At 34.5% G+C, this 65,627-nt stretch overlaps 11 protein-coding genes and 2 long non-coding RNA genes across 20 annotated transcripts in view; 7 read left to right on the top strand and 6 right to left on the bottom strand.

Moving 5' to 3' along the window:
* The window catches only part of LOC135121511 (uncharacterized), a 3,004-nt gene extending 2,811 nt beyond the window's left edge, over positions 1-193 (bottom strand). The window contains exons 1-2 of the mRNA XM_064045814.1: positions 130-193; positions 1-68 (exon numbers count right to left, since the gene is read on the bottom strand). The exon at positions 1-68 is cut by the window's left edge and continues 94 nt beyond it. The gene's annotated coding sequence lies outside the window, so the exon portion shown is untranslated. The remainder of the gene's footprint in view (positions 69-129) is intronic.
* Positions 194-10,727: 10,534 nt separating this feature from the next.
* Positions 10,728-12,881, bottom strand: LOC135121523 (adenylosuccinate lyase-like). Its single transcript, XM_064045828.1, has 10 exons — positions 12,834-12,881; positions 12,408-12,631; positions 12,266-12,350; positions 12,118-12,202; positions 11,815-12,066; positions 11,646-11,752; positions 11,505-11,593; positions 11,310-11,436; positions 11,048-11,253; positions 10,728-10,991 (listed from the first exon to the last, which is right to left on the bottom strand). Exons 1-10 carry the CDS (start codon positions 12,847-12,849, stop codon positions 10,728-10,730), a joined length of 1,455 nt encoding a protein of 484 aa, XP_063901898.1. The 5' UTR covers positions 12,850-12,881.
* A 10,187-nt stretch (positions 12,882-23,068) lies between these two features.
* On the top strand, positions 23,069-25,949 carry LOC135121528 (small glutamine-rich tetratricopeptide repeat-containing protein alpha-like). The gene is made up of 9 exons (XM_064045834.1): positions 23,069-23,160; positions 23,211-23,288; positions 23,346-23,395; positions 23,449-23,512; positions 23,574-23,905; positions 24,014-24,071; positions 24,358-24,491; positions 25,203-25,249; positions 25,907-25,949. The coding sequence occupies exons 1-9, from the start codon at positions 23,070-23,072 to the stop codon at positions 25,947-25,949; spliced, it is 897 nt and encodes a 298-aa protein (XP_063901904.1). The 5' UTR covers position 23,069.
* Positions 25,950-27,854: 1,905 nt separating this feature from the next.
* Positions 27,855-28,672, bottom strand: LOC135121531 (uncharacterized). Its single transcript, XR_010279027.1, has 3 exons — positions 28,433-28,672; positions 28,249-28,383; positions 27,855-28,140 (listed from the first exon to the last, which is right to left on the bottom strand). It is a non-coding gene; the product is annotated as an uncharacterized LOC135121531 (long non-coding RNA).
* A 295-nt stretch (positions 28,673-28,967) lies between these two features.
* Positions 28,968-30,193, top strand: LOC135121507 (uncharacterized). Of its 6 annotated transcripts, XR_010279017.1 has the most exons (4): positions 28,970-29,537; positions 29,589-29,661; positions 29,735-29,924; positions 29,999-30,193. It is a non-coding gene; the product is annotated as an uncharacterized LOC135121507 (long non-coding RNA). The 6 variants fall into 6 exon arrangements; XR_010279018.1 differs by having other exon boundaries at positions 28,968-29,018; positions 29,082-29,924; XR_010279015.1 differs by having other exon boundaries at positions 28,970-29,185; positions 29,433-29,924.
* Positions 30,194-33,530: 3,337 nt separating this feature from the next.
* On the top strand, positions 33,531-35,610 carry LOC135121522 (EARP-interacting protein homolog). The gene is made up of 13 exons (XM_064045827.1): positions 33,531-33,585; positions 33,661-33,744; positions 33,795-33,927; positions 34,001-34,139; positions 34,191-34,287; positions 34,359-34,422; positions 34,568-34,778; positions 34,830-34,908; positions 34,967-35,055; positions 35,118-35,184; positions 35,238-35,320; positions 35,374-35,457; positions 35,512-35,610. Exons 1-13 carry the CDS (start codon positions 33,550-33,552, stop codon positions 35,606-35,608), a joined length of 1,263 nt encoding a protein of 420 aa, XP_063901897.1. The 5' UTR covers positions 33,531-33,549; the 3' UTR covers positions 35,609-35,610.
* A 5,203-nt stretch (positions 35,611-40,813) lies between these two features.
* On the bottom strand, positions 40,814-43,107 carry LOC135121517 (integrin-linked protein kinase-like). 2 transcript variants are annotated; one of them, XM_064045820.1, is made up of 12 exons: positions 42,975-43,107; positions 42,761-42,926; positions 42,617-42,712; positions 42,468-42,564; positions 42,344-42,418; positions 42,066-42,261; positions 41,672-41,745; positions 41,547-41,611; positions 41,381-41,488; positions 41,216-41,321; positions 41,031-41,155; positions 40,814-40,964 (listed from the first exon to the last, which is right to left on the bottom strand). In XM_064045820.1, the coding sequence occupies exons 1-12, from the start codon at positions 43,058-43,060 to the stop codon at positions 40,815-40,817; spliced, it is 1,344 nt and encodes a 447-aa protein (XP_063901890.1). In that variant the 5' UTR covers positions 43,061-43,107; the 3' UTR covers position 40,814. The 2 variants fall into 2 exon arrangements, with proteins under 2 accessions (XP_063901890.1, XP_063901891.1); XM_064045821.1 differs by lacking the exon at positions 40,814-40,964 and having other exon boundaries at positions 41,070-41,155; positions 41,208-41,321.
* A 946-nt stretch (positions 43,108-44,053) lies between these two features.
* LOC135121521 (transmembrane protein 14C-like) lies at positions 44,054-44,685 on the top strand. The gene is made up of 5 exons (XM_064045826.1): positions 44,054-44,101; positions 44,168-44,249; positions 44,328-44,371; positions 44,446-44,460; positions 44,567-44,685. Exons 1-5 carry the CDS (start codon positions 44,077-44,079, stop codon positions 44,683-44,685), a joined length of 285 nt encoding a protein of 94 aa, XP_063901896.1. The 5' UTR covers positions 44,054-44,076.
* Positions 44,686-44,722: 37 nt separating this feature from the next.
* Positions 44,723-46,517, bottom strand: LOC135121520 (translation initiation factor eIF2B subunit alpha-like). Its single transcript, XM_064045825.1, has 10 exons — positions 46,462-46,517; positions 46,307-46,408; positions 46,197-46,253; positions 46,054-46,145; positions 45,815-45,931; positions 45,663-45,753; positions 45,447-45,610; positions 45,195-45,277; positions 45,001-45,106; positions 44,723-44,842 (listed from the first exon to the last, which is right to left on the bottom strand). Exons 1-10 carry the CDS (start codon positions 46,475-46,477, stop codon positions 44,723-44,725), a joined length of 948 nt encoding a protein of 315 aa, XP_063901895.1. The 5' UTR covers positions 46,478-46,517.
* A 128-nt stretch (positions 46,518-46,645) lies between these two features.
* Positions 46,646-51,611, top strand: LOC135121519 (multiple myeloma tumor-associated protein 2 homolog). Its single transcript, XM_064045824.1, has 9 exons — positions 46,646-46,735; positions 46,815-46,867; positions 46,963-47,002; positions 47,075-47,152; positions 47,212-47,299; positions 47,550-47,595; positions 48,183-48,262; positions 48,324-48,499; positions 51,481-51,611. Exons 1-9 carry the CDS (start codon positions 46,711-46,713, stop codon positions 51,609-51,611), a joined length of 717 nt encoding a protein of 238 aa, XP_063901894.1. The 5' UTR covers positions 46,646-46,710.
* On the top strand, positions 51,591-53,509 carry LOC135121518 (uncharacterized). The gene is made up of 12 exons (XM_064045823.1): positions 51,591-51,677; positions 51,726-51,831; positions 51,887-51,976; positions 52,155-52,296; positions 52,348-52,455; positions 52,517-52,560; positions 52,617-52,701; positions 52,755-52,819; positions 52,874-52,994; positions 53,064-53,139; positions 53,215-53,315; positions 53,378-53,509. Exons 1-12 carry the CDS (start codon positions 51,647-51,649, stop codon positions 53,507-53,509), a joined length of 1,101 nt encoding a protein of 366 aa, XP_063901893.1. The 5' UTR covers positions 51,591-51,646.
* Positions 53,510-54,350: 841 nt separating this feature from the next.
* Positions 54,351-55,317, bottom strand: LOC135121505 (uncharacterized). Its single transcript, XM_064045810.1, has 6 exons — positions 55,193-55,317; positions 55,065-55,118; positions 54,925-55,014; positions 54,735-54,875; positions 54,532-54,683; positions 54,351-54,476 (listed from the first exon to the last, which is right to left on the bottom strand). Exons 2-6 carry the CDS (start codon positions 55,078-55,080, stop codon positions 54,351-54,353), a joined length of 525 nt encoding a protein of 174 aa, XP_063901880.1. The 5' UTR covers positions 55,081-55,118; positions 55,193-55,317.
* A 5,785-nt stretch (positions 55,318-61,102) lies between these two features.
* Positions 61,103-65,089, top strand: LOC135121514 (phosphatidate phosphatase LPIN3-like). Of its 2 annotated transcripts, none has more exons than XM_064045817.1 (21): positions 61,103-61,170; positions 61,238-61,328; positions 61,425-61,495; positions 61,565-61,651; positions 61,703-61,768; positions 61,829-61,886; positions 61,941-62,258; positions 62,396-62,511; positions 62,564-62,654; positions 62,740-62,776; positions 62,830-63,019; positions 63,069-63,172; positions 63,256-63,386; positions 63,444-63,561; positions 63,618-63,779; positions 63,841-63,908; positions 64,035-64,153; positions 64,227-64,333; positions 64,391-64,505; positions 64,573-64,695; positions 64,753-65,089. In XM_064045817.1, exons 1-21 carry the CDS (start codon positions 61,153-61,155, stop codon positions 64,909-64,911), a joined length of 2,349 nt encoding a protein of 782 aa, XP_063901887.1. In that variant the 5' UTR covers positions 61,103-61,152; the 3' UTR covers positions 64,912-65,089. The 2 variants fall into 2 exon arrangements, with proteins under 2 accessions (XP_063901887.1, XP_063901886.1); XM_064045816.1 differs by having other exon boundaries at positions 63,987-64,153.
* The last annotated feature ends 538 nt before the right edge of the window (positions 65,090-65,627 follow it).

Here is a 65,627-nt window from a genome sequence, read left to right as displayed (position 1 = left end):
GAATGATTTGAAAGTTGCACGATTTCCTAAGCAGAGCCCCTTAAAACGCCCGAGTGCATCTTTGGGACCTGAAAAACTGTAGTTACCCAAGCGTTATAAGCCCTCCAACCAAGGCGTTAATAAACGAACCGGGATAAAGACAGTATAGTTTTATGATGCTCAAAAGTAGGTCTTCCTTCACTGTATTTTTAACTTTAATTGCTTCCTCCACAAATAAATTTCCAAGGTTATAATCTTAAAAAGAGTACACAATAAAATGAACAAGGCATATAATACATTTTATAAAAAATCAAAACCTTTATATATATAACAAATTTCTATAAGTTTGCTGTAAGCTGTACTGGAAGGTATCTTTATATAAATTAAAAGTTAATGACGATCCAAGTATATAAAAATAGTAGAACCTACTTCTTTCCTAAATATTAATTCTCCATAACAGCGAAACGCTTCCGAAAATTTTCCTTCTTTAAAAAAGGAAACTAACAAATTAGAAAGATCAGGAACTACGGAATAAAAGAATTGGCCCTTCCAAGTAGTATTCACCTTTATAAAATTATCAGGTGACCGAATGTTATGTAAACTTATTAATTTTATAAACTAGGTAATTAAAATTCTCCTCGTAAACTTCGTTGTAAAAAAATTTTTGCTTGAGAAATTCATGATCCAGGTAGCTCGACTGTGGACTTACATAAAGTGGTTTACGATTTTGAGCTGAACTGTACTTGCGTGTTTTATAAGAAAAGGGGAATGAGGAGCCAAAAATACGTAGGCTACAAGTAAAGTTAGTTGAACAAAAAAAAACTATAGGAACTACTTCATGTAAAGAAACTAAATATTTGCTTGTGTGCCAACATTTCGCTTTTGTAGAAGATAAAACCATCTATTTAACCCAAGTAAAGTTATTTAGAAAACTGACATCCCACTTTACCGTCATGAATTAATTTTAGAAGTATTGTGATTCACGAGGGCTCTTTAAAAATTTATGAAATGTGGTATTGGAATGGCTAGTGTAATGAAGTGGGCACAAAGGCGGAATATTGTAGAGATGTGGTCATACGGCGATAATGATTGTCCGACGACTGTAAAATTCTAGGAGAAGGCGCATTTGTAAACATTTTTGTCGTGGTCTCCTGAGGCTTTGCTTATACGATAATTTGGTTCTAAAGTTTTATTTCCTCTCATAGCACCACATAGTTTTTTAATAAAATTTGTCACAACTGCGAATGAAGGCCTCGAGGAGGGGAGAAATTCGAAAGCAAATTAAAATTAAAGTACACAAAAGCTGGGCCCACAGTGGTGCTACTAAGGACCGAGTACTGTCTTACAAGGTTTCACCTAAATTATTTTAAGAAAAATTTAAAGCGTTGTATTAGAACGTGTTAAACAATCATAATTTACAAGGCAATCTATTTATTTGAGTTTATTTTATATGGTATAATCTATCTTAAAATATAAACAGAGAGGACTTTGGTTGCAACTGATAAAGTTGTCCTCTTAATTGTTATTTTTTAGGTTCTTTTAAAAAATTTTATTATATTAATTTCTGTCTTTACTCTACAAATCAGTATTTTTTTAACCTTATATTAAATACTTTATAAAACGAAGGTTTCATTTTTATCATTACACACCAATAATGCTGACTTCAAACTATTTGCTATTATATTACAATATACTGGTATTCTCAACTATTGCAGATTTACGCACCATACTATAAAGAATTGTCGATTGCAAAGTTGCCCTAATTGGCTGAGGTCTACACGGTTTTTTCTTTACAAAAAAAAAAATCGGAGGAGCTGGACGCAAACTTGAGACATATATATATTGCACTTAGAACTAGCATCTTAGTTATGGAAAAAGTTTTTGCACTCCAGCACTAACTACTTTCACGTTCTTCTAGCATGAAGTATGCACAACTTTTAAAGAGAAAACGTATTTATCCTACAATATGCCAACAGATAAAGAAGCAATGTACTATTTCCGAGCTAATAACTATATTTCTTTTTACAAACAGGAGTCTTATTTATAAATGTGGGGATAATTTTAAAAACTACCTTTAGTACGTATGAGGAAGCACGCCACTCCTCCTACTAGAAGAGCAAATTTAATTCTCCCTGTTATGATCTCGACCATTACTTAAGCATTTTTAAGCTTGTAAAAATCTTGGGCTATATTAACGCTAATAGACACAGAACCTAGTTAGGGCCAAATATATGTTATACGAGTCGAGGACAGGTATTTTTAAGAGATTTCTATGCACTAAAAATTAGTAACAGTTAACAAACGGTAATTTAATTATACTAACTTATGTTAACAAATTAAAGTGTCTAGTTTTACCGATCAAGGTATAGGAACCAGTAGCAAAAAGAAGAGTCATAATAGTTAACCGGCATAGTAGTAATAATTTTGATTATAATACTAATAGATAGCAGTGTAGCAAATAGATGTGTATACATATAAAGATGCATGCATAAGAAAAGTACTAGTAAAATTAAATAGGAGTATAAATATGCCAGGAAACTGTTTGATGACTGGTTTTCGATCTGTATATATACCCTTCACCAACGTTTAAAATTACATATCCACATAAAGTTTGTTTAAATTGGTCTGCTCTTACCAAATTTATAAAATTTTATCCTTTTAGTATGAGTGTAAAAACATTTTTTTAACTTTCGTTTATGGCATCAAGAATCCAGGGCTGAATGTGCTATATAAATGCAGCCTATTGCATGCGCTGCTACTATATTTATTTTATCGTGCTTTTTTTAAAGGTTGGTTTGGTGCTCCTAGAGAAAAAATCTACTATTATCAAATAAAATTTTAAAGTGCTATAATTCTTCGATTACACTTATTATATTACATTAAAGTCTAGTAATTCTTTTTATTAAATTATATAACATTGTTTACAATATTTATTCTAGAGGGCTCCCGGCCTGTTAACTCCACACTTTAAAATACTAACCTGGGTTAAGGGGGTACCTAAAGCACTCTTTTAAAGAACACGATTTAATCTCTAGTAGACTGCCATCTAAAGTTTGTGATGTTTTAATAAAGTTTATTAGAAAAAGAACTTAATTTTAAAAAGATATGTACATTATCACATGGAATTCTCGTAACCCCAACTAGTGTTAGTGGGGCAGGCAAGATTTTGTTTTGTTTCATATTGTGTTTTTCGTGTCTTTTTTAATTTGTAACAGTCATAACAGTTAATGATAACAACAAGATTCTAAAGTTCATATAAGTAATTTAATTGGGATTAATGGTAAACATAGATAAAGGATATGAGAGCTATAAAAATACACCTAACATTAGTTTGATAGGGAACAAGCAATGGTAAAAGTCATTCGTGCTTCTAACTTTTTAGTAGAAGAAATAAGACGAGGTAAAAATGTTTTGGAGGTTTTGGAGTTTGCTTTGAACTTTCAGCCTACTGCAATATAACTGGCACTTTAAAAAGTGTTCCTCAGAGGAAAGACAATATTTTAGACAATTTTAACACCCTGGTTGTCCCTCTAAAGGTTTTTAAGTAAATATAATATAATAAAGTTTAGGTCTGCTGGATAATGACTTGTAAAAACTATTTAAAAGTAATACGCCCGAGGGGCAGCTCATCTCGAAAAATGCTGAACTTTATAACACCAGTTTAAGCTACAATACAAAACTTAAACCATGTAGACTTTGCTTTTAAGGTAAATATTTCAGTAATAAGAATTGGAATTTTTATAAAAATAAGAAAACTCCAAAACTTAACAATACGATAAGAGATTATGAAACACTAGAAAAACAGAGGCCTTTGCTTTCTTAAAGGCAAAAAAGTAACATATGCGGTTAATTTTAATAAACAAAATGAAATATAAGAAATGAACTTAAATTTATACTGAGGTCTCTGTGTCTATTTATTTATGTATAAATGGCGTTTCCTGGTGCTTGATCGAGTTTAATATACACGAGCTCTCAAACAGGTTTTTTAGTCGTCCACAAGTGCAAGTAAAATTATTATCTTAACATGTGTCCTTAACGTTCATTTTTCAACCCCCAACTTAGCTTTTAACCGTCGTGCTACAGTACGTCGCACGGACGACGGTATTGTGCGCCGCCCCTCAATTTGTGAGCGAGTTCTTTCGCTAAAAGGCGATTAGCTTTTCCATTTATCCGTGCGTATAGGGCGACGGCATTATCTTTAAAGATTGTGAGCAGAGGCTCAATTTGTAGTTCATGGTGGTGTATCATTGCTTACAAACCAATGCGCGTTTGTTGCAGTTTTGTTTTTTCGCACTTAAAGCGAAGACGTTATTGCCGATAAATGTAGGTTTAGGCGAGAGATGTATATGTCATAATCGGCAGAATGCACAGCACATAAAGCCTTAGTCTTTTGCTCAACGAAACTTTACTTTTGCTGCATACTAGAAAATATAGTATCTGGGTCGCTGCTCTGGTCCTCGCCTCCACGTAAGTTAGGTGTGTAGACGCCACGACAGCGTAAATCTACAATAATCCCTAGATATTTTACCTGAGAAAACCAAATTTCCTTGTCGTTGAAAGTTAACGCATGGCGTTTCTTCGTAATAAGAGGCACCTTGCTCTTTGTCGACGACACCAGCTTACAAGGGCGTCGAGATTAATTTGTAGGGGCTGACATAGTAAAACGGGTGACTTGGACGATTAATAAATCATCGTATCAGTTTGTAATGGTGGACTGGCAGAGGAAGATCGCTCATGTAGGGTGCGAAGAGCAGCAGTGATGGAAGAAAGTCTTGCTGGCCTCCCACTGCGAGATAGGGAGGGCGGCGACAGTGCAGCACCCACACGAACGTTGAAGACTCTGCCGTTTAGGTACGACTTGAAAACTTTCCAAAAGCCGCGCGATATCGCTAGAGCATGTAGCTTGCTGCGCAGGGCGCCAAGCCATACTCCGTCAAACGCCTTCTCACCATCGAAAAAGACAGCACCGGTGGCTTCCTTAAATTTAAAGGCTCTCTGGTCATCCACTCGGTTGGGCGAAGAATTAGTAGGGTCGTTTAATGCCCGTTGCGAATTCTAGACTGAAATTCTATTGAAATTCCACCAGCGTTTTCACAACAGCCTTTAAGCGATTAACTATCACTGTTTCAGCTACCTCACCAACTATCGACAAAAGGCTGATAAGTCGATAATTGTAAGGCTCTGATGCCAGTTGCTATGTTTTTGGATTTCCTTGGTAACATCACTACTAACGCTATTAGTCATCGCCCAAGGAAATAACCGAAGGTTATCACCGAGTTGACGAGACAGCTTATTCATAGTCCCCTTTGACATTTGATCTAACAGCAGAATAGTAAGGTGTCAAGGTCTGTTTTATTTATTTATTTATGAAGATACACGCCGTAGTGGAGATTCAAGGCCACCCGCAATTAAGTATATAATAGGGGTCATTTCAGATGCTATAAAAGTTACTATTCACCTTATTAATTTGTAAAAAAAAAAAGTTGTCACTTTTAAATAATTGTAAATGTTATTAATATTGTTATAACTATTACTATAAGCATAAATTAATATTTAAGATATCACTGTCATTATTATATAAAGGTTGACGTGATACTCATGAGGTTATCTTGTTTGTTGAGAGGAATTCGATTAGGAAAAAAACTCATTCCTAAGAAGGGCATTTTAGAGTAAATCCACCCTCTGACGGAGAAAAAAGAGGAGGAGCGATCGGTTTGCTGCCCCGTAGAGGAAGGGTATCTATACCTTGAGGGGAAGAAATACAAGATGTACAAAATGCGGGACAGACGTAGAAACACCTACTACATCACGTGGAAGGACATGTGATATAGAAAACGCATGGTATGTGCCACGCGGTTTGAGCACGTGATTTATCAGAGTTAACTCCGACCTCTATATCTGGCTGGGGTGGTCTTCCCGACAATTAGGGTAGGTAGGTTTTCCTACAACTTTCTTAATGCAAACTTTAAATTCATGGCCTTGTCCGCATTTCACACATCGAGACAGAGAAAAGTAATATTTTTCGGTGTCCGAATGAATAACATCTGAAGCATTGACAATTCTGTCGTTCAAGGCCTGTTTATTGTGCATACATCCCTATTTATATGTAATGTGATGGAAGAAGAAAAAAACTGTTTGGGAACCTTACTAAAAAAAGTTAAGGTCACAAGGTTTCTTGTGTCCAAAGGCAATGCAATCATAACTTTCCATCTCACAGTTGTCATTATTATTGTTATGGCCTACAGGAGTGGAATGCGTGAAAAGCAGTGATCAGCGCTAAATGATTATCTCATCCTAACCTTACATAAACCGGCTCACTTTTCAGTAATATATACTATAAATTTTATTTGTTTATAACCTTAAGAAAATCTACGTAAAGATCGGAAAGGTATATTCCCCTTAGCCAACCAACTAGCTTGTAGGTGCTGGCGCACTAAAGAAGTCTTTTAAAGTTTAAGAAGCTCTGTAATTTCAAGTTGTAAAGTAGCTTTGTCCAGTCTTATTATAAGATTAGTCATCACCTGGAAATGAGGTAAATTTCAGTAAAATAATCCAAATTACCAAAAAAACACCAAATATAAATACAAAAAAGTAACAGTAGAAATAATATCAACATACTGATTGACCTTTTTTTTTTAAACATAACCTTAGAATTTTATATAATTTACATAACTTAAAAATTATATAAAGTTTTTCAACTTAAAATTACAAGGTAAACCATTAATCTTTTAAATTTTTTTAACGCAATTACCCCAATCAAAATTTTTACAAAAGCAGTATACAACTACTTTAAAAGAAACCTGCACCTCCTTTAAGAATACTCATAATAAAGAAAAACTTACTCAGAAAGTAATTCGACCAGTCAGCAAGAAGAGCTAAGAATCTGCCGCTGACATGAAGCCAAAGTTAAAAGATTATGAGCATTATTTAAATAACACACGAACCACCATTTCGGCAATGGCAAGAATATTAAACGATCTTTTAAGTCTTTATGATGACCTCTCATCGTCAGCTTATATATGTTCGCATGTTATTTTGGCACGCGAGAGTCTTTTATGCAACAGAAAAGAATTTCAAAACTTTCTTAATTGTCAGAAAATTGATATTGCTTAATAAGTGAGGCCCACTTAAAGCCAGAACATCTTTTCAATTTTTCCCAATCACTTGCTTTACCAGCATGACAGGCCCTACACGAGAAAAAGGAGGAGCAACCATTATTAAAACGCAGATGGCTCACTCATTAATACTGCTTGTCAACTCAAATTTTATTGGAGCAGTGGCTGTCAAGATCAATTTTTAAGGTCAAGAGGGCTTGGTAATCGTTTCTGCATATAAGTCTCGAGACTACCTTTGTTACCTAAAGATCTGGACCTTATTTTGGTTAGTATTCCCACAAAAAGTGAAGGCCCACCTTAAGGGGGCAAGAAAATCTTTTATTAAGGTTCGAAAGTGGGAAATCCTAACGGACTTGAACTCTAAACTACGCTAAAAAAAGAGAATTCTTTTGTTTCCGGTTCTTTAGAACCGAGACATACATCTACAAAAGGGATCTCAGATGGACTTGGCCTTACAAAAAACATACTAATTAACTTAACCACGCTAGTGTGTTTCTGCGGTTTACGAATTTGGCTATCAAGAGTTTAGCACTTGAATTACATAGGGAGGTATACGAACTGGAATAAATTTAAAAAAGTGATTGCGGAAGCAGTCGAGGAAAATCTAATAACTTTGGTTCTATCAGTTACCCTCAACGATCTACAATTATCTAAGCACATAAAACGGCTTCCGTTAAAGTAACGTCCTCTTCGCGTAAAGCATGCTTACCTGAGGGAAATGAATATTTCCTCAACTTAAGAAGGTGGCAAAACGTAAATACGTAACCTTCAGGATCCCGAAGAGAATTCTTAACAAACTTGACAAAAAAGTCAAATAACGCCTTATTAATATGCGCAATGAAACTTTTGAATGTTGCCCAACTTAAAAATTCGAGATACCCAACGTTCTACTGGCTATTTGTCAAATCTATAAGAAATCGAAAAAACCTCATCCTTCTGCCCTTAAGACAGAAACCGACCTATGACTACAAAGTTAAGATGGATATGTTCGTGTAAAGTTTATTTAGTCACTGCATAACTACTAAAGAAGTAGCTCCTGAGACTGAAAATAGCCCTACTCGCAGTAAAAGTTCATAAAATATAACTTGCAAATATACCGATACGAAAGAAGTGTGATCAATTATAAACCTTTGTGAACTTAAAAAACACCAGGTCTTGATGGCGTAAACAATGATATGCTTAAACACTTGCCGAGACAGCAATATCAGCCTTAGTTACACTTATTAACAATTTTTTTGAGTCACGTACATTTCTTGAAGAATGGAAAACGACAGCAGTCCTGTGCATTCCTAAATTAAATGTGGGTTCTTCATATTCTAAAGAAAGCGCCCTATAAACCTTTTGTCATGTACTGGCAAAATAGTTGAAGCTGTAACACTTGGATGTATGCGAAAGTTTGTGGAGAGTACTGGTTGTATACCAGGGCTTCAGTTTGGCTTTCGGGTGGCCGCTATACTACGCAGCAGCTTTTCCGTTCCTCCGAGCACGTTACAAAAGGGTTTAATAACAATAAGTCGACATGTGCATTATTTTTAGAAGTCGAAAAGCTTCCGACAGGGTATGGCACGCTGTGCTTTTAATGAAACTACCTATTCTGAAGCTAGCAGGTTATCTTCATTTGCTTCTTCAGGCTTATCTGCACCAAAGAATATTTTATGTCAAAGTGGGAAAAGCTAGCTCATCTTTAAAAGAATTGGCTATGAGCCCCACAAGGCTCGCTGCTGACCCCCATCTCATGTGGTTTTAAAAAACAAGTCGGACATACCCAGATCTGAGTCTATTTTTTTTGTCACAGTTTGCGGACGGCACCTGTCTATGCCTGCTCCAAATCTCCCTCTGGTTTTAAAACGTTTAAAGGTATGTTTCCCCACCTGAGGTATGGATTGATAAGTGGCGAATTACAATCAACCCCCTTAAGAACGAAGCTATCCAAGAGGAGATATAAAACGACAACATACACAGAAGCCACTTGGTTGTTTAGATTGACAAGCAATCTCGTGGTGCTATCACGTTTGACTACCTCATCAACAAAGCGAAGTTAATTAATAATTAAAGAACTTTATCCCCTCTTGTGTAAAAGGAGTTCTTTCTCAATAAGTAACAAACTTAAGCTTTATTTGCATATTATACGGCCGACTTTGACTTAGGCAGCCGTGGCGTGGTCGCATAGCAGTCAACTAAACATAAAGCGAATTCAAGCGGTTCATGATCGACTGTTGCGAATAATTACAGGTGCCCCATGGTTTGTCTGGGGTGTCCACTTGCATCGTGACTTTAAGTTGGAAACGCTTCTTGAACATTTTTCGTCACATTTCTGTGAAGAGTTATCATCCAACGATTTATTTATTTGAGACATAACCTATGACGCGAATACTTACACTCATTGTAGGATGCCACAACGCCCTCTCACTGCCCTAACGGCCTCCCGGGCATAGAGGATATATTTAAAATTGTGAATTAGATTAAACAGTATAAAAGTCCTCTTCTAATCTTGACCTGACTGTAGTATAGTATGTCAACTTCATAAATAAAAATATTTAAAACACAAAAAAGTTTATTTTACTCTACTAGAATACTTCATTTTTTGGCTACAATAGATCCTAAAAGCCTAAAAATTGATAAATTTTTCTCTATTTTAAAGGTTTAGTTCAATTTAAAAACAGGTTTGTTTGCGAATTTTTGTTGCTATCCGTGGAAAATTAGAACTAACCTGTCAAGTCTTAGCTTTGGGGAGATAGTAAAAGATGATAAAAGGCAAAAAACTACATATTTTTATTTTAAACATGCATATGTTAGCTAATATAATAACCTTCATACGACTGAGCTAAAGTTGGCTTATTACAAAACGCTTACTAAAATTTAAGCCTATAAATTTTGTTCTGAATCCCCCCTCCTATGATCTGCCTACTAGAGTGGTTCCTAAAAGCCTTGCGTCCTGTTTTTTTCTATTTCTTTTACGAAGACTCCCAACGCTTTACTGACATGTTAATTGTTTTATTATTGCTCTAGTAAAGATAACTGGCTAAATAATACAAGATGGTTAATCAATACATGATTACCTTATAGACGGGAGTTAAAATAATTGGTCGGAGCAGATTGTGGAACTGTTATTATGCGAAGCTCAACCGCCCTTTCTTCTTATAATTATTTCAATAAGCCGTATATTTGAGGCGTAATTATTTCCTCTTACTACTACATATTATTTTCATATAAAATAATTTTAAAAAAAAGAGGCTTTCCCTTACTAGCTGGTAGAATTTCCTTCGCTTAAGGCTTGAATGGGGATAAAATGTCCTCTTTAGATCAGAGTTGTAACATATTTTAACAACGTAGATAAAAAATGTAATTAGTAAACTAGTAGTTCTGTATTTGCTTATTTTTCTCGAATTTCAAAAAGAGTTTTACCAGCTAAAAATTTAAATTCCATCGAATCTGACAAGAGTAACTTAAAAAATGATAAGAGTCCATGCTATTTAATAGTCCTCTCAATGCCGAAAGGAGGCTAATGCAATTCAAGCGATTCAAGCGATTCTAACAATAACTTGGTAAAACATTTTCGCAAAACTTAGGCAAAATTAGTATCAATATCGTAATTAAAATATAGAATCGTAAACGATGCTTGTAAAATTTTATTTAAACGCTGAAAGAAGTAGAATTTTTAAAGTGTCCTTGAAAGCTGGATATTGCAGGATAGACTTCCTTTTCGAGAAACTGGGTCACTTGCTGAGGAGCACAACCAATAAACGACTTGGGATTAAGAAGCTCTTCCAGGTCATTATGAATGGGTTGGAAGTAGGAAGAGTGTCTAATTCTTTCGACTAAATCATTCTTGCGGCCGTGAATCTTTACTTGTTCAGCTGCTTCCCTAGACAGGAGCCTAAGTTGCTCGTGACAAGTCTATTATAGACAAAATAAGGAGACCATGAAAGCTCTGAGCGTGTAAGTCACGCTACCTGCCGGTTTTCGCCCTTCCGCACCATCGCCATGAGAATGTTCTCGGTGGCCATGAAGGGCAGCTCATCGAGAATGTGTCGCTCGATGACTTTAGGGTAGACTACGAGCCCCTCAAAGATGCTCTGCAGAGTGTTTAGGGCAATGTCTGTGCATAGAAAGGCCTCGGGAAGACAAAGCCTGCGATTAGCGCTGTCGTCCAACGAGCCTAAAGCAGTAGTGAGAAGAGCACGCGTTAGGACCCACGAAGGAACCCCAACTTACGCTCCAACCATTGGGCCGCAGCCGTGGCCATCGGGTTCTGTGCCAGGCTCATCACGTATCTGGCCAGAGAGCAGCACCTCTCGCTTCGCATGGGGTTGCGTTTGTACGCCATCGCGCTACTGCCAACCTGCTCCCACAGAAAAACGTGGGTTGGACGAGAAAGGAGGAAGAAGGAAGAGGCAAGGTAGTATTAGCTTGTTCGGGGCCAGCGGGCTCCTCCATTTCCTTTAGGTGGCTTAAAAGCCGGAGATCTGTCGCTGCTTTATGAACAGACACGCCAATCCCTGACCGGCCCGGAATAAGAAGGGAGCATGTCTTTTAATTATTAGTAGCTACCAGCAAGGGCAGAAAGGAGCTCATAGTCGATCTTTCGAGGGTAAGTCTGACCACATATAATAAAAGAAGCCTCAAAACCAGACAACTTAGTTACAATTTCGTCAAGTCTGAGGGAAAAAAAATTAGCCGGGAAATCAAATAAAATAATAATATAAATAGTCAGCTGCACTTTTCCACTTTGGAATGGTCGCCCTCAAAAAGTTGTAGAAAGGAAGCTTGCGTACCAGTGGTGCCTTTAACCCCACGGAAGTGCAGGCCGTTGCGTACGTGTTGTAGAAGCCTAAAGTCGCTCAGGAGATCCTGGATCCACAGACAGCAACGCTTGCCAACAGTTGTAAGCTGGGCCGGCTGAAAATGGGTGAAGCCAAGAGTCCCTAGTTCGCGATACTCCACCGCAAACTTGCACATCTGGTCAAGTAGGCTAAAAAAATAAAATTACTTTCTAGTCTATAAAGTAAAAAGTTAAATTAACCTAGCAAGTCGCACTAGCAATAAGTCTAAGGCGTCTCGAAAAATTATAAGATCGGCATTATCACCCACATAACAAGAAGTGGCTCCTGGGAGACATAAAGTAAAGCATAATATATATTTTTATATCATTAAGTTTAAAATATTAAGACCCAAATGGATTATAGGAGCGGCCTTTGGAGCCACTTGGCCAAATGCATAAACGTGGGCCATCACATCGTGCCTCCTTTTTAATTCCTTCATAAAATTTATCTCCTCTTAAAGATAATAAGTGGTTAGTAAGACAATAATAACCTCCTCTGCTATTAAATTGTAATCTATGTTGTTAATATTCGCTTCTAACTCTTTTAACTGCTCATCTGTTATTGGTAATCCAAGTTCTTTTTCTGCTTTGGCCAAAAAGAACCACAATTTTCTCCACGTTTTATACTTTTTGCTGTCAGAAAAATTTTTGGACATTTCCTCACAGTTCCATCTATCACCCAGAGGGGAGTAATAACGTTCATGCTTATCCGATTCTAAGAAAAAAAAAATGGATTTAAAAGAGAAAGAGGGTCATGCTTTGCAAGTAATAAAGAACGCATAATAACACTCAGATGACACGCAAATAATTTTCAAACATACATATTTGAATTTGGAAATATTAAAAGAAAGTCCAAATCAATAGTTTTTATCGTCACAGCGCAATTTACAAACAACTATACAGATACACAACAAAACCACTAATGCAGGCCATTTAGCTTTTGACCTAGTACTACTGTAAAAGGCACCATATCGTAGTTTCTCACATGTGAAACAGAACAAACCCTCTTTCTTTATTGCCTCTTCTGCATAAGCACTCAGACCGTTTGGCACAAAAACTTAACAGCATCCATACGTACAGGAAAAAAATAAATCCTGAAGGAATGCAGCTACATAATGTAATTTTTTTGTAAACAAATAGGATAATTTGTTTTTAATTTGGTCATACTTAATTGTACTACAAAACTTACAAACTTTACTTCTTTCAAATGTCTGGTTTATGTTTCTTCAGCGCAAAAATATGTTCATTTTTTACTCACGCAGGATTATATAAAAACACTAGCCTTTTTGACCACAATATACCTTACATAAAATAATTATATTTTTCCTTCACGATCTGATTAAAATGTTTTGTTTTATAAGGAAGTATTTTCAAGCTAGTTCTATATTTTTTAACCTTAACTCTTAAATTTAAATAAAAAACGATAATGGTGGATGTTGCATACTGAAACTCATAAATTAGTAGAATTTGGCAAAAAAGACCAGTTTAAATAAACCATGGGGTGTTTTTATAAAAATTAAAATCCGAGTCTGTTGACATGGGATTAAGACCTTCTTGGTTACTTTTAAAAAAAAGAATTGTTTGCCTTTCCGATACCATGAAGCCTTTTTAGGCTTTTCCTCCTTTTCTAATTTTTTTTTACTTTATTTATGGACTTATTGGTAATCTTCTAAGCGATAATTATTATATGCAAAGTTGGGAGCTTAAATTAGGTAAGGAAAACAACTGGGCGTTTCCAAATAAAAATTTAACTTGTACTTGAGGACACTAAACCCGTCCGAGTATTCGAAGTTGGCTGAAGAGCCATGGTTTATTTGCAAAGCTTTATTAGTAGTATTTAATATTCTAAATACTATTAACTTTGTTTGTTACCTTACGTAGTCATGTGTACCTTTGCTCAGCAGATTGCTTAAATTTTTTGCGCACTTTGTAAGTTAGATTGAATAAAAAACATCGTTCATGCTGAGTAATAAATTTTAAAAGCCTTACCGAACTCCTATTATGAACAAGTTAAAGTTTAATTACTTTAAAAGGGTTCTAACAACTTGCAATTAAATTTTTGTATTAAGACACTCACACCGCAACCATCTATAAAAACAATTTATAAATAAGAAAAACGGCATAACAAATAGAGCCTGAAAAAGCACAGCTAGAATTTTTATTAATAACGACGTTATCACCATGTTTGACAATGTATGTATCAGGTGTATATAATTACGAAAGCTCTCGTAAACACTATAAATTTATTCTAAACTTTACCGCTGTAATTGGCTTACAAATGTTCCAAGGCAAAGGGCACAAGCGTTTTCCTCACATTTTTAAACGTAACGTAAAGCGTGAATTTCTTCCAATTTATTATAATAATAACCCTCACGCTTGAGACTTAAAGCACAAAGTTACTAAAAAGTAGTAACATTGTCTGTTCTATAGAAGCTGTAAAGTTCACAAACACGCACCCAAAAGTATACGTCCAAAAAAAGTAACCAAATTTGAGTTATTTATAGTTCGCATGTGACTCACGTATTATGGAAATAATCTCGAATTTCAGTGCACTTTATACTTTCCGCTTTAAGCATATTGAACTAAAACTAGTTAAGCTAAAATAGCTAATAAATAGGGCAAACTTTATTTTATTAAAAAGGCAATATTCACTAAAGGCAATTATGGTTATAAGGAAGTACAAATAAAAATTGAAACAAATAAAAAAACTTAACTATATATAAAAAAATCCAATTAAACAAAAAAAGTTATATTATCTTTAAAGCATTTTAATGTATTCAGCAGAAACTTTTCTTTCCAGAAGCTCTCATCTTCATCTTCAATTTCGATCCAATACTGAGTGACCTGGGAGGGGGCCTCCTCCCCAACTTTCCGCAGTGCAGTTTTTGCCGCCTCGACTTTGGCCAAAGCGGTCCTCCACTAAGCAAATTGAACCCGTCGCCATTTTCTTTCGTTTTCGGTGAACTTACATGGCAGTATCGTGTTAATTATTGCCTTTTTATTACTTTATTGTTTACAAAATCAAGTAAAAATCTTATAAAATCTATTTTTCATGATATCTCTACCTTCTCTCAATCTCTCTGTCTTCCTTATCAAAGCGGCTACCTCTCCCGTGCCTTCTTTTCCCCGCTTTAGCTCTTCTGGGCTGAGATCGTTTTCTAGACGAGGCCGCCAAGCAAACTGGCATAGTTTCGAGACGGGACCCGATGCAACAGCCATCCTTGGTTCGTCCAGAGATAGTATCCGTGCTCTGTCTATAGTTTTACTTCAAGCTAGCTATAAAAGATAACAATATATAATAATAAAGTGGTTTTACAGGTTCCGATCAAGCGCTAACATTAGTGGCTACATAGCGGCCAGTGGGACCCCACTCAACTCTGCTAGCCAAATAGTGTTCGCCTGTAAAGAGTAAAATAATCAATTCTTTTAATCAAACGAGAGAGAAAAAAACAAGAGAAACCCTAATTGAGACGGGTGGCAGAGTCAGCGACCCGAAACTCCAAGGGTCGGTTGGCCCAGTACAGATTGGCAAGGACAAACCTACTGCCTTTAGAGACCCGCCACCGTACGAAAAGGTCTCAGCTCTATAAGAACTTCATATAGAGATATTAAAAAAAAGTATATTACTATAAATATACAAGAGTTATTAAAAGAGACGTGTCACTTGATTAATACCGCTCTGCCGCCTTTCATAGTGTGCACAGTGGCGATCAAGGAATTCTTCTGGCGGCCGTGAATAACAACAAACCAATGTCCATATGGCTCCCATGAAAAGTCGTACACCGGCTCTTAATAAAAAGGTTCAGCAACCACGTGAATGCGGCACTGACGAACCATTGATCTCGAGGGTGTCAACTGGTAACGACTTTTTATGAACTCGAAAAATTTCGAAAATAGTAAGTTCTTTTCCCTACTTCGATTTAGCGTCGACATTTATGCAAAGATAAATAGCCTTCAAGATAATAATTTTAAATAATATTTTATTATTAACTTAAGCTAAAAATGTAAAGAATAAACCATATTTATGCCAGTGCATAGTTGCATGCTCAATATTAAACGAATTCTTCGAAGGGGCTATTTGCTTCGAGGGGAATTCCAGTAAAGCAACTCTCGCTGGATGGAGATCTTTTTCAGGCACCCAAAAGGCTAAATGGTGAACGGCAGATGAGCAATTGAAACTATAAAGAGAATAATAATATTAATAATAATAATAATAACGAAGCCTCTCTGAGTCCCTCAACCAATATAGTTTTCTTTTCTCCTTTTACCAAAATTTTCATGGAAGGAGTTTCGTAAATAGTAATATAATTCTTAATATAAGTTAATCCATTCCGTCCTTAAATAAAAAATAGAGTGACAAAAGTACGTCTCCAGGCCGAAAAACATATTCATCATTGTGATCCACTTGAAGCTGGGCCAGTTGAACTCCTTACAGCTAAATACAAAAGTAAAAAAAAAAAAATTTAAAAAAAAGCACTGTGGAGTCTATAAAACTAAAAGCAGAAACCTTTTTGAAACCCCCGAAGTTTGGCGCCTGTTCGAATATCCCAAATGACAATCGCCTGCAGATGTAGATATTGAACAGAACAGGGTTGAACGCTATTAGAAAGTGTACACGGGGAATGTCTCTGTCGTCGACGATCTCATTATCGCAGGTGACATTAACTTTTCATAAGGCGAAAAGTCTAGAAGATGAACGCCTAGGAACGTTATAGTTAAGGTTGTAATGCTAAAAAATTTTATATAAAAAATTTAAGGTCCATGTACCAAACCGCTGAATTTTTTTCCAAAATTCGCCGCCCCAAAAAGCGATGCCCTGCTGGTGCACAGTGGCCAGGAAACTCTCTATGGGGGGACCTATTAATAGAGAAACTGCTGCATAAAACAAGTAAATTGTACTTTTTAAAATGAAAGCGACAAGCAACGTATGATCACGTTCTATGCAGAATTTTTTTTTAACATTTTCGTTAAAAAAAAGATTTTACAAGGATATTTAAATATATATAGAAAACTCAGTTAACTTGTTCGATTCCTTTTTTTTTGTATTGAGCTGTTAGGGTATTTAAACCTCTACTGACCGGTGTCTAAACCTTTAAGCCCTTTAACATTAATTGTAATCAAATGTATATATATATATATAGATGTACAGATGTGACTAAAACAAAAAAAGCACTAAAAAATTAACATGACTGTCAGTATACTTTTCGTGAACCTTCATTATATACTAACCACAAAGCAATGAAATAATAAATGACAATCATAAAATTGCCTAAAAATGGTAATTTGCCTTAAAACTTATGAACTGGGATCTTTTCCTCAACCTGAGCAAAGGTGCTCGGCACTAATGTAATACCCGAAAAACTGTAATGACGCTTAAAACACTGATTGTGAGAGTATTGTGGAAGATAATTCCGCATATGGTGCTCATTTTAGGTAAAAAATTACAACTCTGTGGAATTTTATATAGACTGAGCGGCCTAATTTTAGAAGTAGAGCCAGGGAACTCTCAGTCTGCTTACAATGTTTAACAAGTTTGGGTTATGGCCATAAAAGTTGCTTAATCCAGTTCTTGGTAGAATCACTTTATAATATAATACAAGTAGAGAAAAGAAGCTAACTTCATAACTCTTTTTTACTTTAGACCTTAAAAGTGTAGATTTTATTTACCTTTAACTAAGTAAACTACTATAATAACATGTTCGTATAAGTAGCTTCCTGTAAAGCTATGCAAGAAAATAATGATTCAGAGGAATACTTTAAACGTATACGGTAATAATAATACTCGTATTATAGTTGTATCTATATAAAACCTATCGATTGCAGTGCTAACTATATCTATATGCGGATGGCGTTTGTAGTCTAGGTAGCAGAAAAGTGCTGATAGCATTTGAAACTATATTTATGTGACGTGGACCCACATTTTCAAGGCCTATTTTGCTGCTATATTATTCCTAGAACGGCAATGTCACTAGTAGTGGCATAAAAAAGCGTATATAAGGTAGGAACAAATGTATAAAAAATTTACTAAACAAATTATATATATAACAGTAATTAGACCCCTCTGTACTACAACACGCTCTACGTAGGAAACCGAAGTGCAGAAACATCAAATTTCTTACCACGGGGGTGCGCTACCTCCATCTATGTCCATGAACATGCTAATTAATAGACGCACGGGGTTAATAACAGCACTTAATGTACCATCTTAAGTTCTAATTGGAGCTGAACCGTTACGCATAACTCTCCTAATACAGACCAGCTAAGTTGATGACAGCCCTTTTTCCTTGCTGTATAGGCTTGAATTATAAGCGATTATTGTGTCAAAGGATAATAATTTTTAGGTCGGGTCATGAGCAACAGGCTTCTGGTTTTAACTAGTTCCTATAAGCGAAGCTTTCGCTAAGGGTTGCCAGTTAGATCTTAAGTTTCAGTTTTCGACGTTTATTCTTTGTTATTTAGGTGACAAAAGCGTTCTTCTCCTTTTTAGTCCAGTAGGTCTAAAACTTAGTAAGAAACGGTTTAACATCAGTTTAGTAAAGCTAAAAGAACTGATGCTTTTCACTAACGATTGCTTTTTTAAAAGAAAATAGAACGTTTCAAGGTGAGTGGCTGAGTTAACTTTAGACTAGTTTTTTGTAATTTGCCTAAATTGGGGCTTAGAGCTCAGGAAAGAGGCCTCTCAACACAAGATTATGTGGCCTTTACTCTAAAAAGCTTTATAATAAATAATTTATGAACTCTTTTAAACAACAGCTTAATGCCTGTTTAATAGGCTTTAGAAGGGTTAAGCTAGTACGCATATTTCTTAAAGTTATTATTACTTAGAAGGTATACTGTAAAACAAGTAAATTTAGTAAGAGATATGACGGAGAAAAGAGGAGGGTCGACCAGTAGAGGGAGGGTATTTAGACCTTTAGGAAGAATTATAAAATGTACAAAATGTGGCGCAAACGTAAAAAAAAAACACGTGCGCACATGGTATAAATAACGGACTAGACACGTGGGTTCGATACATGTGATAGAGAACGCATGGTTATGTACCACGTGGTTAATCAAAGTTAACTCCAGCAGAATATGATAATCGAGATATGCAACACGGCAGATTCGTAGTAAAAGTGGAGGTATAGGCGAAGCTTTATGTTTTTTTTAGTATTATAGATATTTCCTGGCGCTCGAACGTGACGCAAAAGAAAACACTAGAGCTCCCAAAAGGGTGAAGGCCTTCACAGTACTTTAAAGTTTGTGCTAAAGCAACCTCGTACATAATTATTCTTTTTTTATAAAAATAATATATTAGACCAACCCATAATAAATTTAGAGCTCAATGCGCTGTCAGCAATATCGTGAACCGTCCCAAATTTCGCAATTGACTCTATTTGCCAGTAATTCATTGATGTGCACATTGAGCCGATAGTGGATGGCGAGTGAAAAAAGTTTAACCTGGAAGTCTTAATATCGGGCATCGTTGCGAACAAACCAGGCATGCCCGTCATAAGGCGAAGCAGCTAGTTTTGCCTCACTTAAGGCAGAGAGACTATTACTGATGAGTCAATGCCCTAGGCAATAGACGCTTATGTCATAATTGGTAAGATACACAATACATACAAGTGCCGTTTGTTGTGCACGGGATTTTGCCACGGGCACAAAGGTATAGAGTTGAACCAGACGTCTTGTACAAGAGCTTATTGTCGATAATTCCCCCAGATACTTCGTCTGAGAACACCAATGAATTACTTAGTTTTCAAAAGTCATTGGTGGTAGCGGTGTATTGCGCTTTTTCGTGATACAAGGGGCTTTACTTTTTCTGCATTATTAGTAATTTTTCAAAGACGTCACAATTGACAAACGTCACCGTAATACTGCAAACGCTGACGCAATAAAATAGGAGATTTTAGCGAGGGGTTAATGCGCATATAAAGCAATGCGCGTGTGAAAGTCATCAGACTGAGATACGCTACGCATAAAGTACGGAGAGTCGGGGTAAAAAACCGAGATCTTTGTAAGGTTCAGCTGAGAGTGGTCTTAGGGGTGGGCGCGCACCGCCCACAAGTATATTCAAGACGCAGTCTTTAAGGAAAATTTGATCACGTAAAAAAGAATAGTGGGAAGCTATGGCTAGCAAGTTGTGAAGCGAGCCCTTGTGTTAAACTTGGTCAAACGCTTTTTCGACATTAGAAAACATAGCGCACGTTGTTTTTTTAAACAGAAGTCACAAGTCGTCCAATTTGTCAAGCGAAGGTGTTATTGAATCGTGGAGTGTCCTTGTCGAATAAATTTGAACTTTGACAGGGCGTGACCTGCGTCAACAAGTTCTTTGAAGCGGTGCATTATGGCCGCCTCAGCTACTTGCCAACACCTGACGGCCGATAGACCTTATTTGCTTGACGTAGGCGCTGGTTCGTGGTTTTTTCGGGAGCAATGGGAAGGTTCCGAGAGCCATCGTAGAGTTGACGAGGCAGTATGTACTTTTTACCGACCATTAATAACCACTCAAAACATCATAGTGATGATACCTTTAGGGCAAGGTGCCTTTAGTCTCAAGATGTTCCTCGGCATCAACAGAAAGAAGTTTAATTTACAGGAACTTCATCTGTATCTAAACAAGTGGGTGGCACACACTGATTAGCGAGGTGACCAGCAAAAAGTGTCTTTTTTACAGCTTCATTTTCCCCCACGTATTGCCGTCTCCCATAGTAGGTAATGGTAAACGCGCTCGGTTTGTGTATTTTATAATAAGCTTCAGAAAAAAGACGCGATTGTTATCTTCTGATATATCACTTAACTTTGTCTCTCACAATCAATTGTGGTGCGCCAACAGCTCCTTTTTAATGTGTCGGCGTAGTCTATAAAGCGCTAATTCATTTTCGAGGCAGTGTCACACCGTGGCCACTCGAATAAGGCGCCAACCCTCGAAAATAAGGGCCTTCAATTCATTAAGCAATCGGTGGGAGAGGGGCCTAACTTTCACCTGTGGTCGTGGTAGTATGGTACACCATGGTCACAGCGCCCTCGAGTTCAGCAACAGCTATGTTAAGTAAGGCGGAAGGTGTCAAAAAGGTTGTATCAAAAACTTAGGAGAATTGAGTCTATTCCATAAAAGTTCTGATATATTTTCTCAGTAGATCCTTTTCGCCGCCCAAATTAAGTAGAATTGGCAGATGGTCCGAGGTGAGTTCGTAAAAAGCAGCTTAATTTGCCATTGTTTTATTAATAATTCTAAAACGGCAACATCTAAAACGTCTGATATCCCCGTCTTCGCCATGAGCGTTGGTCATTCTTGTCCTCAGACTCGAATTCCGCGCTCATCGGTGTAAGATTCGAAAATCGGACGCGTAATTACCGACATGGCTCTTCCATGCAGGATGCTACAGTTAAGACACCCACATACCATAACAGAGGAATAATAACTAAAAAGGGCATCAAAATCCATAATAATAAATGACCTAATGGGGGCTTGTAAGCTGCAATTACCGTCATGGACCACTGGGTGGTTAAATGGAGGGAAACACCAATCACCTCAATGCTTTGCGGAGCAGGTAAAGAAATGTTTCGTCTGACCAATATAGCTGCGCCTCCACCGCCACTATCGAGTCGGTCTTGGCGGTACATCGAAGAGTTACAGAGAGTGAAAGGAACGATCATACTTATAGCACACAGATCAATTCTTTCGCGTTTAATCAATTCCTGCAACTCTTGTTTCCTATATAGAATTGCCATCTGCGTTACGGACCAGAGGACGGCTATGACAAAGAGCTCGTGGTCTAAAAATCATTGTAAATGTATTACCGACCTTTAACTACCTCTAACATTATTGCCAGGTTTGTTGTCAAAGTGTTGCTTTACGGTTGTTGAAAAGTTGTCTTTGTGGTAAGCGAGCGACATAAGAAATTGTCGGTGTTACAATAGAAGGCATCTGTTGTTGAAGCGTTGATAAAGCCGTTGGATTCAAAGGTGCAGGCCTTTGCGGGTAATGTTTGCAGCCACGAGTGTTGGCACTGTAGGTTTCACCGCAATTAGCACACTGGCAGGACTTCCTGGTGCTTTGCGCACTGTACAGTCAGATAACCTTCACCACATATAACGCATCGGGGGTCTGCAGAGCAGAAACTTGCGCTGTGTCCAAATACCTGGAGGATGGGGCACTAACCGCCTTGATTACTCTTTCGGAGTTCTTCCGCCCTTATCTGAAGAGAGGAAACTATCTTTACTTCCCACAGCATTTTTTTTGTCGATCACACCTCGGTATATGCACTAACACCTTTAGTAAAGGTACTACTCCGTGAGAATTCCATTGACAGTGCCCTCAGTGTACATCTTTGCCACGCGTAGAGGCGAGATGCCTTGCGTACATAAGTCTTCCTCGACGGTTTGAACCTTATATTGCAATAGATTCCACGAAGAATAAACTTTAAAGGCTTGTCCTCTGGTAGTTAGTGGGTAATGGGGTAGCGCTTCATCATGCAAAACTTAGTGACGGTTTGATACTCGTCTGCGGTCGCAGGAAATTTTATAATTCCTTGACGTGTAGCAATAAGTACTGTTGCCGTTAGTGTTATCTACTAGTACTATATATATATATGGGGCGCATCCCTTCCTAGACTCCGAAATATTTTGGCGCCGTTGGCTAGTAGAAGTTTACCGAAATGTTTCCACTTTTGTTTTCGCAAAGAACCACAGGCGGGGTCTTTTTATTTTTTCCTAAGAGGAGAGGTAGCCGCGGAAGGTGTCTTGGAATCGCTGGAGGTAACTCGGGCATTGTGAGAAATATTGCATTTCTCTAATTAAATTTTTTTTTTAGGCGTTGGCATACTACAACCGGTCTTCTTAAGAGACCCTAAGCCGCGTAATCTAAGTCCCCAGAGGTTAAGGACGAAAGCCCACCAGTATACGCTCAATATATAGAGCTATAATGACTTTTTCGAAGAACTGGAAACTCGGGAGATATTCAGCCAGGACTCTACTATTTGGGCTAGTGTGGTGGAAACCGCTAAAGACCACTATCAGGAGAGGCAGGCACAAGTCCCAAGGCCAGCGTTAGCTCCGCACTGTTATTAACCCCCTCATTTAAAAATAAAACCTCGCGTGCATCTGCATCACGCATTAGAGTACCTGTATAACGCTATTGCGGTGTGGAAGCCAAACTCTACACTAACATGGCCTGTTTGGCTTTTTTGATCGCACAATTTTTACACTCTGAGATTGCCTCTTTTAAAAAAGATCCAGACAAGTCGGAAAGTTTAGAAGGTTTTAAAGAAAACTTTCTTTTAGATGCGCTATTATTTATATATGTAAAGTTGCTTTGCAATGCTTGGAGTCGACTTACGGGTTTTCCATATCTAATGAAGAAGATAAAGTAAAATATAATAAAGAAGGTCGTTATTAATAATTTACTTTTCTACACTGAACGAATTTTTTAATAATTTTCTTAGAATTTGACTTAAGAACTTTAGTTAACGAGGGAAAGAGGGCCATTAAGCAGGTAACTTCTCTATTATCACCTTTACAGTCGTTTTAATATATTTAATGGTTTAGCAAGTCTCGGAAGATGTTATTTCTGAAGAAAATAAGAAGGAGGCTGAATTATTAAAAACCAAAGGTATACAATATTTTTTTATACATCCCTGTTAAATTTTTTTTGTAACTTTTCTTTTGCTTAGGAAACGAAGCACTTACTTTAGAGAATTATAGACTTGCTGTTGAACTCTACTCGAAAGCTCTTAAGTTGAACCCGTGCTCACCAGTTTACTATGTGAATCGGGCTGCAGCCTACACAAAGCTTGAAGAATTTGAGCTGGCCATTGAAGATTGTGAGAAGGGCATTGAAGTAGATCCGCTCTACAGCAAAGCCTACGCAAGGATGGGCACTTGCTATTACCTGCAGGAAAAGTTTTCTGAAGCTTCTTCTGCATACAAAAAGGCTCTTGAGCTGCAGCCGGACAACGTTTCGTATGCTCAGAACGTTCGCATGTCCGAGAATAGGATCCCCAAGGTAGCCTCCACCTTTAAAATTCTTAACTCCGATTTATCAAAAGTTTATAATAATAGTTTTCTGTATGATCTGTATTCTTTGCTGTTAATCATTTTGATTCTTGAATAGCCCGCGACGAGTTCCTCGGGGGATCTCAGAAATTTACTTGGCGGTATCGAGCAGCTTGGTTACTTCTACGAATAGCGATTTTATTAAAATTTTTTTTAAATATTACTTAGTGGAATATTGAATAGTAGAGCATATTTAACTTTTTTCTTTTTGGAAAAAAAATAATCTAGTCTATAAGGAATTTTAAGTTTATTTAACAGTCTATATATTAAATTCTTTTTAATTTATTATCTTAATTTATAAAATTTTGTTTATATATTATTTTTAAAAGTATATATGATACTTAAATTGAATATAATATTTTTTTTCATTTTTTATAATGATTCATTATAAATTATTTATAGCGGGAGAAGTCGGCGGTTTAGGCGGAGCTAATTTTAATATTGAAAACATCATGAGCAATCCCGCCTTCCAGTCTGCTGCTCGGCGAATGCTTGAGTCTGGCCAGCTGGACCAGCTCATGAATAACCCCAATCTTGTAAATCTTTTTTAAATTTTTTTTTAATAAATAAATTTTTGGGTTAAAATTTTATTTCTTTAAATAAATTCCTTTACAACTTTTTTTGTAATTATTAATTTAATTTATTTCTGTATTTGTTAACCGAAAACCAAAATTTTTTAGTAGTGATAATTTTTTTTTGGTATGAAAAAAATAGTAAATAGTTTGGTTTGTTTTATTTTTTTAAAGCAATTTTTTTTTAAAAGTTGATAGACTTTTACTACCGATTTTTTTATAATTGTGTAACAAAATTTTATTTATAGTTATAAAAATTGAATTTTTATTAGCAATTTTGATGAGTACATTAAAATTTAAATTAAAATAATTTTTTGAATTTTATATAATTATTTTTTTTAGCATAAAAATATATATATGTAAATATTTTATGGGTATAAAGTATTATACACGTTTATTTAATTTGCTTTGTTTGTGTTTACTTCTTGACATTAATTTGAGGATCTGGAATCTTTAATTTGCGTTGTTTCAGTTATGTTTATTTTTATTTTAGTAATTTTATATTAAAATAATTTATTTTATTGTTTATTATAATATTTGTATGGCAGAAAATTAAAATTTATACAATGAAGTTTTATTTTTAGTGCTTTCGTGAAATATTTGTATATTTTGTTTAATTTATATTAATAATTAATTTTGCTTATGCAAAACATAATTATCATTTACATATATTAGGCTGCCATGCTTTCGAGATTAGGAGGCCCGCACCACTCCCAGCAAGAGTTACAAATCCCTTGACTTTTCTATTGATTCTTTATTTCATATTTGCAATAATATTTTTCCGCTGGCTCGTCCAATTTTTATTAGTTTTTTTTTTCCAGTTGCTAATTTTTTTATAAATATATTTATTATTTTATTATAACACACAAAAATTTACCAAAGTTTTTATAAACTAAAAAAAGTAATATTTATATATTTTTGTGTAAATTTTTCGATGTTAAATCTTTGTCGTTTTAGTTATAGATAACTATTTTATAACTTTTAATAATATTATTATTGTTTTGAATATTTTATTAACAATCTGTTTATAGTTTATTTTACCTCGAATTTATTTAAATTTTTTTGGTAAAATTCTTTTTTTATAGGCATTAGGTTATAGTTAATTTCTAAGTATTATTTTAGATAATTTTTTGTAAGTTTATTTCTATTTTGGTGATATTGTTATTTTTAAAAATAAAGTTATCAGTAAGTTTTGTGCTATTTATTACTTTTGCTTATGAAAATTCTTGTTAAAAAAAATATAAATTGTTGTAAAAAATAAATTTATTGTGTTGAATGAATTTAAAACGTCCCTCAATTCTTCTTTTATTTAACCAAAAATAGATAAAATTTATGTTTATAAAGAAATTAATTAATTCAATAACTTTTGTATTATGCAGCACCTCCGGCTCTACTGAGAATCATAACAACTCTCTTGAATAATTTTTATTGTCGAATTTAACTTTGTAAAAGCTCTTATGCTAATAAATTTTTGACAATATTTTAACTTGTTTGTGGGATTCATAATTTTTTTAGAAAACGAAATTGTTATACAGAAAGTAGTTAGTTATGATCTATTTCTTATGTTAATATTATCCATCTCTTTTTTGAATTCGCATAAGTAGTTTACATTATTAATTTCATAAATACTATAGATTATTATAAATTTGACTACTTGAAAAGTTTTAAAATTTTTGGAAATATTTATATGTACAATTAACTAATAAAAGTTTATATTCTGTATACTTTATAAACTTCGTTAGTTTGCTCGCTATACTTCATAGGAGGACCTTTCAAACTTAAAGAAAGAATTTTTCTAAAAAAATCTAGAGTAAAAATTATATTAAGCGCAGGCCTACTTTTTTTTAGCGCAGTAAAGCCATTCGATCCACCGAAAATTGAAATTGATAAAGTCGTTATAAATTTTATTCAACCCATCTTTATCAACACTTTGTTTATAATACGGCGTGTTCTCAGAGTATGGGATTCGCTTAAGCATTTTATAATACTTCAGGGTTGGCACTTTCATCAACAAAGTTTTAAATTATTGTTTTTTTTTTATATTAATTTCAACGTTATAAAACTAACTGTTAACATTTTTTTCAGGAGACTAACCTCTCTAATCAAAATTAAGTTACAAGCTTTTGTTTTTACTAAGCTAAATTTAATTCTCGGCATTGTTAATTCTTTTCCTTTTTATATTGTTATAAACTTATTTTAATATAAGTGCTTAGCTGAAGGTATCTCTGTATCGGGTGGAGTATTATGTTGCTTTTTTCTACTTTGTGGGTTTAGCGCAAATTAATAAGTGAAAAACTACCGTTGATCAACGGTTCGCAGATTTAGTTCTAGTCTTTCGGTATGAAATTCTTAAAGAATTTAATTTACATAACAAAGATTTTCCTATCTTAACAGACGCATCTACAAGCCTGACTAAACGGTGCAGACACTTTCGGAATTAAAAACTATTTAAAAAAAAAATAGTCAATTTTCTTATCCACTTGTCACTGGCAAGAGTTGAGGATGCAATACTTACTACCTTATTTTAACGGGTTAGCAACCCTTTTCACTGGTTTTCTCTGCTTAATATAAACGTAAATTTTCACACCTTTCGGTAGGTCTGCCCTTAATCCCAAGTATTTTAAAACTATTCCCCTATTAATACGGAAGAGCAATGTAGCAACAGGCTTTGCGATCATAAAAGTTGTGGTGAAGAGTGATCAACTTTACCTCTTTCGCAGAAAAAGTGAATGATAATTACATCTATTCTTACAGAACGTGGAAAAAAATGATAAAGACGCATTAAAGTAACGGCCGCTGCGATCGTTAAAATGTAATAGACCCCTCGCAGTACTAAATTAAAAATTGAAAGATTTTTTTATTCGAATTCGGTTTAAAACGTTTATAACACTCTTTTGCTTTTTGTCCACTTCAGTTAGGTCTGTATAGTTTTGTTCGGCGCTCTGAGTAAGTAGATTATGAAACAATTGGAGCCCCGTCAACGGCTCGTTTACTGCTTTCTGGCCTTCAATATAAGTCCATGGGCACGTACAGTAGTGCGCATTTTGAAAAACAAAATAAGAGCTTTCAAAAATTTGTTCAGAGGCTTCTTGGCTAATGTTAACTTTCGCTTTATTTTTCCACATATCGCTAGATTCAGTAAGTGTCCAAACTTTATTGCTATCAAAACTGAAATTTCCAAGACTTCTGTTACAAAACTGACAAAATAACATCCAAGTTGACATCAGGCTATTAAATTTAAATTTCCAGCCATATAAACTGAAGAAGACACAATGCTTTATAAACTTAGAATTTTTTAATTGTGGGTCATCAGGTAAATTTTGTAAGAAAAAATTCCAATCAAGATTATTTCTTTCATACCAAGTATGTACTGTATCTATAAACGCCTCTGGAAGGCTCAAGGCCACCAAAAAAGTTTCAAGTGAAATATTAAATAACTTAATTTTATTATAGTTTTCAGTAACACAATCAATGAAATACGTTAAAGCATTCTTTGGTGAAAACAGGAAAGGAAGTAACAGTTTCTCAGAGCAATAGAATTTTTTCCAAGGACAATGTTCGGCATGATTCTCAGTGAGAGAGCATACATAACGACTTAAAACCCTATTATAAACTTTCAAAATATAGAATATTAAAAATGCAATTCCTTTATTATTTACAAATCCAAGTTTATATATATATATATGATAATATAGTATAAGCTACATATACGAATCAATACCAGCGGAAGTTTGTGTAGAATCTGAAAACCCACAATAGAAAGAGCTTAAGCAAATGTCACAGTACAAGACATTCCTCCCCTTATTACGCCATCCTCTCTGTGAAACTTTAAGTGGTGAGAGGATATAAGGAAACCCTAACGAAAGATGTTTAATAATAAATAAAAAAGCGATCTTATAAATAACCTGCCCAAGTCGAACGCCTAAACGAGTTTAATCGGTAATACCAATATTCAATACTCAGGAGCTCCAAAATTATATCCTTCTGGTCGAGATTAAGATTATATAAAGAACCTTCTTTAGTAGTAATATTGTAGTACTTATCTAAAAAGTTATTAATTTTTGATATTATATAAAGCGTCTCGTCATCAACTCTTCCCATATCTTCTAAGCTGATATTATAACCCTAGTTAACTGAAGAGCAGAAGTTTAAATAACATGCTCATACTTTCGCGTTTAAAAACATTTTATAAATCTTTTAGTAATAACCTTGAAAGCGAATATAAAGCAGAAAAATTATAGACGCACCTGGTGTGAACATCAAACAAATTTGGGTTTAATTTTTTAAACAAATTAGTTAATAAAGCGGTACGTTAAAATTAAAGGACCCAATTTAGTTATATATGGTTTTATTTGGTAGAATACCATATTGTTACAAATAATATAAAATTGGAGTATAAAAGGGCTTCAAGAGCGGGGCACGGCCTTTCTCGTTTCGCCTGCTTTTGCTCCTCCCTGTGCCTGCGTTTCTCGACGGGTGTACGCTGCCGTGGTTGTCGTAGCCTCCTTGTCCGGTTTTCTGTTATAAGTATAAAGATTCATTTGACTTCGCTAGCACTCACCAAGAAGTCTTTTGCGGCACACTTATTTTTAGCTCTTTTTGCTTTCTGCTTTTTGCCCGTTCATGGCAAGAATAATCAAGTCTTTTCAGGGCTTTTGGTAAATTGCTTTTTTAGCTTTTTTGGCAATATTGTTTGCTCGGGTCGCGCGCCGCGCTCGTGTTTTCGCCTGTCAGCTATGCACGTTGTGCGCTTTAGCTGCGCGGAGTTTTAAAAATTAGCTCTGACACACGCACTGCTTTACTCGTGATGCGCACGGCCACTTTTTAGCTTGTCGCGCGGAGTAAACTATACTTGTTGCGGTTTACTAACTTTCTAATTTGGACTGAGCGTTTGTTTGAATCCAGGTTTCGACCGAAGCCATTAAACGAAAGCAACAGAGCACCACCCCGTCCGTGCCGGGCTAACCTTCACGTGCAGTCGTTTTCGTCCCCCTTGGGCTCAATAATTTTGTAATTCATAGCGGCCTTTAGCTCTTTTCTTGTGCCATAATATTGCAAAAGCTTGCATATTTTAGTTACTGAGGATTTTTAATTGAAGTTATCGCTTCGAATTATCAGCGAAACGCATTATGAGGCATAATTTTATTTGAAGAAGTGTCTATATATAAATATATATACTAATTTTTTTTTTACGCCTACGCTTGAAGACTGCTTTTTGGTAACTCCTTTATAGCCCTTTAACTCTTTTGCTTGTCAAGCTGAATAGGAAGGCACCCCTTTGGCGTCTGGGATTTACTAGCATGCTTTTATGTCTTTTGTTTATCATTTCTTATAGATACTCGCGTGTAAAGGGAGAGTATTGTTGAAGTGACGTTTGTTTGCCGCAACGTGTTTCAGGTCTTTTTTAGTTTATTTTGTTTATATCGAAGTAGCTACGCTAACAAATATAATTCTTTATTATTACGGATTAGTACACTGGAATTTGGGTTTGCTAGCGAAATATTGAAGGTTAGCACTTCCGGAGTAAAGACGAGAATTCATGCGCTTGATGGAACTGAAGCTGCAGCTTCCTCGTCAGAGTCAAGCACGCCCGCCTCTCAGCGAAGACACCATAACTTTTTCGATACTGTGTTCTGCTACGGGATAATAAAAACTGTTATCATTTCCTTTTGAAGTTAAGTTTACTTGTGGGATCTCCTGCTCGCTCGCCTCAGGGATTGAACCCCACAGCAGTGGACGCATCCCTTTAATGAGAGTCAGTTAAGTTGATGGTTCGTAGGAGATAAAAAGTATCAATAAACAGTCTAAATATGAAACTTCAAATATAAATTGAGTACGGAAAAGTTGAGCGGATAACGTTTAGAGAGTTGCTATAGAAGCAAGCTAAGCGCGTTATGTACCTGTAGAGTCCCTCCTTTCCTGAACTACTATGCCTTCGTTGTGAAACATCCTCAACCCTTTTGGTCAGCTTGGCGGTCGGCAAGGAGAAAGAACAGTGAGACTTACCAGTAGTGGCCATTGTGGCATGAGCTCAGGCAGGTGGAGCACGGCTCGGTCACGTGGTAGCCTACAACGTTCCCGCTAATTTCCGTAGTCCTGTTAAGGGCTTTAATAGAAATGCATATTATTACCACGTGAGGCAGGCTATATCCCGTATTCTGCAAAGACAATTTTTTGTGGTGTACTCCTTATTTATAGAAGGAATAGCTAAAGAGTGCTTTACCTATACTTGAAAGAGAAAAACCTTGTTAACTAGTTGAACTGCCGTTGTCGGCGCCAGATCGGTTGAATATAACTCTACCGATATGTCGCCTTTGCGTTTTAAGAACGATTATTTTTACGAGTAACGATAATAGGCTAAACCTAACAAAACGGCCTTCATTCCCCTTTTGCATATATCTGCTTGACAATACTTGCAGGAGAGACGCGTCACAGTTTTAGTCCTAAAATGCTGTAAACGCATAGTAAAAGTTATACTTTTGTTTTAAGGATGATTTGCTAGAGGCCGAGTTCGAGTCTACGTTTAAATCGTAAATACTTTTTATTGTTATGGCAATGATTTTCTCTTATATAATTTCTTGTATCTATTTAGAATATCAAATCGTTTACTGCAAGAGCAGGTAACTAACCTAACTCATAAAGTACTTTAAATCTTAAGAATTAAAAGCAGTGGGAACAACACTTGCTTGCATATTTTATAAAGCCGCGTGATGAGAGAGCGTTTACGAGGGTTACCCATTTTAACTAATTTGTATAGTCCTAACAACAAGGTTAACCACCTATTTTTGCCCACCCTTTTTCACAAAGGGCAAGAAGGGTAAATTTGTTTTGTATATATAATAACAATGTATCACCTGACTAAGATTGGGCTGGTTACTTTGGAGAAGCCACTGTCTAGGCATGTTTATAATAAGTTGCAGTCAGTACGGGTCCTAAGTATAATACAAATCATATAGCTGTTAATTCAAATTTCTTATTGTTTAGCATTTAATTATAAAAGTTCGACAGTTGCACTATTATACGCTTTTTAAAATATATTTTAAATTAAGATATACGAATTTTTGGTACCATTACCATAAGCTATTCTGAGAGAGATATAATAATTAACAAACCCAGACCTTAGAGTTAATAGTTACTTTTCTCTTGTGCTGCCAAGGTTTTGAAGTAAAACTGCAAATATGTTTTCTGTAAATATATTTTTTAAATATTATACATGTTTAAGAGAAAATACTTAAATAAATGATATACCAATTGAAGACCTCTTGATCTAAGTAAAGTTTTATACTTAAGCTAGAAACTAATACTGAGTGATAACTGCTGTCACTCGTGATTTGGTAAGTGGGCAATAATAATATTCGTTAAACAATATGTTGCCTAAAAAGCTATATTTTTATTCGCTAACACAAATTTAGAAACGATTTTTTTTAAAAACCCATAAATGTTTTTCATAAGAGCAAAGAAATTGAAACATTTAGAATTAATAATTGTGTATATATTTGTTAATAATATAGCAATATTAAATAGTGTCACACTATTAGCATTTACGCGTAAAAAAGTGCATCTCCTTTAAGGAAGTTACTTGATAGGTAAGATGAGGAAATGTTGTTAAAAGTGGTTAGTATATTAGATCATAATGCACAATTAAATTAAGAACTAAACTGTCATAATTAAAGAAGAAATTAGGACGTCTATTACTCGCTTATTAGAGTTACTAAACTCTCCACCTCAACTAGTTAACCCATTTTATAAGTATATAAGAAACTCTTTTCTTGAAACCAACTTTTCGGTCTTATGCTTGTTATCATCGCGTAGCTCTACGAATTTTTATTTGTTGATATAAATTAAATTATGATTAGCTATTTTAACAACAGCCTAGTAGATAAAAAGGAGAATTAAAGCTAAAAATATGTCTGTGAGGTGCCACTGTCAAGCTAGTAATGTTATATATATGAATGGTATACCAATAGTGTAGCTCTTAACGATTCAATTATGACGAATCGTGAGTAATTAAATCTGTATTATTGTGAAATAAATTACTTATTAGTGGCTAACATAGACAACGGAATTTGATGGTTATTACTTCGTTCTGTTCCTTTACTTGATGACTCGATATGATGAGTTAGGAGGAAAAATAGAAAGCGTTTGAGTCTTAATACTTGAAAACCTTGCATAGCTTTTTCACCAATAAATATTCAACTTTATTTAAAATTATTATAAAAATGCTTAAATGACCTTAAAGACAGGGAATACAATAACTATCACATTATTTTAAAAAGTCAAGATTTTTAATATAAGATTTGACCATACCATCACTAAAATATTTCTGTACTGATTATTTCATTATCATAATAATGCCTTAAACGAAGCCAATCTAAATGGAGGACTAAAACCGATGTGTAACCAAGTGTAGCATTAGTATAAATATGAGCGCCGATAATTTAATCTTATTTTTTGTTTCTCTCTTTTTAAATTTTTTAGGTACTACAGAAGCTTCATAAAAAAGTTAAGTACGAAATATTTAGTAAAGTGGAAGAAAATTTTTATAATATATTATCGCCCGCATTTGTAAAACTTATATCATATATATGTTGAGCTTAAATACCGTAGAAAACTGCACACTCTGAGGTTTATTTACGCCAATTCGACTTAACATTTTTTATTAATACCTTAAAAAGAAGTAACGGTTTTGCGTTGAGTATAACATGTTACCCTTCCTGCTATTTAATAGTTAAAACACTTAACTGTTTATACTTAGTTAAACCTTCTTTAAAATTTAAAAGTTTTCGGATTGAAAGCACCGTTTTTGTGACTACTTTAGTAAGTTCCCAGCTACAACTAAAAAGTCGTTTATGCTGGAGCTGAAAAAAGGTTGGCAATTTTAACAATAGAGACTTCATAACAAATAAGCGTGGGCTGGGCGATTAGTACAATATACATAAAAAAGGCAGCCCATTAAAATAAACTATCCCCTAGTATAAACTAAGTAACAACGACCTCCGAGAAATTTTTTTATCTGCAAGCGATGTGTTCCGTGCTTATTTATGGCTTAGACTCCCAAGTGTTTTAATACATAAATAGTTTTACTCCATTCTCACTCAAGCTATTTTTTTTATTGTTCACTGACTCTGTGTAGGCTAGGAGTTTGGCTGTCCAGCAGGACTCTTCTGATTTAGTTCGTTTCTTTTTAGGAACTCTTAACTTAAAACAAGAAAACAAGGCCTTTAAGTTTTTATAATTTCTTTTCTCCCCTTATAGTAGTAAAATTAGATTTATTTGCTTGAATACGACGAGGAGCTCTCACAAATTAATAGCTTGTCTTTTGAACATCCAGTTGGCGAAATATGGAACATAGAGACGAGTTTTTCTTCCGGACAGTATTTATCAACCTGTTATTCTGATGGTTAATTTTCTATAATACCTTATATTCTATAGAAATGGGTTTTACTTTTTTTGAAATCTAATTATTTAAAAAGGATTGATGAAGTATCGACGAGCTGCACGCATTTGGAGAGCCAATATCCCTGAAAAGAAACTAAAAGATGTTGATGCTTGCGAAGTTGGTAACTTAGAAGCTCTTTTTGATATTTCTCCTCAAGAACAATCTATTAAAAAGTATTTATGATTTTTCACCACATTCATATTGTTAATAACTTTTTGTAAAAGTTTGCTTTGGAACCCGTTAGGAGACACCACGTTTTTATCAGTTGGCGAAAAGAATGTTAATATGCATGACTTGACTACTTTACAGTCAATTCTGACGGTAAACTAAATATTATCCTTATAACTTTTATTCTGTCTTATATTCTTGAACTTTTGGTAAGTTTTAAATAGGTGGAGCCTTCTGTTTCAAAAGAACCTTTATTTTCCGGAAGATGGTCTCCTCACCACTTCGCAAGTGAGTGCTTTGGGGTAAACTAAGCACTTGTGCTTAAGAGGCTTACCGTTATTTACCCTACGTTTGTCTAAAATGGTTAATTTGCCTCTTGTGCACTAAATATATGGAACTGCGTTATTTATTAGTTACCCGTTATTAAAGTGATTAAAACTTTTTGGAAATGGTTTAACACGTACGAATTTTGCTAAACAAAAAAAATATTATAATTTACACTGCTTATTTGAATTGCTGGAAAGTGAAAGCGTGAAAGATCACGTGGGCGTGCTTACACTTTTAGTCACATTTTCTTTTATACAAGCACTATTTGCTGCCACCCAAGCCACGTCTGTTCTCTGCTGGGATTCACGCTCTTCCAGGTATCACGCCTTGCTAGGCCCTCCTCACTGTCTGCAATAACAATAAAGCAGTCAAGTATTTTGTATAGCCGACGCACATATGCAGGCTGTGCGGACGGTGGACTTCAATCCCAATAAGCCATATAGCCTCGTATGATTGCTACGAAATATTTCAGGGCGGCGCGCGCTGGAGCTCATTTTTTCATAAGGCAACAGGCGGAGACGACGGCTGTATCAAGTTTTGGGACACGCGCAGCTGTAACGAACCGCTGAAGATCCTCGAGCAGCACACTCACTGGTCTAAAGCTCGCTATGTTTGTTTTGTTTAGGTGGTTCGTAAGCCTTTTCATATTTTTCAAGGGTGTGGAGCGTTCGGTACAATCACTTTCACGACCAACTCTTGCTTAGTAGTGGTAGTGACAGCAAAGTATGGTTGTATTTACCTATTACAGTAAAGTTATAAAACCTTATGCTATTGAGGTTTGCCTACACAACGTTACCTCACTCTCGAGTGATCTATTTAGCCACGTCGAGTCTTCTGAAAGCGGCGAGGATGCTCTTCAGTAAGTATTGAGCTCTACTTTAAGAGACTTGATGCTAGTATTTTCTTCCACAGATGCACAAGAAAGGAACTTTTTGAAGATAGAATCATAAAAGTTTACGAAGATCACGAAGACAGCGTCTACGCTACGGAGTGGAGGTCCTTGCGCGCTTATTTTATATTTTGCTTGTAGTTAGAAAAACCATTAATCAGTTCTGCTGATCCCTGGGTTTTTGCGTCACTTTCTTTTGACGGCCGGTTTGTTGTCAATCATGTGCCAAGCGAAGTGAAGTATAAAATTTTATTATAATTGCTCGAAAAGTGGAATAAAGAATTTGGCTTATGTTTTATTAATTCTTCGTAGTGGTTAATCAATTTATTAATTTAATGCTGGGCTACTAAAGATCCAAGCAACTAAGAATCTCTATTAAATAAAATGTTAATGATAAACCCGTGTACTATGTCAAAGCATCATACATACTTTTAATCAAAATATTTGTACGTATAATCCCTTGCATGGAGACTTATTTGGTTTTTTTTCGATCTGTACTTATACCTTTTACCAAAAAATAAATCGATATAAAAAACCGTTCTTATCTTTCTGTAAAAAAAATTTGTTAATGCTGTGTCATAAAGTTCAGAGAAGGTCCGCACTTGTTATAGTATATACTAGGAAACAACACTGTAGTATAGTTCGAAAAACACACTAATATAATGGTGCTATCTCTCAGTATACTGGTAATATAAAAACGCCTATAAAGTTTTAAGTTAAAATTTAACTTTTATATCTTAAAAAGCGACTCTTTCCGATTAACACGTGACCGCAACCACCAAAAAGTAACGGGTTTGACTATAAAATTTTATAGATCTAAAACTTTAAAAAGGGGACTTTTAAGTTACCATTACAGAATAGGAAGATTTAAGAAATAGTTATTTAAAGATTATTATATACCTATAACATCACGCTTTGAAGGCAGCTTAAGTGTTTAAAGAAGATTATAAGACAGTCTAATAAAACTCATCTCTTTTTATTACTGTAACTTGGTAGAGCGCTATAGATTAAGTGTAAGATCTACGTGATAGAGGTAGTCCACTGACCTTTAGTAAACAATATATCCGTTATCTTAAGGGGGAAATTTTCCTATTTTGGTTTTTTTAAAATTTTTTTAAAAAAAAAACATTTGTTTTTATTGATTAGAATTCTTATCGGTATTAGCTAACAGTTAGATTATTTTAAGAGAAAGTTTTTGCGTCCATTGTATCATAAGTTTCGGCCGGATTTAGTGTAATTTTATGTCATGGAAAATTTTATTACAGTAGTTGTTTCTTATACTACCTTATAACCAGTATCCCACGACCTGCCATTGGAAAAGGACTCGAGAACTAACATAATAGTAGTCCTGCTTTCCGCTGACAACGCCTTAATTTGCTTTCTTGTACCAGGCATAAAGTTTTTTTACACGTTCCCTATTGCTCTTCGGGAAAGTCTAAGTAAGTTTTCAACTTCGCTTTGTAAACATATACATATCTACTGTACAGAAGTCCCAATGATATAAAAGTCCTTTTTTCCCGCGTGCATAAAACAAATAGTTGTTTTACGTGTATCAATTATTAATTTAAAAGATGAAATGAAAAGTGTTTGATGAAAACCCTTAAGAACATTCGTATTACGAAATTATCATAACTTCCGCTTGACATTTCTCTTTTTTTCTTTTTGTCGTTTTTGGGTGGTGCGCACTGTAGCTGTGTCCTCCAAGCAACTCCAAGTCATCAAATAAATTATACCAGTTGATTAATGTTTCAACCTAATAATATACACCTTTATTCGACTGTAATATAAAGTTCTCTTAACCAAGTTTGTAAAGCGAACTTTATTAAAAAATGAAATATGGAAATATAACTAATATTATTACTATTCTCAACTGTGAAAGAAGTTTTTTTAATTAAATAATACATAAAGCTAAATAATTCTAACAAATTAACGTTTAAATGGAGGGTACTAAAAATAAAAGGTGTTACCTTATCTAGGATTATACGCAAAAATAAAATCTAAAAAGATTATATAAATACCCCCGTGTTACGCCTTTATATATGTACGCTACCGTTCAAAGTTGTTTCAATTTTTTTTCATTTTTTTAGTCAATATAGAATAACTTTTAAATAAAGTAATGGATTACTTTAATTTTTATTACAGTAAACTTCTATTTTCGAGCTACATTCTGTTGAAACGATCTTAAATTGGTTTAATATTCGAAAAGATAAGAGCTTGTAAAGTTGTAAGATAGTAGAAACAATTTAGCACGTAGCAGTAATATAATTTAATATATGAGGTTTTAATAATTAGCATAGCCCCCTTTTGTCAGAATCGCTGCTTGTGTCCCTTTGGCATACTGGCAATCAAATTGTGTAGCCTTGACCCCGTGTTATATTCACCCATTCTGTTGGTGCACGTGTTCAAAGCTCGTCCCAGTTAGCAAGAGCTGATTCGTATGATCCAATTTTCGCTTCAAGATGCCCCAAGCATGCCTAATGGGATTGAGATAAGAAGATTGCGGAGGCTAGCCCAGCGCTTAAAACGACTGAATTGGAGCCAGGATTGTACCAATAGTGCAGTGTGACATGGAGCATTATCCTGTCAAAAAACCATTTCACCAAGACTAAGGTCATACCTATCGCATGTTCTGGGTAGGTCATTCTTAATAATGTCTAAATACGTGCTTGCGGTGATGCCCCCTGTCACTTTTTCCAAATATATTCGTCCCCCTTAGGTGTTATATCGGACCAAATCATAATCGATCCTCCCCCATGTTTATACGCTTGCACTACCTTGTGATCAAGTATTCTATTATCGCCGGATCGCTCCCAACACCACCTAATACCGTCTGGACCAATCGATCGATCTGGTCTCATCCGAAAAAATTACTTTTTCTCTGTCGGGAATGAACCAATTTTCGTACTTCTTCGCAAACTCAAATTTTAGTCACTTGTGACGGTCTTTCAAAGTGGTTTTAACAATTTATTTTTGGTATGGAGACCAGCGGAATGTAATGCCCTCGACCTAATGTTGTTTCTATGATTTTTGAAGCTTTCTCTGCCGATTCAGTTGCACCCAATGTCACTTGTTCGTAGAAGTCAAACTACATCCCGGTTTTTCAAGACCTTTGGACGCCCCGGTTCATTGCAAGGACGATTTGGATCATATTGAGCTCTGATCCGAGATATTTTGGTCTTCCTGACACAACATCCCCGAGCGATCTCAGCATAAGGCTTGCTTGATCTAAAAGACATTTTTACATCATTTTCTTTATCAATTGAAAGTTTACCCACTATTAAATTAAGATCTTTAATTAAGATCTCCTTTTTGGTCACTCAAATGCTTTAAATAAACCCCTATGATGTAGTAGTCATAAAATTTCGTATAAAGATTGAAACATTTTTGCAAGCTGTGGGGTCACGTGCAAAACCTTTTTAGCCGTTACCTACACTTAACAAAACGATAAAGACTTAAGTAAGAAAACAGTTCCTCTAATACAAACTACACTGAATAGATCTCATTCTAAACTTATATGTATATAAGGTATCAATATAACCAATTATTAATTAAAATTTTATAGAATTCTTACGAAAAAATTCAAAACATGGAAACAATTATGAACTATAGTGTCTATGTCTAAGGTTTAAATATTTTTAAAGGGATGTAATAGTAATAAAATTCAATAGAAAAAATAGTAAAATTTCGGCAAAAGATTTACAAAGTGAAAAGTGCAACCCTTTCTCATTTTAATGTTGCTTATAAGACATTTATATGTTGATTGCAATACAAATTATGACTTAAATTAACGGATACAATTTTGTAATAAATTGCAAGTCATTTCGGAAAATTTATGGCGCCCCAATTTCAGCTCTTCGAATGCCTACATGGAATGCTTTTTCAACTTCCCGAAAAAAAGCTATTAATTAGTATGCTTACAAATAAATTTGTACTTCAAACACTGAGTATCTCTCTAATTTCCTGCTTTAAATCCAAAAAACAACTTTTTATTCCTTTTATATAACTAATTAGTTGAAGTCCTTATAAACTTTGTTATATGGTGAAGGCATATTTATTTACGCTTGTGGAATAAATCTCACATCACGCTGCAGAGCGTGGGTGCTTTTAGACGAATATTTTTCTCTTGCATTTATTATACGACTTGTACGATTCAGCTTTAAGCGCAGACGCCCGGCAACTCCCCACGCTAATCGTCTATATTGTAAATATATAACGGTTTACTCGTCGCCAGGGTTAAAGTTATAAGTTTTTCTAACAATGGCGGCTAGTTTTTCGCGCTCGCGCGTTCAACTTAACACGGAGAAGAGCCAAATACCTTTTTACTAGGAGAAAGCACACTGTTGTTGCCCTTTGCCGGAGTGGGAGCAACCCCAGACAAAGAATCTTAGGGCCAGTATTAACAGTCAATTGGTGTGGGAGGCGGTCGCACCTGGAAAAGGTGATGACGAAGTTCAAGGCGATACTTAAGCATTGTACCTACTTTGCAATAAGAGCGCAGTTTCTACTTGTTCCTTGAATCCAGTCAGCCATGACCTACGAAGCTGCCACCTGGTTTCGCCAGTAATGGCAAGAACTAGATGCTGAGTCCATGACAACGCGCTGTGTTTTTGTTCGGACGATGCTTTACCTCGATCATGTTATGAAGAAGTTTGTAAAATAGGGACAAACTTCTTATAAAAATAACAATAAAAACATATTTACTCCTTTTTACTAAGTAGGTGATGGATAAAGTGGTTTTTGCATTTAAAAGTAAGCACTAACAAGTTAGAAATGTAACTTATTTTATAGATTAAAAACCCTATCCCTTTCCGTATAGTATAAACTATGGCGCCATTATAGGGTAGCGAAGATTAATGAGAACAGTTTTTAGTAGTAACTCGTTACTCCCCAAATAAATATATAAATGAGCACTAAAACACTCTCTCCACGCTTACCCAACATAAACGACCCCATAAAAATTACTTGAGACCTTAACAAAAAGTTATTTATACTCCTTAACTAAAGCCCATGTTACAAAACATCTCATACATTCGTAAATCTCTTGTGAACTTAAAAATATGCAAAAGTGTGAAAAAGCAGTAGCCGTAAATACAGCATTCTAAGTAAAAATAGTTTTTTAAAGGTCCTATTATAAAAATTTGTATTTTTGGCTTGGTCAAATGTAGGTTTAAACAATCAACCGTTCAATAACTTGGACTATCTTTATAAATAAATAAGTATTAGATTATGCATTTCTGGTGTATATTCTAAAAAATAACCATATTTTTTTATTTAAATACAGTTTGGTATAGTTTTGATTATATCATATAAGGGTGTATATGTGGTAGCCATGTTTTATAATAGTCCGTGGGATTAAGATTTTTAAAATAAAAGTTAATATTAAAAAAATATAAAAAACCCATAAATAAATAGATAATTATGTCTAGAATTTATTATGTAATGTCTGTGATAAAATGATGCCATTTCAACCGGAAAGTAACTTTTGAAAAATTTTGCAAACTTCAGAAATGGGGGGACGAGCGTCAACATCTTTGTCCCAACAAAGTCTTATAAGTTTATTTATGTGTGACGGGGTGTCGGCCTCAATTTTCGGGCGAATGTCCGAATTTAGCACCTGACAGGAATATATTTTGTTGTAATTGAGCAGAAATGGGAGGCTGAGTCGTTGGAGGAAACAAACCATTGTCCCAATAACTAAGGCAGGCAAGCCCTGGAAGGGCTCCGCGGGGCTAAACAAACGATTCAGAATAACGCCGAAGCTGTATACGTCTGCGGAGCTGTCCTGCACTCCCATTTGCTTCAGCACTGTTCCCGCCAAATAATTGGTTTATATTGAAAAAATGCACCAAACACACACCAACGGACCCTCGGGAGCCACGTAGGCCGGTTCATGGGTAATAGGGAAGAAAGCCGTATTGAAGGTGAAGCCAGCAGAAGCAACGTTCAGTAGAACATTAAACTTTGAATCGACCTACGTTATTTAATGCTTTCTCATGCGACCGCATTGAGAAAAGCCGCAGAAGGCCTCACCAAACACATCTTGAGGTTTAGCCGGAGGTAAGGAAGAGGGTCCTCGAGGCTATGGAGGTACTGCAAGCCCTTCGCAATGCCGTGCGCCATGCGGTACTTCTGCTCGACCTCGTTGGGGTTAGCTAATGAGCGCAGTGCAGGGAGGGAAACGCGAAACGGAATATACTTTAAGGTGGAGCTGCGAGTCGGCGAGAACTTCCTCGAGACTTCCGCGGGGAATATGCTGCGACACTTACAAGAAAGCTCGACTCGCTAAACTTCGTCGATCAGTTCCGTATCAAGAATACTAACCAATGCTCCAGCCGCCCTCCAAGCGAATCACTCCGACTATCGAGAGCACGGAATTTACTGGATCCTCCATCTTCCTAAAATTCCGATAGAAAAGAATCCACGTCAAATAATGAGTAAAAATAAAATTAATCTTTTATGCAGATATGTTAACAAGTTATAGACAACAAAATATTATAAATTCTATAAGTATACACTAAATTGTAAATCTTTTAAAATTATTTACTAAATTTAAAAATGTAAACTATAATAGTTTTATGACTACAACTATCTACAATAATCTTGTTATATAAAAGATTTCAAAAAGAACAAAATAATCTGCATACAAATTAATTCGTTGGTTATAAATAAGCTTAATTTAAATTTAGATTATAGTAAAAAAAATAACGAACATAACCATAAACGGCCGGCTTCCTGCAGCCAATCGTTGATGACTTTTTCGCTCATCTTTTCCGACCATCTCAAACGGCGTACAGCCACTTTTCTTTCCTTCCAAATGCCTGTAAAAGTATCGCTGTAAGTCCCCTTAGAAATACGATCCTTTATTTTAACGGCTCCTGGAGGGATCTCAAGCTTTACAAACTTGTAAGAAACTGTATATATGGAATAGTAAATTTAAATTAAAAATTGAAAAGTTTACTTTAACTTTAGCCTTTGTTAATTAATTAAAATTACTGAGTTCGCGTCCATGATGGTGTTCATCTTTGTAGGGGACAACCTCCAGTCCTGTATTAAAGCTCTTTGCTAGTTCTTAAGTGAAAATAAGTATGTGAATAAAAAAATTTCTACGGATAAACACCAGTCAACATTTCCTTTTGTTCTCGATCACAAAAATCTAAAGGCTCCTTTCCGTATTTATTAAGCGGTCTTAATTGTGAGCCATGCCGTAGTAAACGCTAAAAGGGGGTTGAAGTATTTATAAAAATATTCTAATAATGTGAACAGGACTTCGGCGATTTCCATATTTCTCCAAAGGCAGGCATAATGAAGGGGAGTATTTCCGTGTTCATTGGTGCAATTTACGTCTAAGTCCCACTCAAGAAGCTAGAAAAAAATTACGCAGTATTAAATAAAGTATAGAAAAGGTAGAACCTTTGTTATGGCCTCTTTTCTTTCAAAAGAAGTAGCTAAGTGAAGAGCAGTGTCACCGGAGTCAGTAGCTTTCCCAACATCAACTCCGCAATCTTTTAGTAACTCTAGTACCGGGACGTGATTGAACTGCGCGGCCCAGTGGAACAACGTAAAACCATGATTATCACTAAATAAGTAATATAAAAACTGTAAATTACATATATAAAAATATTACGTTATTTCTTTTTCGGTACAGTTTTGGAGATAATCTCGTAGAAAAACTACGTCACCTTTTTTAGCTGCACTAATAGCGTCAGTCATTCTTATTATAAAATGTACTTTACTTTATATTTAGTTATGAAGTCACAATTAAGTAAAGCCTGCAAGTATTTTAAATATAGTCGACATTTTTTCCTGTCTTCTCTGTTCGCTGTTCGTTAAACCTCACATTTGCGATCTTTGGGGCTCCCACCGAATGAGCTGCATGTAACTACGCGCAAGTATATTCAACAATATTAGAAAAATAACTTCATATGTGAGAGCGGTATAATTGCCGTACAAAACAAAAAATAATAATGGAAGAGTTAACAAAAGAAAATATTAAATAGCTAAAACAGCTTTTTGAGTAAAACATCATACCCCGTTAATAAGGGGGTCGTAGCGGGCTTGCCCTTTTGACCGTAGTTAAATATCTAACGCCATAATAGTATTAAATCTGCCCTGCTTCCAGGCTAGCTTCCTCGTAATGTAAAATTTATTTGGAATTATATCGGAGCTGTTTTGAAAAAATTATTTTATTTCTTCGAGGAAAGCGTGTACTTTCGGGTGAACTAAGTAATTTAATTGTACGCTAATACTTAAAGAAATAAAAATTTTTCGGGAGCGCGCTGCACTTTACCAATTCGAACAGCACTAGTATACAATTACATTATAATGAATGATATACTTGTTAGCTACAAAAATAATATCGCTGAAGAATAGTAAACAAAGAAAAGTTATTAATTTTTTTCTTTAAAGAACTACATGTTATTGCGTAGAGCTGGTTGTCTTCAATAAGTCAACCCTATTTTCATATTTAGAAACTACTAACCAGTTAACTGCATTACACATTTTTAATAAATCTTATGATCTTTATTACTATTTATTTAATATGTTTAGCACAGAATATTTTGGTTTTTTATTTTTTCTATTGAAAACGTTCTTTTGAATGCAATACAATTAATAGCAACAACTGCAGTCTAAGGTCAACCCTCTTGGAAGGATTATAAGCCCTTCGTGTCTTGCTGTTGTAGCAAAGCCAAGTTTACAAGATAATGTCGAATCACTTCAACTATACCATGGCTGTGGTAATGGCCGCTGGAGGTTTTTGTTTGTTAACTATAGTAGAAATAATAAACTGTAGTAAAAAAAACTTTTATATAAATAAAGGGACCTTCGGCTACTTGAAAAGCCGCTCTTTACCCAGCTTGGTTTCCGGTTTGGGTTTTGGTTTGCTCTATGGAGTGGCAGGGTGAGAGACCCCGTTTATAAGAAACTTTTTGCAACTGTCTTCTAGCTAATATATGTTTTACTTTTCCGCACCAAATAGATACCTTCATGGAGAAGAAGGACACATTATCGCTGCGGGGACAAGTACTTAAATCAATTTTTTTAAACAGTTTTTAAGTATTATCTATAAACTGCTACTAACTAAATTATTATAACAGGCATAGCTGTTCTAGGTTGGGCATGGGCATGAAAACAATTTATTAATATTCATCCTTTTTTTAGTTTATATACATTTCCCTATTGTGTTTTTTCAATAATCTCTTTTAATTACTTATTAAGCCGTTATGGGAAGTCGATTGAGAAAAACAAGAAAGTTTTTCCCTGCAGGTTTTATAACGGGGTGCTCTGCTTTATGCCTTGGATACAATTCTTATAGACTATACGGATATTACTACTAATAAAATCAATTTTTTTTTTGCTTTTTTATTCTTTATTTTAATTCGGACAAAGTTTGATTAGTTCATCACTGACGGCGGAGGGCGTCAGCACGCCGAGATCGGTGAAGAGGAGCTGAATATAACTAGGTGGAGTGAAGTCGAAAAGAGGATTGAAAAACTAAAAGTTAGTAAATAAAGTTAATAAAAGAACCTCATTATAATTATAAAAAGAAATGAGAATCATAATAAGAATATTTGAACTTTAATTAAATTTCAAAAAAAAATTACAAACCAATTCAAAAGTTATTTCGGTCAAAAAAAAATAACAACGTTAACCTTTACCAAATCTTTTGTTGCGGTATTTTTGTTTGGGGGCACAGAAGAAAAGTTTACGGTTTCGTCTTGTGAAGGAGGAAGATCGTCTTGCCGGAGAGGATACAGCCTTTGTGAATTTTATTATAAAATTACTCTTCTGTAGCACTTTTAAATTTCGTAGAAAGATAGAAAAAATAAATCAAAGTAAACGAAACCTCGCAAACTTGAAGCTTTCGACAATCCCATAAACTGGCTTGTGCGCTGCTACGGCAGTCAGCGCAAGCGGGTAAGTCCCGAGCTTGCCAAAAATATTTAAGAAAGATTTATTCAAATTATAATAATTTTTAAATAAAATTTTCTTGTGGCAAAATTTTTTTTAACTAAATTAAAATTTTAATTTGTTTCAATTAAATTTACAAACCAAACTAAAATAGAAATCCTCAAGAAAAACTTTGTTTTTACAATACTTTATTAATGACTCCGCCGTTTTCCGTAACATTTTCAGCACCGACGATAACGAAGTCCACGCGTTCCATTATCCTCCCGACGGCGCTGTCCAAAATGATTGTCACTGGAATCTCGTGAAGCGAAAGTTCTTCTGCGTAGCGATAACCCAAACATTCGGGTCTTCCTGTTTAGCATTTTTAAAAATATTAAAAGATAGGTAGTGAAATCTTAATAACCTTCAGTAACAATGACTTTGAATTTTTTTTTCTGGGCAGCCTTCAGAAGAAGAGTTTTTACGGTTCGTGAGTATCCGTGTGTTAATATTGTCTACTGAATTTTAAATAAAAAATTTAATTAAAACGAATTTATAATAAGAAATTCTCATAACCGCTCCGTCAGTTATAAATCTTTCTCCCACTTGAACAGCCTTTTGCCTACTACTTTTTACATTCTCCACAAAAGTTTTCCCCCTTTCTATAATCTCGTTTTTCCAATCATTAACATCCTGTAGGAAAATCATCTTTTCGTGACCAACCATATAAGTTAACTCCTCAGGAGTAAAGTTATATATATAATTGTAAAGGTTTTAAAGTAGAACAACAAAAATAGTAATATACATTAAAATACCACTGACAAATGATCTTTATCGAAATCAGAAACAAATGTTAAAAAAAGTTGGCATCCAGAAGCCGTAGACAAGTGCTGGTTAGAAGCGTAGCCTGACAAAGATCTTTATAAAAAAAAACTGGGTATGATAAAAAAAAGAAGACCTATTAATTCTTCTGCTTTGCAATTTAATTGGTGTTTCGTCTCCATAAAAGTAGAAGCTAAATAATGAATATAATAAAGGTAATTTATTGAAAAAAAATAAAAAAACCACCTTCACACTTGAGCAAAAACTCCATTAAAACTACAATTGCTGAAACCGCACTGGAGTCATCTTTATTATCATTTAACTTTTGAATAAAGGATTTCACAATCTCTTTACACGTCTTACTTTAACATTATAAGAGAACATAAATAGAAAAGCAAAACCTGATTGAGCAGGCATTTTAGAATAAATCGTACAAAGATACTTGAGCCGGCCCTGAAAGACCTCCTAAACTTTTATAACCTCGTAGAAGTTACAAATATCTTTGTGGTGTTTACTTGCACATACACTTTTAAACTAATATACTCTGGTTATAAAAACTTCACAAGTCAACTTGTATGAATAGTTACCTTTTAAAAAAAAAGTATTAAAAACGTAAATGCTGTTTTACTTTCGGCTCTAGTTAGAATTAAATGTTCAGCGGGTTAAGAAAAGGAGGTTGTACCTAAACAAATGCTTTTTTCTAACAACTGGGTTATTATGATTGTCATTATTAAGTTTCTTTTACATAAAATAGGCATCAGAGGCGGTCAAGATCAATTTGATTGGAATGATGTTAAACAAGACAAGGTTCCATATATATATTAAACCTTTTTGTTCAAAGTAACTTTATAATTTTCTTTTAACATTTGAACTCTTTATATTATGCCATTGTTTCATTTTAGTTTCGGGAGAATTATTTGGGAAATTCTCTTATGGCACCAGGTTTGAGAATTTTTTTTATTAGAGAGCTACTTGCTTAATTATTAGTTTTATATATTATTATAAATAAAAAAGTTGGTCGTTGGCAAAAAGGCCGTGACTTGAATTGGTACACTAAAAAAAAACAGAGTAAACCCGCCCATAACATATCTAGTATTAATTCTTCTTATAATTTGTAATACTTTTTAAAAACTTTTTCGCTTTATTATCAGCCGTTCTGACAGCGGAAGAAGATGAAAGGAGAAAACACGAAATAGCTTTAATTAAACAGCAGGAGACAAGATTTACAGCCGCAATGCTGTACTAATTACGTTAAAAATCTTTAAGTTCTTCTATAAGAAATTAAGTTAAATACTTATTTTATTTCTATTTTAGTTACTAAGAAGTTACGTAGAGTTCGCGCTATAAATATTATTTAACTGTATTGGTTTATTATAAAATAGTAACGGCTCTTCTAAATATAAAAAACTAAAATTAAAAATAAAAGTAAATAAAAGTATATTTACTTATATATTTAAGTAAACTAATCATCTATTGCCCCTCTGTGTAGGGCAGGCGAGCCCATCAAGCACAGATTTGTGGAACTTTCAAGAGATGTAATTTGCTTTATAAATATAATCTAATTTTTTTCATTTTTTCTTTAAATATTTTGATCTTCAAAGAAAAATTGTAAAACCAACTTTTATGCTGAAAATTTTGAGTTAAATTCTTTTTACAAATTTTTAAAATTGACCAGAAACCCCAATTTCTACACTATAAAAATTTCTATTCTACATTGGAATATTTTTTAGATTAATTTTGAAACGATAATTTTGATTTTTTATATAATAAGCGATTTAAGAAATTTAGATACTTTTCTGCCTCATTTTTCTTCCCTTAATTAAATCTCTCACCATCTTTAAAACTGTCGCTTATATATTTTCATAAAGTTATACGTAGCTTGTACTAAATAAATTTAATTTTTTTAAACAATTTTTTTTTAAGAATTAAGTATAAAAATTTAATCTTTATAAAATTAATTCAGCTTATATATCGAAAGTATATATCATTCGGGTGACTTTTATAGAAGAGCGTCTCCTCTAATTATACTTTAAATTATATTTGAATATATTTTTTAATTCATAACTTGTTGTAGATTAAAATTTGTTTAACAGTATATAATTTTAATAAATTTGGTAACTAGGAAAAAGAAGAAATCCTTAAGCGGGGGCACTGCGGCGAGGTTATTGCGGGCGAAAGAGTAGAAGGGATCGGATTTTCAAAGTTTTACCCTTCATCATAATTACAAGAGATTAATTATAAATTATAAAATTTTGCGTTTCAGGTCCGCCAATTATAAAAGAAGGCGAGAGAATACTGGCGATTCGCTTTTTATTAAAACTCCAGAAGAAATGATTAATAAAAGTTTGGAAGAAAATAAAAAAGAAACTGAAGAGGAAAAGCCTCTGAAAGTAAAAAAAGCAAAAAAAAAGAAAAAGAAAGAAAAAAAGAGCAAGAAAAGTAAAAAGAATAGAAAAAATAAAATAAAATCTTAAAACTACATTATTGCCGATTCTGTGATTTATTGAAAACTGGAATAATTAAATTAGAAAATTTGAATAGAATTAGTGGTTAATAAATTCCAGGAAAAATTTTAATTAGGAAGGTTTCGTAAATCATGTACTAAAGTGTATTCAGAGGACTTACAAAGTTTTACAGATTTAAATCTTTAAAATTTACTTAGTCGTCATTACCAAGTTAAAAATTTTAAAGCTAAAAAAAAATTGAACTTTATCAACTTATTACCAAATTTGTTTATTAGCTAATAATTTTTTAAGTAAAACACGATTTAAAATTATGAAATAATAGTGTTATTAAAAGTTGATTTACTTTAAAATTTTACTAGAAATAAAATTCTCTATAATTAATACAAAATTTTCTCAATTGCAATTAATAAAAGTATTTTTGACTTAGTATAAGTAATAAACAGTTAATAGTACTGTTGAAGAAAATAATTTACTTAATACAAAGTAGTACTTGCGTTAGAAATTAAAAAGTTGCGGACATACACTGCTGATCCTTCAAATATCGGTTGTGATTTAACTTAATGAGCAGTAATAAAAATCAAAGTTCAGGGTTGTTTCTTAAAGCCAATCTCTTACAAGAATAATAACTCGATGACCTGTCCGCTGCAAATGCTTAAAGGTTTTTAGTAATTAAGCCACTTTTTTTAAAGTAAAATCCATCTTATTTTACGCCTTTATTGCCTCCTACACGATCTTTTAAAACTTGAGGTATTTGGAGACGTGCAACAAATCTGTATCTTCGACACCTTATGTTCTTTAAATAACCTACTTACCTTTAACTTTACTTTTAAGTCGTGAGACTATTTAATCTAAACTAACCAAAAAGTATTATTATCACGTTAAATAAGGAAACACGGTAATTCAAAATAGTGTTCTAAAATAAGAGTATTTCTCTGAAGGAATTTTAAAAACACATATTGATAGATTGTTAAAATTTGTAAGATTAAGTGGAATAATTAAAAAAAACTGCAAAATAAAAACTAAAAGGGATAATATATAAAGAGGAAGTTTTATAGAAAAATGTTGATAAAAGGAACGCTAGCAAAAAAAAAGGGAAATAAAAAAAAAATTATAATAGGACAGGTAAAAAAGTATCAGATTATTTTTATATAATATTATATTTAGTAATACTTAACTAGTAAGTATCTAAACCCTAACCTTAAACTTAACCTAAACTTTCCTATTTATGTTCCTTTGAAGCTCACGAGCATAAAAGAATGTAACGGATTTTATTTTTTAAAAATTTACCTATATCTTTGGTTATATGATATAAAATCTTACTTCTTCAGGCTTTTCACTTCCACTTATAAATGGCTCGAAAATTACACTAACGGTTTTTTTAACGAGGTGGGAAGTCTACACTTCCCAAAGGTCGTGAAATTAAGAAAGAAGTAAAAACTGATCAACTAAAAAACTTCTCGCCTACACTCGAAAGACAAAATTAGGTAGTGGACGCTTTACATCAGAAAATATATACCAACCTTGGCCTCACGGCTATACTTATTACCAAACGCTCCTGCATTTTTTAACTATATTGTGGTGAAACATCTATTAATAGAGGAAAGCGTGCAAACAAGGATCATAATATTAAGTATATTACGCATTGCTAAGCCAGAGCGTCAAAGATTAAATTATTTGCTTGCCTCCGCACATGTGCAAACATGCACATTAAGTCCCACTGATTACTGTAATTAGTAATAATATTAGTCATTTTTAAGAATATTGAGCTCTATATATTTTTTTAAAAAACGAACAAAGTTATGGATGATAGTTTTAATATACATTGTTATAAACAAAACCATGCCTTTTGTAGAAAAGTCCATAGAGGTTTGTTAGGATATATTATTACGATTGTTTTAAGTACAAAGATACATACACGAACAAGCTACGTGTCGCACAACTTTTTCCCATTTGTTTACAAATACATAAATTAATAAGCCACCGATGGACTGTTTAGTAGAACTAAATTTGTTATAGGACCGTTAGAAAAGGATATTTTAAAATAAAACGTGTTTAACTCCCTACTAAATACTTTTTTAAAATGATTTTTTTTGCCAAAAAAGACGGGGATTTTTTCTAAGTTTAGGGGCATTCCATATTTAAAACAAATATCTATTGAAGAAACGGTTCCTGTAGCGGGTTACTTTATATTTTGTATACTTTTTCTATTTTTTTTGGTTTATGGTCTTCTTCAACTTGGTAATATTTTTCTTTTAATACGATAATACTAAATTTTTAATATTTAAAACGATTTACAACTTTTAAAATAACGAGGTTTTTATAAAAGTGTTTTCATTCAAAGTCGAGCATACTTTAATAAACTACGTTTTCATTTCTGGCATGATGTTTAATAATTTCGTTAAAGTCCAGTAAACAGAATAATCCCTAGATAGCTGACACTGAGGGTTATTAAAATCTACTTGACTTCAAACTATTTACTTATCACACGCACTGTAATTTTAAGCTACTATAATTTAAAGGCTTTTGGCTTCAATTGATAAATATTATTTTTAATACCTTACTATTTACAGTTAGGTCTTTATCATCCAGACCCCTATAACAAAAAGTACGCACTATTTATAAATTTTACAAGCCGAGCATATACTCTATTTTAAAAAAAATAATGCACTTACCGTGTTAAAAAGTAGTTTATCAGTCTCCCCATGTAAAAAAAAAAATTAAATATTGCGTTTTGCTTTTACTACAATACAGAATAATCGACTTTAAAAACGGTTTACCTCGCAAAATGCGAAAAGTAAGGAAAACAAAAAAAGACGAGGAAAACTTTAAGTATAAATAAAAAACTAAATGAATTCAATGTTTAAACGGACTTTTTTAATATATATATTAATTTATCTATAACGCAAGAATCTGCTTAATTCAAAACTAAAAGTTCTTAAACGTCTTCGCTGTTAGGAAATTTCGGGGGCTTAACTAACAATACTAGTCAGCCGAGTTCAAATAATTGTCAGGCGTATGAGGCAGGAAACAATACCATAGTCGTCATCCCTACCGGCCCGGTTAGTTTGATATGCGCAATAGTTTAATTTCCTTGCGTAGTATGAAAACATAGAAACCGTATATGAGTTCGACGGACTTAAAGCTTTACGATGGTAATAACATATATATACCTTAATAATAAATTTATTATTTCGCTTTAGAAGATCCTATCCCTATACCTATTCAAAAGTTTGTGCTGGTTCTCGTTAGGGGATTGTACGGAGATCTTCACGGATTAATAACTGAATATCTGATGAAATTGAGATAGTATGCCATATTAGTTTTTTTTTGGAGATATTTCTATAGTTTTGCAATATAATAGTGCACGCTCTGAAACTTTAGCGAAGAGATTAGGTTTAGAAAATAAACAAGTTTTAGATATCCTTTCATCTATGAGGGATGTTATTGCCAGGTACATTCTTCGGGAATTGTGGGTTTTTTTTAAAACTGATCTTTAATTTATTTTAAAAGTGTGTTATTATTATACTGTTTTATATATTAATAATAATATATTAATGTTGTTCCCTCTCGAGCCCCGAAAAGTTAACAAAAGTAACCTTTTTTAAACAAAAAAAAACTTATAAAACTAGTGAAGAAAAAATTAAAGACAAGACTGAAGATATAAAGAGGTTTCGACACGGCCCTAAAAAGGAATTTTATTATTACATTAACTATGAAACAATTCGTGAAATTTACTGCTACAAGAAAAAAAAGATCTTCGAGTCTCTTGAAGTTATTACAACTAAATTTATTTTAATTTTTAAATAAATTTTAAAATTTAAGGAGCAAAAAGCTCAAACTTCTTATGAATGCGAAAAATGCAAGAAACAATATACCGAGTACGATATTATGTTTGGCAATACTCGTTGCCGCACTTGTCTGGACGCAGAGGTTTTTCTTTATAGTATGCGTGCCGTAAACTACTTTTCCCCTCTACCTTCAACTTACAAAGATTATCGTAGTGGATCGCGAGCATCACGAATCTCAAAATTTTCGGTGGGCTCCTATTAATTTATTTTTGCTAAAAATTATATGCTTCCGGTCATTGGTAGACTGCGGCAAGACTTTAAAACTATCGCGCGAGCCTATGACGAGTGTGCAGACATCGTCATCGAGGCTGAAGATTTGCCTAACGTTGTAAATTTTCAGTATAAATATTTTTTAATTATAATTTTATTTGATTTTTTTAGCAAAAGAAGAAATTGATTGACCTCCATCCATTCGACAATAAAGAGGCCTTGCGAACCAGTAAAGTGTTAGACCCTTTTCTATTAATATTTATTATCATATTTTCAATCTTTTTTTATAGATCCAATTTTGCACCGCATAAAGATAATATTAGAGAAATTCACGTGGACATTGGAAGAAAAAGTAGTCAAGAAAATTTGACTTCTATTAGCGATAGTTATGTAATCTCGTACTTTTTAGGGGTGCGTTCATTATTTTTTGTAAATTTTGTAGGGAAGAGTTTTGGATTAATCTTTTATTTTACTTGGCAGTGTTTATATAGTAACGAGTCCGAAACGGAGCTGGTCGAATGCGGATTTAGGGGATCTTCACTGAATCATTTGCATGGTTTAGCGATGTCTAGCATTCATCGCCATTAATTTATTTTTTGGCTGCTAAAGAGTTTGTTAATTTTAAAAAAAGAATTTGATGGCTTTCAAATTTGCTATGAAACGACTGATGATTTTACTAGAGCCACCGCCCGAGTGGCAGGGAGAGTAACAGAGATGCCTCAAGTGGATCGGGTCTGAATCGCCTGCGTTGATATTTATATATAAAAATATTTTATACTCTGTTTTTCTCGCAGAGAAGTGAGGATATAATGACGGACGAAGAATATGTCGATTACTATCATCTCCGGTGCGCTATAATTAGGAATCACATATGTGCTTTATTTCGATCTTCCTCGCATTTAAAAAATAAAAAAAAAATAAAATGACTTTATATATATTACGGGGTTGTCTGCGACAGTTTACTATTTTAATTTTCAAAGGCAGCAAGATTGAGCTCTAAGCGATTATTATAAAATACTATAAAAAGAGTTAAGCTTTACTTATATAGAAGATAGCTCTAGAGAACAAATGGGTTTGGGACTAAATCTCACACGAATAGTTAGTAAATATATTGCACCTCTGTTAAAAGAAAACTTAAGTATGCAGATATTTTTTATAAAGTGTGGAGAGGTTGGGAATCATCGACATATATCATAACTATGAATAAGATTTAAGTAAATAAGGTTTCAAGTATTGTCTTTAACGCAATGAAGAAAGTAACTTTGAGTTATGCGACCCGCTGGTGGGTGTACTTAATTTCCTAATTTTAGATTTAATAAGAAATAATAATGTTCAGGATTATTCTTTAACGGAAAATGCGGGGCTTTGGGAAGTAACACTTTTGCTTTTGGGTAGGATGCCGTTAGTATAATTTCATGCCGTCAAGGTTGGCATTAAAAGTTATTAGAATTTTGGTAGACTGTAAATTAGATTTAGCTTTACCAGAAGAACTATAAGCAGCCGGTGATAATATCCCTCTTACCAAGTTTTATTAACTTCTAACCAAATTAATTAGTAAAATTTTTGAAAAGTTCTACAATTTTTTATATCAAACTTTCTCTGATAGTATCACCACACCGTAACTTTAATAACGAACAGAAGAGTTGGACTTCAGATAAATTTAGGACAAACTCCTTTTAGAGAGTAAGTAAGAATTTACCTTTAAACTCCGAACAGACGATTAAAAATAACTTTAGAAAATAAATATACTTGAAAAAGTTTTCTTTGTTATTTATTATATTTAATTAAAGAATTTTCGTAAGTATTATATTTATTTTCTAAAAAATTTGTGGTTAATTTGCTGTCCGATAGCACAGCTGATAACTTACTGGGTTTTCTTATTCTTGAAAAGTTCTGCTTGGAGAAGAGATGTAAAAAAAAAAAAAGAAATTTTACGCACACTTTATACCTTTTGAGAATTTGGAAATTTACTTGAAGAATTGTCGGGAACTACAGAAGCGTCCAAAGCGTTATCAGTTGAAAGGAATGTTGCTTTTGAATGAGTAGAAAGTGTAGACCGCAAAGAGGCAACAGTTTGAGTATCGGAAGCCGAAAGATCTTCTGTTATATAGTTTTATAATAAATATTAAAAAAAAATTATAATAATTTTACCCTTTTCAACGGAAATAATATCGGTCTTCACAGAATTTTCAGAAGTGTACTTTAAAGCCTTATAATTTATAATCTCAAATGTGTTTGCAAGACATTCTTTTACTTTTTTAAGAATTTGTTGTTGTCTATGTAGAGCTTGATCTTTGCTTGTATTTGTTAGTTGATTAAAAAAAATAAAACATAATTTTACTTATATCTTCATAGTCGCTGAGGTAGTCTTGGACACCGGAAATATTAAAATCGTCGTAATTAAAAGTTGCATATTCAAGAAGTGAATCCTCTTATAAAGACAGATAAGAAATGTCAAAAGTCTTCTTAAGATTATCTAACCTGCAGTCTCCGTCATTGATATTGTACAAATCCCGCTTTGTTTTATATGTACTACTTAGTGAGTAAAAAAAAAAATTTCAAAACTCAAGTTTTGTAAAAATGCTTTTAGAATCATTCAAAAGTAGTACAGCTAACGGCTTAGAGCAACTTCAAAAGAGCGTTTAGTTCGATGAAGTATTTTACAAGAGTATACGTGGCTTGAGGTTAAGAAGAGAAGAAGGGAAGAAGGACGAGTTTTAAAGGAAAACCTGAAAATCACATTCTACTCCATTTTAAGCTAGCAAGTTGACATCAGGCGAAGTTCTTAACAAATTTTTAAAAATAGTATATTATTTGAGGGCTTTCTACCCTTACCACTTTCCGAAATTTAAAAGATACTTCTGCGGACCACAAAAGGCAGGGATCTTTACACATTTTATCAAACTTAGATATAACCAGTGTTTTTACTCAACTGCTTAATTTATACAAATTAAAGTAAGGGTTTTTTTTTCACCACGAAAAGCTACCAATATAAGAATCTAGCTAAAGTTATGGTTTACTTAACTGAACGTAACTTGTTAATAAGTAAAAAAAGAGCGGGTAAAAGTAAACACTTTTTTTAAAAGATAAATCATCCATAAAGGTTCTCAGAGAAGAAAATTTTATTGCCTAAGAAGTTGAAAAATTTATTCTATAAAGTTATTATCAAGTAACGTTATAAGTTGGTTATTCTAATTAAAGAGATGAAATATATTACCAAAAAAACTAGCTATGATAATTTAGTGGCAAACGAAAATATTTTATTTTTTTTAAATTGTAGAAAATATACATTTCCTGCTGTAGATAAATATTGGGCAAGCTAAACACTTTATACAGTAGTAACTTGCGTTAAAATCGATATTATTAAAAATTTATAAATTTTTATTAGATAAAAATTCTTGTTAAGTAAATTATTGAAAGGTATAGTTGCATTAATAAATATAGGAGCTTATATATTTTTTTTTCTTATAATTACATTTAATTCCTATTAATAAAATTAATTGCTGTTAAGACCTAAAAATTCCCTTTTTTTTGTCCGGCCGTTACTAAAAAAAGGAAAAGACAGTTTCTAACTTTTTTTCAGCCTTCGGCTGCAGAGAGATCTGTTTCGTTAAATTATCCTCTCTGTATTTGTTAAAAAGCTTTTAATATTAAAGCTTTTTTCTTAATTTGCATTTCCGAATGACCTAAAAATATATATAGAACTACGATTGCCGTACCATGAATTTTGGGGGTAAATGATAGCAATTAGTACTTTGTCAGGGTTTGATACCTTAATAAATGAATTCCTGTTTCCTTAAAGTGGGCGCCCTCTTATTGGCCTTTTGCTATTCCTAGACTTGCATTATCACAGGAAGTGGCTATAAAAATCGAAAATATATACTTAAGGAAGAAAAAATGTAAAAATTTTTATTAGAGAATGTATAAGTAACACAATTATTAGGCTTCCCTTTCATAATAGAACATGTTCCCCGCAGGAAACAAAGAGCAAAAAACTTAACCTCCAGTCCCAACCCCGAACCCTCCTTCAAGTGTGCTATCTCCGTTTGTATCTACGGGCATGCTAAACTAATGAACGCATGTAGTTAAGAAGTTTTAAAAACTATCAGGAACATAAAAAGTGCTACTGCTTTGTTCGACTTCACAGGTTTACTAATGGATGCGAATCTACTATAGACGCTATTATATGTACACGGGGATTCTATACTTGAGTAAAAGCATAAGTTAAAAAGTTTATTATCCATTTTTGGCTTTGATTGCTTTCAGCACACAAGAGAAAGAAAAAGGAATTTCATATTTAGAGATTCCAGCTTGAACGAGGTATGAGAAGATGCAATTTAACTGCGTAAACCTATTCACTCACTACAAAATTTTTTGATGTGGGTAATGTAGTAAAGAATATGAGTAAAACTGGAACTCTGTTGACTAGACTTAACCTAGTTCTAATTTAGGTGAAGTCACTTAATAAGACAAATTGTATAAATTTTTTAAAAAAGAAATAAGGCTTCTAATAACCCCTTTGGGGTTCTCTCAAATATCAAGACTGCTTGTACCTTAAACTACTAGCAACTTCAGTAATTTTATTATTCATACAGCCAACACAATCTTCAGCAATTCCGACCTAGTGTGTGTACTTAAGCTCTTCAAAATTCATGAATTAGACTAAAATACTCATTCTCGAGGCTTTATCTACTTCTTCTTCAGTACTTTAATAGAACATATACGTAATAGCACTATTGGCATTGCGTTAAAAACGCTGATAAACTAGCTGAAACCCGCTTCTATTATGATATTATAGTGGAATTCTGTGACTTACTTACTACTAATAGACTTTGGGGTGATAGCATTACTTTTTAAGTGTTTTTAAACGCTTTCATTAGTTTAACTAGTACTATTTGTTAAACTATCGGCTCTGCTGACATTGGCATTTAATAAAGCGCTTATTATAATACTATGCAGTTCTAATAATTTACTGGGTAAGCAGACGTATATTAAGTGCAATTACCTAGTCTATACTATAAATAAGTTAGTGGGACGAAAACCCATGAGAAGATTTTTTTTGTTCTACATTAATAAAACAAGGTATTTATTTATCATATTTAAAGTGTGGTGGTTATTTAATTTGCTCTATAAGAGTAGATTTTTCCAAGGTAAAACAATTTAATAATTTTCGCTCCAGAAGGTAGAAACTAGTAAGTATATTTACAACTAGGAAATAATATCTTTTATAACATTAAGGGGATTAACCACTATGGTCTATCCTTAATTAGAGACTCAAGCAACGAACCAGCATACCTATAGGTAACTTACCTTCTCTGAAAAGTAAGAGAACATGAATAAATCGTTGAGAAGGGCTTAGCATTGAGGAAAGAAATTTCCAGGGCTAATGACTTGAAAACAAGGATCTAGTTTTAGTCCTAATTAAAGCTAATGCCTGTTAATATTTATCCAAGGTGAGCACATTCAAGATAGAACAACGCTAATGTTAAGTACTTTAAAGAAAAGTTCGAATTAGATCCTAGAGAGAGTGAAATAAACATGCAACTGACTGTTGTGGCCTACCATCTTTGATCTCAATTACGTCATCATCTTATTGATAAAAGTATATGTTAACATGCATTTATACTTTGCCTGAGAGTTGACCTGTCTCTCGGGTTTCTTTAGCAACTATTTAATCATACTAGCATACTACCTCGAGGATATCATACAGGCCCTTTCTTTGGTTCACAATTGAACTCTAAGAATTAACCAGGTTTAGCAAGTAATCACCAGTCACTCCGCAGCATACATATTAACATATGGAAGAGGCTTTGGTGTTATATTTATGACTATTTCATTACTATTCTAATGCTCTGCTGAGAACTTTCTGGAGGGAGCCCAACTTGCACTGCTGCCATAAATTTGTCAAGGGACACTAACAAATCTTAAACTTGGTTTAAACATCGACATGTTATATATAAAATTAATATACCACCGGAGCTGAACTTATTAAACATTCTAAACTGGATCCTTGTATAAATTTACTCAATCTTTCTTTTCCTGTTGGGTTAGATAGGAATACCACTAAGAGCTTTATCTTTTTTTCCTTGAGTATACTTCTTGTCTAAAGCACATCGCAGAAAGTACCATTACCACTCTAACATAACCTTTAGGGATTATGACCCTGTTGAAGAATAAATAGCCGAAGGTAGGTGCGCCTTTCTATAGCAATATAAGAGAGAAGAGCTTGTTCTCTCGTACCTCGATGTCCGAGCATGTGTGTTTCTATCTGTATTATTAACGCTTGTCTTGAACGGGCATCCTTCGCTAACACTGTGACTACAGCGATCTTGGCTATTATTTGGCTATGATTTAAAGTTAGCTAGGCCGAAAAACTAATATTATACATCAGCTATGTAGGTACTCATAAAGTGTATTGTGGTGCTGATGGTTTATTCCTCATGAACCTCTCAACGTCTCATGGTTAAAAGTAATAAAGTGATCTAAAGATAGACCTTATAGTAATATATAACAATTTTGTCTCAAGTTAGCCTCCATCGAACTGCAAGGAGGTGTCATTTAACCATCTGCTTTCACGGACAGATCTGTCACGGAGAATTGCCAACCTCATGTAGGTTTACGTCAAGAGTAGTTACCAATCGACATAGTAGTGGTCAGTAACCCTCTTCTATACTTGTGATGAGCGGAAATGAAAAGTAAGCTTAATTTATCATCATTATCTTTAAAGTACTCTACCTTAATAGAGGCGAATAGTTGCCAATGAAAGAAATGGATAGATTATAATGACTAGCATAATTCTGAGAATCTCTAAATAGGCTTACATTATGCGCGATGCGAAATAACACCATTAGCCGCTTTATTTCGGCGGTGAGTAACTACTTGAAAACTGGTACTATTCAGTAAAGTGCTAGGTGATAATATAGTACTCGAGATCTTTGTTTATATAAAGAATATTTACTGTTTGGCTAAGTATAATATTGGCTAAAGGAAAGAATGCTTAATTCCCATATGTAGATATGAGCTGGTAGATAACTAAGTAAGAGCACTAATACGAATAGTTTTATTTCTATATACTATAATGAAGACGGTCCAACAGTCGTATGCAAGAGATGCAAGGTATTCCTGACTAAGAGCCCAACCTACGCAGTTGCCATGAGTGGATTTAAATGATCAAATAGTGATACCTAGCAGCGATCACAACTCAATGAAAATTACTAAGTAGCCTATTCCATTAGGTATACTAGCATTATTTGCACTTTTCTTTGGGGCTTTCGGGATTTCTTGAAACTGATTTAGAATTCTTAGTAATTTTTTTTAGTTTTATATTAATTAAAAAGTACTCTTTATAAAAACAGGAAGATTACTTTCGAGCTTTCTACTTGTAAGTTAAACTAACAAGCAATCATAAGCAAAGTGGGAGCTCGTAGTCGAGGATGCATGGCTTGCAATTGCTGAGTGAACTCCAGATGGTGGTTTTCGGGGTATTCCACCAAAGAGCAGGAATCCGGGCTCAATTTTCCCCCTTTTTTCTAACCTTCGGGAGCGTACACTGGAGGATGTTGTGCCTTGACCCTTCCTGTATAAGAAAAATACAGATTTAGCGGTTGAAGATTATATTAGATATCCGCTATAAGATGCCATTGACAAATAAAAAGACAGTGAGGCCCAAGTGATAGGGCGACCTGTAACTGCAGTCGCTGCCCAGTAAGAAGCTAAACCGAAGTTTAGTGTTTAGCTTTCATGGGCGTTAGCTTTAGGATATATATACTAATTAGATTTGTTTTCTAAGGACCGGATGTAGCTCTTGCCGAGATAACACTGTAATTAATTCCTTAATCGCAAAATTATAAAATTTCAAAATTCTAAACTTTTAAAGACGATTAGGGTCGCTCCTTTTCTCAGTTTAACGTAAAACTAAAGTACCTTTTGCCATTGAAATCAGGGATGATCTATGTAAACGGAGGTTTAATGTACTTAAGTATTGGTAAATTTAATTTATTGGGAATTGTGAATTATAAACCTTTTCAAATAACACGGCCTTACAAAGATAACAACCGATTATTCGAGCCCATCTCAATTGTATGGTCTGCCTGTAATTAACAACTATATTTTGATAAGAGTAAAGGGGAATATTTTTATAAATAGTCAGTTTTATTTATATCACATAAAAGCTACCCACAACAACTAAAAACTTTTAATATTATTTCAAATGTATTTTATTCTAAAGGAAAGAAAGTGTATTAAAGCAATAGAAAAGAAGAAACTGATTTATACTCCGGTAGTCAAGTCTTTACTTTTATAATAGTCATTTTAACGGGGACATTATCTTGGTCATTTTATAGCCAATCATCTTTTCAATTTATCATAGAGCACTTTCAGAACCCTTCCATATTTCGCTCCTACACGAATGTGATTGATAAGTTATCACTTTAAATTTTTTAACTCCCATTTTTTTGTATGGCATCACTGCATTTAATAAAAATTATTAGTTATAATAATTACATTTTACTATTTGACAGAGCTAGAGATCAAAGTAAAGGATAACACAATATAGAACTTTGGGTTGCTTATGGAGTATATAGGAAGGGTACTATTCGTATAACCTAAGTTTTATTTTAAGTTATTTTTTTCCTTTCTTACTGGATATATTAAAGGTTCTTCATGGCGTAAAAAATGTTTACAATGAACTTAACCCTGCAACTTTGAGTGGGGCGATCGACGTCATTGTGATTGAGCAACCAGACGGTTTGCTTTCATAAATTTTAGACCAACACACTTATATAAACTTTAAGTATAAAATTTTAAGCTTACTTTGTATTAGATAAAAGCTTTTATTTGTAGGCTCTTTACTTGGATCTCCTTTTCATGTGCGCTTCGGAAAACTTAATTTAGTGCGAAGTCGCGAAAAAATTGTATATAACTATAACTATGCTGAATTTTTTGGGGGGTATGAAAACGGTTATCTTCCTTCCTTCTAATAGATTAATATAGAAATCAACGACGAACTCATTGACGTTAAGATGAAGTTAGGTAGCGCCGGGGAAGCCTTTTTTGTGGCTAAATGCGAAGTACTCTAAGCTGTTATTTAATAAAACTTTTAATAATACGCTATAACCTAGAGGGGGGTCATTCCTAGAAATCTTGCCACCTCACCACTTATTAGGAGTGTACCTCCAGTTGTCGATGTGATATTATTTGCTAGGCTATTTTTTTTTTGTGCCTTTTTTGATTCACACGATTCTTAGGGGCTTGAGCCTTTAGTGCTCTCATCTCCAACTTCGTTCGAGAGCCCAAAACATTGCGGTAAATTTATTTAGGCATCGTGAGTGAATTCTTTTTATAGCACGTGTTATTTAGCCGACTATTGCGCGCTCCCCGAAAGCGATTTTCTCTCATCGTCGGCGCTTTCAGCCTCTGTCGCGCAGATGCAGTCTGAGTCCCTTCCAGCGGAGCCCCCCCCGCTGCCGGGCGATTCCTATGAACCCCAGACCCAGCCCGGCGGCGACGCTGGCATTGAGACCAGCGACCGCATTACCAATCAAAGCAGAGAGTTGACAGTCCAGATGGGGGACGAGCGATTACTGTTAAGTTATGAAGAAGATTGCGAGGGAAAGGAGGGGAGTAAAGAACTTGCGGAAGTAACTTGGGGATGGGGTCATCTCCCGGAAAAAAAGAGTTTCTTTTTTTTTTCCGTGCTCTTCATTTTTGTAATTGTGTTTTTACCGCGCTTTCAGTGTTTACTGGTTTTGTAGTTTTTAGTGAGATAGCTACTACGCCTTTATAGTTTCCAACAATTTTTTTCTTTAATTCAGCCTCGGTTTCATCTTCGCCCACTTCTTTCAGTATGAGTATGCAGACAGCAGAAGCTAAAGCGTCTCGTCAGAAATGGGTGTGGCGCGGTTTGCTGAACATTTTCTCTAAAGAAAAGGTTTACAATCAACTTATTCTCACTTGCTTTCGGGGGTAAGCCATCCTGTTAGAAGCCCTCAGAGAAGAGCCCCCTTTACTTGGGATTGGGCGCATCTCCCGCCGGCCAGCCTCCGCCTGAAGTCGCCGTACTTTCCCTTGAAGGTACTTTTATACTCTTGTATAAACCTTTAATTGGTAGCCTACAACAAAACTGTACTGCTTTATTTATTATATACCTGTTTTGTAGAGCTGGCCAGTGGGTGTGCAGAAGAGCCTCAGAACCCGTAAATTCTGTTGTTTGAGAAGCTTAGTAGCTGCACTAACCACGTGCTAGTAGACCTCACGCGTCTACACTACATGATGACTCGTTGCTAGCGAGCGACTCAGCTACAGCGCCAAACTGTGATCAAGAGCCACGTGATCAAGCGTTACTGGCGCGCGAAGTTGCAACCGATAAGAAAAGCTTTTTTGACACTGTGGACTTATCGCTGTGCAAAAGTATTCTTATGGGGATGTCTGCCAGCGAGGTTCTACCATATGGTATGGTTTTGCATATCTTAGGAAACACCTTTTTAGGAAGTGGCTACCACTTTTGACCAACGACGGCTCTCCTTTAATACTTTTTCTGCCAATCCTAATGTCTTAAAAGATCCCGAGCTGGTAGTCAGAATAGCCAACAAGTAAGTCTTATTAGCTTTATATAATGTTTATCTGAGTAGAATGTTCAGTTTCCTGCTAACTAATATTCGTTAAAAATAACTAGTTATTACGATTGGGAGGTTGCCAGCGTCATCATTATGTCTAAGCTGGCTTTTGGTATGGATCCACCAAAGTCGTACGAACTTCTTCAGTACGAACAGTCGTCAGTCGGTGCCTACTGTCCTCAACCGTCGGGTGCTCTATTTTCTGATCACTCCCACTCTCTTTTCTCCTTTACTAACTGGCCTCCAGATTTGCCGGATAAGATGCCTGACTTTCCGGAACAACTCGTGTCCTCCTCTCCTTGTGCGCTTCAAGGGCACTCACCTCCTGAGCTCTTGACTGCCGAAGCGGGCATCTGTTCGTTTGGGTGTGGCAGATGCTGCCCTTTTCCTCGCTGTCGTATCTACAGTCCACCTTCACTAGTATCGGGGACTGCATGAACAAGGAGGGCCCGTTTTACAAGACCTTGCGAATGCCGCCAGAAGCTCTTTCCCGCCTCCCTTTAAAACCGGGTGCGAACAAAGCCCGCTTTTTCATAGTCACGAAAATGCAGGGCACAGCCGAGTGTTTCTGCAACATCTACCGGTAGGGCCCATCGAGAGCTTCCTTTTCCTTTTTAACGCAAACCACCGTGCCTTGCACAAAGCTGGTCATACAAGGACAAAATAGTCATATCGGACATAGACGGCACCATCACCAAATCCGATGCTTTGGGTAGTTATTTAATGTTGCAACCACTTTCAGGGTCGGGCGTGGCGTTGACCATAGTGTGGCCCTGCTTAACTAAGCTAGAGCGCCCTATGTTTAAGCGTCGAACTGCTCATCGCCCTTTCATGATAGGCCATTTACTATATGTGCTGGGGAAAGATTGGACCCAATCAGGCGTGGCTCAATTGTACTCCATCATCCGGGAAAACGGTTATAAACTTTTATATCTCTCTTCAAGGGCTATTGGACAGGTAAAATTTTGTAATGCTGCGGTGCTCTCGATCAACAATATTTCTTTGGTGCGCCCTGTGTTATAATAAACAGGCCAACTTAACACGTTATTATCTTCAAGGCGTCAAGCAACAGGGCCTCCGCCTTCCGGACGGGCCGGTTTTACTTTCGCCCGACAGACTCGTCACTTCTTTACATAGGTCGCCTTATATATACCCGCCCACCCCATTAACCCTGAGAGATCTCCTTGCTCACAGGGAGGTAATCCGGAAGAAACCAGAAGAGTTTAAAATCGCTTGTTTGCGCGATATTCGTGATCTCTTCCCGTCCAACTGCAACGCCTTCTATGCGGGCTTCGGAAACCGCTTATCTGTAGGCGCCTTCTTTTTTTAAACTTGTTACTTGCTACAAAGCTTATATCTAAATGCCTGACGTAAAGGACCACATCTCGTACAAAGCTGTGGGCGTTCCTTCTAGTCGCATCTTTATTATAAATTCCTGCGGTCAAGTGCGGTCAGAAGATCATACTACCTTTTCCTCTACGTACTTTAACTTGTCGGAGGTACTTTAGTAAACTTTTAATCTTTTGAAAAGGATAATATTTTCTATTCAAATTCAGCTTGCCCCTGCCATGTTTTCTCCTAGAAACGAACTAGACGCAAACTATAACATTACTGAAACATTTAACGATTTTAACTATTGGAACTTTTCACCTTTTCAACCTGAGCTGTTGAATTTGGCCAAAATTCCAGAAACTTGCGCTTATAATGAGACTTGAATAATATGTCTTAGTTAGTTACTCAACATGAAAACCAATCTTCCTAGGATCTCAAAATTGGGGCTGAGTATTTCTTAGCTAACTGTTTCTACGGACGTACGCAAAGTTCTTAGTTAACCTCGTGAATTTTTAAAGGAAAAAATTTAAATTTAATTTAACTGTATGATTTGCGGCCAAATATATGAAATAAGCTATCGGAGCGTTTTAATTAAAAACCATTTTTATAATTTTTAAGTTTTTAAAGGCGTAGCTTCAAGGAGTGGAACGCAAGCCATATGATGTTGATAAGTAAGTAAAACACTTTTTTTCTGTTTTTATATCGCACAGCCTTTCAACGGTCCTGATTTATATAAAATAATATTAAGCCGAAAATTTGGTTTTTTATGCTTTTAACTGATTTGAAGCCTAAAACCCTGACCCATTTGGGGGTATACTAATTAGAAGGTGGTATTAAGTGCTGTAAAGTAAGCTTGTGCCTTGGCAAGATCTGAATAGAGACGTAAAGAAAATTAATAAAGTTGGGCCCTCTTAATGACCTTTTTGTATATGGACTCAGTTCTACTAACTACGAGATAGAGAACAAAGCTAACACATAGAAGAGTTATTTATGTTTGAAAAGCACTGTAGTTAATATTAGTATATATGTAAAGTTTAACTTCAAAATGTAAAAAAAAAAAATTCTCGAATTGGTTCTGTGAGTTGTCGATTACACAATC

Source organism: Zophobas morio, unplaced genomic scaffold, assembly GCF_036711695.1.
Source record: "Zophobas morio isolate AGI-343-1 ecotype UQ-CSIRO unplaced genomic scaffold, CSIRO_AGI_Zmor_V1 ptg000600l, whole genome shotgun sequence".
In the NCBI taxonomy this organism is placed as follows: Eukaryota; Metazoa; Arthropoda; class Insecta; order Coleoptera; family Tenebrionidae; genus Zophobas; species Zophobas morio.
Note: the sequence above shows the minus strand (reverse complement) of the source record. Positions and strands in the feature narration are given on the sequence as shown.

Excerpts from the sequence above, each read along its gene's own strand:
- LOC135121505 (XM_064045810.1), bottom strand. Across the intron at positions 54,684-54,734 it reads TATTATTTCCGTTGAAAAGG|AAGATCTTTCGGCTTCCGAT; the intron begins GTAAAATTATTA and ends ACTATATAACAG. Across the intron at positions 54,477-54,531 it reads AATTTCCAAATTCTCAAAAG|AACTTTTCAAGAATAAGAAA; the intron begins GTATAAAGTGTG and ends TTCTCCAAGCAG.
- LOC135121514 (XM_064045816.1), top strand. Across the intron at positions 61,769-61,828 it reads GTGTACCTCCAGTTGTCGAT|GGGCTTGAGCCTTTAGTGCT; the intron begins GTGATATTATTT and ends CACGATTCTTAG. Across the intron at positions 63,173-63,255 it reads GTAGTCAGAATAGCCAACAA|TTATTACGATTGGGAGGTTG; the intron begins GTAAGTCTTATT and ends AAAAATAACTAG.
- LOC135121518 (XM_064045823.1), top strand. The coding sequence starts at position 51,647 with ATGAGTTCGACGGACTTAAAGCTTTACGATG. Across the intron at positions 52,702-52,754 it reads CTGAAGATTTGCCTAACGTT|CAAAAGAAGAAATTGATTGA; the intron begins GTAAATTTTCAG and ends TGATTTTTTTAG. Across the intron at positions 52,820-52,873 it reads GCCTTGCGAACCAGTAAAGT|ATCCAATTTTGCACCGCATA; the intron begins GTTAGACCCTTT and ends CTTTTTTTATAG.
- LOC135121522 (XM_064045827.1), top strand. The coding sequence starts at position 33,550 with ATGTGTTCCGTGCTTATTTATGGCTTAGACTCCCAA. Across the intron at positions 34,140-34,190 it reads CAAGAACAATCTATTAAAAA|TTTGCTTTGGAACCCGTTAG; the intron begins GTATTTATGATT and ends TTTTTGTAAAAG. Across the intron at positions 34,288-34,358 it reads CTTTACAGTCAATTCTGACG|GTGGAGCCTTCTGTTTCAAA; the intron begins GTAAACTAAATA and ends AGTTTTAAATAG.
- LOC135121517 (XM_064045820.1), bottom strand. The coding sequence starts at position 43,060 with ATGACTGACGCTATTAGTGCAGCTAAAAAAGGTGACGTAGTTTTTCTA. Across the intron at positions 41,746-42,065 it reads CAGGAAGCCGGCCGTTTATG|GAAGATGGAGGATCCAGTAA; the intron begins GTTATGTTCGTT and ends TCGGAATTTTAG. Across the intron at positions 41,489-41,546 it reads ACTCGCAGCTCCACCTTAAA|GTCGAGCAGAAGTACCGCAT; the intron begins GTATATTCCGTT and ends AACCCCAACGAG.
- LOC135121520 (XM_064045825.1), bottom strand. Across the intron at positions 45,932-46,053 it reads ATAAAGATCATTTGTCAGTG|GATGTTAATGATTGGAAAAA; the intron begins GTATTTTAATGT and ends ATTTTCCTACAG. Across the intron at positions 45,611-45,662 it reads CAAAGTCATTGTTACTGAAG|GAAGACCCGAATGTTTGGGT; the intron begins GTTATTAAGATT and ends AATGCTAAACAG.
- LOC135121521 (XM_064045826.1), top strand. The coding sequence starts at position 44,077 with ATGGCTGTGGTAATGGCCGCTGGAG. Across the intron at positions 44,102-44,167 it reads TGTGGTAATGGCCGCTGGAG|GGACCTTCGGCTACTTGAAA; the intron begins GTTTTTGTTTGT and ends ATATAAATAAAG. Across the intron at positions 44,250-44,327 it reads TTGCTCTATGGAGTGGCAGG|ATACCTTCATGGAGAAGAAG; the intron begins GTGAGAGACCCC and ends CGCACCAAATAG.
- LOC135121528 (XM_064045834.1), top strand. The coding sequence starts at position 23,070 with ATGGCCTGTTTGGCTTTTTTGATCGCACAATTTTTACACTCTGAGATT. Across the intron at positions 23,161-23,210 it reads CAAGTCGGAAAGTTTAGAAG|TTGCTTTGCAATGCTTGGAG; the intron begins GTTTTAAAGAAA and ends ATATATGTAAAG. Across the intron at positions 25,250-25,906 it reads CCGCACCACTCCCAGCAAGA|CACCTCCGGCTCTACTGAGA; the intron begins GTTACAAATCCC and ends TGTATTATGCAG.
- LOC135121519 (XM_064045824.1), top strand. The coding sequence starts at position 46,711 with ATGTTCAGCGGGTTAAGAAAAGGAG. Across the intron at positions 46,736-46,814 it reads CAGCGGGTTAAGAAAAGGAG|GCATCAGAGGCGGTCAAGAT; the intron begins GTTGTACCTAAA and ends TACATAAAATAG. Across the intron at positions 48,500-51,480 it reads AGAAAAAAAGAGCAAGAAAA|GAAATTTCGGGGGCTTAACT; the intron begins GTAAAAAGAATA and ends CTTCGCTGTTAG.
- LOC135121523 (XM_064045828.1), bottom strand. Across the intron at positions 12,351-12,407 it reads ACAATTTAATAGCAGAGGAG|GAATTAAAAAGGAGGCACGA; the intron begins GTTATTATTGTC and ends AATTTTATGAAG. Across the intron at positions 12,203-12,265 it reads CGCTCCTATAATCCATTTGG|GAGCCACTTCTTGTTATGTG; the intron begins GTCTTAATATTT and ends TATGTCTCCCAG.